This window comes from Chiloscyllium plagiosum, unplaced genomic scaffold (assembly GCF_037043375.1).
Source record: "Chiloscyllium plagiosum isolate Xiang-an unplaced genomic scaffold, Cpla_swu_hap1 HiC_scaffold_40, whole genome shotgun sequence".
In the NCBI taxonomy this organism is placed as follows: Eukaryota; Metazoa; Chordata; class Chondrichthyes; order Orectolobiformes; family Hemiscylliidae; genus Chiloscyllium; species Chiloscyllium plagiosum.
The window spans coordinates 20,585,111-20,657,199 of record NW_028270178.1 but is presented as its reverse complement, the minus strand read 5'-3'; the positions used below and the strand labels follow the sequence as shown (position 1 = coordinate 20,657,199).

Genomic DNA, 72,089 nt, shown 5'->3' with positions numbered 1-72,089 from the left:
AGATGGCAAATGACTTGGAGGGGAATATGCTGTGCGTGATGTTCACATGTATCTACAGTCCTTGTCTAGATGGAATTGATCATTTGTTTGAAGATGCTTTATGAGGATCTTCAGTGAATTTTATGCATGTATCTTGTCGCTGGTACACACAGTTGCTGATGCCTTTTCGTGGTGGAGGTGCTGGAAGTTCGTCAATGCAGTTACAATAAAGCAGTTGCTTTGTGCTGGATGGTGGGAGTCAAAAACTGTGTTGCTGGAAAAGCACAGCAGTTCAGGCAGCATCGGAGTTGGAGGAGAGTCGACTTTGCGGGCCCCATTATCAGGAACGTGGGGGTAGTGGTCCCATGGGGGCTGTAAGATAAATGGGAGCAAATGGGGATTGGCAGAGGGAGGGACGGTTACATTCTCCTTGCACTAGATGGTGTCAAACTCAGTCAGATTTGTTGGGACTGTACCCATGCAGATAAATGGATTCAGGGGCGTCAATATCAAACTGAAATGTAGAGTTTTTGTCTGATCACAGAGTTTGGAGACTTTGCAACTACTTGACACAGAGAGCTGTTGTGCAATAGTCCTATATTTAAGGCAGACAGAGACAGATTCCTGATCAGTCAGGGATTGCCAATTTCTGGGGAAAGGTTAGTAAAGTGGACATAAGTAGTGTAGGACCAACCATGATGATATTGAAGGGTGCAGCAGGCTCAAGAAGCCGAACAGCTGCCTCTTGTCCTTATTTCGTGGTCTGAAAGACCTTCTATTCAGTGCCCCAAGGAGCCACCAAACGTTACACATTCCTTGTTAGACAGGAAAACCTGAAGGCAATCACTTGAAACTTCGTTCCATTCCAAATATCAAATGGAGCAATTCGCTGGGGGCACCATGTGCATATCCACTGAGCAAAGCAGATCATGCCCTTTGTTTACTTTTAGTTCAGCACATTATGGCTGCTTCACGATTTCCTGCACGATGAACCGCAGTGATTAAATATTTTTTTCATAATTGGTATCAGTGCTTAGTATTCTTTCACAGTAAAGTTTGGTGCTGAGTCTGTGTTCAGAGCTCCTGAGATACGGCGAGGTAAATGACCTTTCACTGTACGTTATAGTTAATGTACCTGGAAATAAGCAGGAGACAGTAAAAATAAAGAACCACAATTGCAGACAGGAACGGAAACGTCAACTGGCATTTTATGGCAGATTAAACAAAACAGAATGTAAGCTGCACACAATGAAGAATTTTCAGGAACGTTTACAATCGGATACTATAAATGATGGAGAGTGGAGATGATGTAAAACAATGGGAACAACTGGACAAGTTGTTTTCACGAAACATTGCCAGGGACTGAGTGTGAATAGTGGAAGGCACTTTAAATATTGACCAATACTACTGGTCAAATCAGATCCCCAAAATGAGAGTAGTTTGGAAGATTTAAAAATTTATCTTTGCATTTGGCTGCCACGGGACATGCTCACTTAAGGCAATCACTGTCCTTTCATCACAAGATCATAAACTTATTAATGAGAAAATGCAAAGCTTTAAATACATGAGACATCGGCAAAGGTGTTAACTTGAAACAGAAAACGAACGGCTCAGCCTTTTGATCAGGAACATCATTTACACATTCTCAACTTCAGTGAAATATTATTCGAAATTCAATTAATCATTTTTTTTTTTGCACCCCTGATTATTTCCAATCTTTTTGGCTAAGATACGTCTTTCCAACTTTGAGGACATCGAATTAATGTCAGTTAATGCAGCCAGGTAAATTTCATAAGATCTTTCGCGCGGGAAATCCTATTGTCAGACTGGAAATACATCTTCAAAGAGAAGTCAGACTTTTTTGCTTATTTCAACAGTTTAACAATTCGAGTAAATGGATAGCTTATTCTGATGATTAACTTCTCACTGAATTGAGTTTGTGTTAGAGTGTATACGCAGCTGTTCGTGCACAAACTCAGAAGTGCATCATGATTCCAATTTCTTAGAAGACAAATATTGAAATATTCAAAGTCTTGTCCTTATAATTATAGTTTACTGCTCGCTGGACTAAAACTGTACGACAAGTGGAGTCAACAGCAGCATAAATTTAGCAGAAAATGCAAAGAGCAAGATGGTAGATTTTCTCCAGGTGACTAGCTGTGATTCAATATTATTTTCTTCATTTCCGTGCATCTGGAGGCAAGAGCGGATATGGTTGGCTCTTACAATATGCTTGACTGTCAGAGCATTGAATATCAAAATCGATACAATTGGAAGTAATGTTATCATTATAATGTTAATCAATACATACTCTTTCCAAAAAATGATGAGTAATAATCTGATATTATGACGCAAAACCAGAGCACATTATCAATAACAACTGAAGGAGTAAATACAAAGTACCAAATGATTGAAGGCTAATAGCTGACCACACTCACAGTTGCTATCACCGTAAATGCCGTTCCCGTATTACAATATCTTGCTCTCAGCTTCTGGCAACAAACTGCTACAAACTGATCAAAAGTGAAAGAAACTGTGAACCAAATCGATCGCTCCAACTCTGCAAAATAGAAAACAGCTCTCAAGGCAAACAGGAGTAATGGATAAGAAAGTAACTGGGAAATACAGACTGTTAATTAAGTCCAGTAAGACATTAAGTATGACGAGAAGTAGATCTGCTGTAGACATTGCCAACAAATAGTGAGTGATGCATTTGGAGAGCCCAATATTGCCTCGATTCACGCTCACAATTCCCACGAAATTAACTGCAAGTAAAATAAAGAAAGGGACGCTCCTTCATGGCTGGGGTCACAGCAAAGAATTCGACGTAACGTGTCTGCTAAGTCATTCAAATTGCCTCATTTTAATAGATTGTCTCAATTACATGATACATGGTGAAAAGCCATAATGGAAACATGGACTACGCAAAACATAATGAAATAAAGACATGTTGGGAACCAATGGAAAAATAGAAAAAAAATGAACAAAACTGAGGAAAAATTGTGTTATGATTCAAACGTTCAGCTTTCTTTGCTTCGAACAGACTGTCAGTGGTGAAACTGCTGGGCCAAAAGAAACTGATTAAGGCTGATCCGCCTCGCTCTCCGGCATCTCTCCTGTGACACCCTCGATTTGATTTTAGCTTTTGTGCCAAAGGGTGTTTATTGGGATTGTTGCAAGTATTTACAGCAGCAACGGCAATTCAGGACAACTGTTGGGTCTTCAGAATGGATTACATTATTCTCTATTCTGTTCCCTTTTGTTTGTATTTCATCAGATAATCTTGCAAATCAATTCTGTTTTGTTTAAAACTAAGTAGTTGGGCCAGCTGCATCACAACTAGAATATCCACTTGACAGTTTAAAGGACTAGCAAATTTAGGGTCTGGGTTACTTTCTTGAAATGCTTTGAGGAGTTCTGGCCTGGTGCATAATGGATTCGTTATTGTGTGTAGCCATTGGGCGTGCACAGAGATAATTCATCAAACATAATTTGAAAGCAGCGAGCTTCGTTCGTGATGCGTGGATTCCAGAAAATATTGGAAGCGGTATCACTGAGAGCATTTGAAGAAGAGATCGATAGATGTTTGAAATATCAAGGAGTTGCGAGTTATGTGGATCTGGAATGAAAGAAACGTTGAGATTTGGGGCAGATGATTATGTAGAATAGTTGGCAGATTTGAGGATCACCTGCTTCTGCTCCTGTTTCCCAGATTCTTATATGACATCATAATTTTTTAAACATCATTGAACTGTGAGAATTCAAGCTTTGAAGAAGATAGACCTATGGGAGGAAGAACTTTAAAAGGAATAAGCAAAATTACCTTTATGTACAATCCTGTTTGATCGTTGAACAATAAAAAAAACCTGGGTAAGAACAGCAGAGTGCAGAAACCGAAGTAAAAGGAATTGAGGACCACACTCAGAAATGGATCTATTGATGTAGGGAGGAGAAATAGACAGAAGTATAGAGTAATCAATCAACTGTTTAGGTGTGGCACGTTGAATCTGTGGACAGCACTGCTGCCTGACAGTGCCAGGGACCCGTGTTTGAATTCATCCTCGGTCGACTGTATGTGTGGAGTTTGCACATTGTTCCCGAGTCTGTGTGGGTTTCCTGAGAGTGCTCCTCTCACAGACCGAAGATGTGCAGGTTAGGTCCATCGGCCAATAGAGTTAAGGAGAATCCAAAGGGTTTTACAAATATATTTCAAAACTGTAAGTAGGGAGATAATATGGTCCATTAGTAAGTACTGTGGAAAAGGATATGAAAGATATAGAATTTGGGGAAACAGATGGTGACATCTTAAAAAAATGTCCATATTACAGAGGAAGACGTGTTCGATGTGTTGGAACTCACAAAAGTAGATAAATCCCTAGATCTCTGTGGGAAGCTAGGGAAGAGATTGCTGGGCCGCTTACTGAGATATTTTTATTATCAGGTGAGTTGCCAGAAGACTGGAGGTTGGCTAACGTGGTGTCATTGTTTAAGAAAGATGGTATGGACAAGCCAGGGAACTAGAGACCAGTGAGCCTGACGTCAGTGGTGCAGAAGTTGTTGGAGGGAATCCTGAGGGACAGGATGTACATGTATTTAGAAAGAAAAGGATTGATTAAGGTTGCTCAACAAGGCTTTGTGCGTGAGAAGACATCTCTCTCAAAATTGTAATAAAGAGAATTGATGAGGGCAGAGCAGCAGATGCGATCTATATGCACTTCAGTAAGGAGTTCTACAAGTTTCCCCTGGGAGGCTGGTTAGCAAGTATCGATCTCATGGAATTCAGGGAAAACTCGCCATTTGGATGCAGAACAGGGTCAAAGGTAGAAGGCAGAGGTAGTGGTGGAGGGTTGTTTCTTTCAGACTGGAGGCCTGTGACCAGAGGAGTCCTGCAAGGATCAGTACTGGGTCCATTACTTTTCTTCATTTATATAAATGATTTGAATATGAGCATAAGAGGTATGGTTAGTAAGTTTGCAGGTGACACCAAAACTGGAGGTGCAGTGTACAGCGAAGAAGATTGCATCAAGTTACAATGGGATCTTGATCAGCTGGGTCAATGGGCTGAGAGGTAGCAGATGGAATTTAACTCAGATAAATGTGAGGTGCTGCAATTTGGAAAAGCAAACCTTAGCAGGACTTAGACACTTAATGTTAAATTCCTAGGGAGTGTTGCTAAACAAAGAGACTTTGGAGTGCAGGTACCTTGCTCCTGGAAAGTGGAGTCGCTGGTAGATAGGACAGTGAAGAAAGCGTTTGGTATGCTTTGCTTTCTTGGTCAAAGTATTGAGTGCAGGAGTTGGGAGGTCATGTTGTGGCTGTACAGGACATTGGTTAGGCGACTGTTGGAATGTTGCGTCCAATTCTGGTCTCTTTCCTACCGGAAGGATGTTGTGAAACTTGAAAAGGTTCAGAAACGAGTTACAAGGGTTAGAGGATTTGAGCTATAGGGAGAGTTTGAATAGGCTACGTCTGTTTTCCCTGGCGCCTCGGAGGCTAAGGGGTGACCTTATAGAGGTTTATAAAATCATGAACGACATGGATAGGTATAGACAGACAAAGTCTTATCCCTGTGGTAGAGGTCTCCAGAACTAGAGGGCATAGGTTTAGGGTGAGAGTGAACAGATACAAAAGATACCTAAGGGGCAATCTTTCCACGCAGAGTGTGGTATGTGTATGGAATGAGCTGCCAGTGGCAGTTTTGGAGGCTAGTATCATTGCAACATTTAAAAGACATCTGTTTGAGTATATGAATAGGAAAGATTTAGAGGGGCATGTGCCGGGTGCTGACAGGTGGGACGAGGTTGGGTTGGGATAAATAGTCGGCAAGGACAAGTTAGACCGACGGGTCTGCATCTGTGCTGCATACATCTCTGACGCTATGACTCTATGATGATTGCAAAGCTGTGAGCATCATCCGTGATAAACAGGCTTCTGAAAGTATTGGTCACAGACAACGGGACAGTATTTTCAATCAAAGCTTTCCAGTATTTCCTGACATTGAATGGCATTTGGCATGTTCAGACAGCCCCCTGACATCCACTGTCCAATGGTCTGGTGGAAAAATCAGTCCAAACATTGAAGGCAGGTTTAAAGAAAGAGCTAACAGCTTCAGTCGATACCAAAAATCTCCCAGGTCTTGCTCGATTCTCGGACCATCCCTCACGCAACAACAGGGGTAACTCGAGCAGAGTTGCAGATGGGGAGAAGACTCCGCACAAGGTTCAACCTGATATTCATGGACCTGATGGGAGGGTGAACAACATAATAAACACCAATACCAGCACATGTCTCCTCTGAGAAAGAGAGATAGTTTTCCTCAGTGGCGAAGTTTGATGTCGAAACCATATAAATAGCTGTGGCTGAGTATGAGGTGAGGTCAATGTAATATCAGATTCCGTGGCTTAAAGACTTTGGGAAAGTGAGGTGGTCCTGAACAGATGTTTAGTTCATATGGAAGCTGCTACTTTGCATAGAGGACAGGACCAACACACACTTGTCCCTCAAAACGGCCAGAAAGGCTGTCAGAAACCATGCGTTCTCCCTCTATGTCTCGTGTCGAGGAAATCTCCGAGGCTGAGATGGATGCAGCCTCGACACATGCACACAGAGACAAGGGGGCTGAGTGACGTGGGGGAATATCAGCGGAACTGATGTCCAGGGATCATGTAGGAGATAAATTAAAGCAAAGAGAAAGTGAAAGAGAGGAAGAAAACAAACTATCTCCTCACCCACGGCACTGGCTTTGAGCTGCCTTGTTTGGAGCCCATGTGCAGTGTGCTTGGAAATAAACAGTGACTTGGCGAAGCGATACCGGCCTTTGCACGGTGCTTTCAGTGTTAAAAGTATGGACTCCATTATTACGAACGAGAATTTATTGGAAATCTAATTTGGAATGAAAAAAAACAGTCACTTGTTCCTTGGCAGATTGAGTCTGCCGTGTGCGACAAGGGAGGAAGCTGAACCCACAGTTGCTTTTAATCAGTTACATGAGCACAAATTACCACGTCAGATTAATTGCGTTCTGTTTTGGAGCGGATGGATGTTTCTGGATGTTGTAACAATCAAGCGGGTTGCTTTATCTGGATGGTGTCAAAAAATTTGCTTATACTTAGTGTCAGTGCTCAGTATTTTTTTTTCACAGTGAATCTTGGTGCTGAGTCGCAACATTCAGGGAACTGCTGAGATACTATGATGTGCATGACCATCCACGGTGTATTGTAATTAATGTGCTCAGGAACAAAAGGAGAAAGTAATAACAAGTCACAGCTACAGACACAAAACTTAAACCTAAACTGGCATTATATGACTGCTTGAAAAAAAAACAAATATAATGCATAACAAAAGACGGAGGTTCAGGAGTGTTGACAATGTATTTTATATGCATAGTTTCTCCGATGTACAGTGCAAGTTGGTACACAATAAGGTAACAACTGGGCAAGTTGTTTTTTCTTTGGAAGCAAGGCCATAGACTGAATGTGAATTGTGGAAAAGATCATTGTATCTTACATATACTCATCCAAGCCGCTAATAATGCCAGTAAAAGTAGATATCAGAATGACAGTAGTTTGGAAGATATTCAGTTTAATCTTTGCATTTCGTGGTAGTAAGTCACTGAACATGTTCACACGACGTTGTCACTCAGCTTTCAGCATAAGAATGTAAAACTGATTGATGACACAAAGCAAAGCATTAAATACATTAGAATTTCGAAACGGGCTTCACATGGAACAGAAAAGCAAAGACTCAGCCCTTTAAACAGCAATAGCTATTAGAGATACCCAATCTCAGTGAAATATTATTCGAAATGCAATTTGTTATTTTTTTACTGAAGTGATTATTGCCCATTTTCGTGGTCGAGAGACTTTATTTCCAATTCTGACGACATGGACTTCTTTTCATTTAATGCCGCCAAGGAAATTCCACAAGCTCTTTTAAATTGGAGATCTTGTTCTTATACTGGAAGTAGATCTCCAATTACTGGTCAGACCTGTATGCTTATTTGCACAGTTTAATAATTCGAATAAATGGATATTTTACACCATTGATTAACTCCTCTCTGAATTTAGTTTGTGTTAGAGCGGAAATGCAACTGTTGGTGCACGAATTCATAAGCTGTAGCATGAATCCAATTTCTTGAAGAACAAAAATTGGATCATTGAACGTCTTGTCTTGATAATTATAGTTTATTACTTGCCATTTGAAAGAGTGTATGACAAATGTCATCCACAACAGTATAAAATTAGCAGACAAGGCAAACAGTAGGATGATGGATTTTCTCCTGTTTACCACCTTTGGATCAGTCTTATTCTGTCCATTTCCGTGGATCTGAAGACGACAGCAGATGCGGTTAGCTGTTAAAATATTCCTGACAGTCAAAGCATTGTATACCAAAATCAGCACAATTGGAATCAATGGTGTAATTATACTCTCAATCCCTTCATACACATTCCAGAATAATGATGTTTCATAGTCTGATTTGATGATGCAAAACCATGGTACATTGTCAATAACAACTGAAGGTGAAAATATAAAATACCAAGCAACTGACCGCAAACAGCTGACCACACTCACAGTTACTATAACCACTAATGCAGTTCTCGTGTTGCAATATCTTACTCTTAGCTTTTGGCAACAAACTGCTGCAAACCGATCAAATGTGAAAGCAACTGTGAACCAAACTGAACAGTCCAGGGCTGCAACGAACATAACAACTCTCAAGGCACACACAGGAGTGATGAATAAGAAATTAACTGGGAAATAAAGATTGTTAATTCGGTGAAGTAAGACCTTAAGGATGACGAGAAGTAGATCTGCTGTCGACATTGCCAACAAATAGCGAGTGATGCATTTGGAGAGCCCACAATTGCCTCGATTCAGGATCACAATTCCTACTACATTAACTGTAAGAAAAATAAAGAAATGTACTCGTCTTCACGATTCGACACACAGCAAAAACATCATATATCTGCTGAAACATGTATCTGCTAAATTAGACCAATTGCATCAGACTAATATATTAACTCAATTACACGATGCATAGTGAAATGTTACAATGGAATTATGTACTCAAGCAAACCAGAATGAAATAAAGACATGTTGGGAAGCAATACAGAACAGAGTAAATCAACAAATAATTCAGATTAAAAATCATAAAGAATGAAATGTTTTAATGCAAGTATGTCGTACTAAGAGATTAATTGAAATGTTTCAAAGATTCTTCATACTTATTAACCTATTAATGGAAGAAAAATCAAAGCAAAATGGTATTAAGCACAAGGTATTTCACATAAGGAACGGAGTACATGAGCACACAACAATATTTCTTTATGAAGTGGAACTGGCATGGTTGAATATGAGAACTGGGTTGTTGGACTAACCTGTCATTGATCGTGGTCACATGTTTTCTCATGCATGCTAGTCACAAATCTGTAGGGGCTGGTAATGAGCGGAGCTAGTACTCGTACATGAGCAGGCATTAGACCATATGAGAATCATTTTGGAACTTGGTGAATATAGTACTCTATTAAAACAGTAACACAGTATTTGGAAGGTGAGATTACAACCCGATTGATTGACAACACATCCACATATATATCCTCCACTTCCACCAACACCGCTCTGAAGCAACAGTGTGTACTATCTAGAAAATCCACTGCAAAAGTTCACCAAAGATTCACAGACTTTACCAGCCACACCCACAAGCACTTCCAGACAGAAGAACAGGGCATCTGATACATGGGAGCATCGCCCTTTGCAAATTCGCTCGGAGACACTCACCGTCCTGACTTGTTAATACATCACCGTTCCTTCACTATCACTGTATCACCAACATGAAGTTCCATGCCCCAGGGCATTGCCGGTAAACCCACAGCAGGTAGACTGCATTAATTGAAAAAGTGTCACCATCTTCTCAAGGGGCAACCAGGGACAGGCAATATATATTTGTCTGCCACTCACATCCCACACATGATTGAAGGAAGAGCCAAGACTGTCCAGGACAGCATTACAAAACTGAACTCACCAACGTCCCGTACATCCAGAACATGATGTTCCAACACTATAATCAATGATCTGTCCGATGAAACATGCCAAATGCCATCTTTCCAAATGTATATTTGAGACGCAACATCCAAACTACTCTGTACCTGAAACCTGATTTCTCTCTGTTTGGCAGCACTACCGAGGTCCCTTCCATTAATTACTTCCCTTGCTCATCTTTACAAAATGGAACACAACGCATTTATCTAAATTTGGTTCCATCTGCTAACCCTCAGCCAATTGACCCAATATATCAATATCCCTTTGTAATCTGAGATAAACTTCACAATCTGCTATGTCACCAATGTTGGTGCCATCTGCAAACGTTCTCACCTGGCTTCAAGAGAATTTCTTCTCTCAGAGGGTAGTGAATATGAGGAATTCTCCGCCCAGAAATTTTCAGAATTCAAATCACTGAACGTGTTTGAGGCAGAGGTCGATATTTTGAAATATCAAGAAGTTGAGGGCTATGTGGTGGTGGAAGAGAAGTGTTGAGACTTGGGGTAGATGGAGTTGAAAAGTATGGTGCTGGAAAAACACAGCAGGCCAGGCAGCATCCGAGGAGCAGGAGAATCGAAGTTTCGGGCGTAAAACCTTCTTCAGGAATGAGGCTGGTGCGCCACGCAGGCTGAGATAAAAGGTAGGGGGGAGGGAACTTGGGGGAGGGGCGCTGGGAATACGATAGGTGGAAGGAGGTGAGGGTGAGGGTGATAGGCCGGACAGGGGGTGGGAACGGAGAGGTCGGAAAGAAGATTGCAGGTCAAGTGGGCGGAGCTGAATCCAGGAGTTGGGACTGAGATAAGGTGGGGAGAGGGGTAATGAGAAATCTGGAGTAATCTACATTCATCCCGTGTGGTTGGAGTGTTTTTGGGCGGAAGATGAGGCTGTCATCCTCCAAGCTTCTTGTGGCCGGGGTTTGGCAATGGAGGAGCCAATGATCTGCATGTCCTTGGCGGAGTGGGAGAGGGAGTTAAAATGTTCACTCACGAGGCGGTTGGGTTGGTTGGTGTGGGTATCCCAGACGTGTTCCCTGAAATGTTCCGCAAGTATGTGTCCTGTCTCCCCAATGTAGAGGAGACCACATCGGGTGCAGCGGATACAGTAAATGATGTGTGTGGAGGTGCAGGTGAATTTGTGACTGATATGGAAGGATCCCTTGGGACCATGATGGGAGGTGACGGGGGAGATGTTGGCGCACTTTTTTCACTTTTTGCAGTTGCGGGGAAGGTGCCGGGAGTGGGGTAGATAAGCCATGATCTTATCGAACTGATGGCAGGCAAAGTCTGCTCCTGTTTCCTATGTCCGTTTGACTTATGATACATCAGGAATTTTTAAAGATCATGAAAGTGTGAGAATTCAAGCTTTGGAGAAGATTAACATATCGGGAGAGATACTTCAAAAGGATTCAACAAAATGAACTTCATGTACCAGCATGTTCGATCGATGAACTGTTTAAAACAATCTGATTCAGAACAACAGAATGCAGAACTCCAAGAAGAAGGCATTGCAGACCATGTTCATAAATTGGACATTTGATGTAGGGAGGAGAAATAAAAAATGTTCCACAGAAACTAAACAACTGTTCGGTGCTGTACGGTGGCTCAGTAGTGAACAGTGCTGCCTCAGAGCGAAGTGGAACCGGGTTCAATCCGAACCTTAGGCGACTGTCTGTGTGGAAATTGAATGTTCTCGTGTGTCTGCATGGGTTTCCTCCGGGGTCTTTGATTTCCACCAACAGCCCAAAGATGTGCAGGTTATGTGCTATGGCAATGCACTGTTGTCCCATCGCATCTGGTGATGTGCACACCAGGTAGGTTAGCCATAGGAAATGTAAAATCATGGAAATCGAATCGGGGGGAGGCTGTGGGTCTAGTTTGGCCCGTACGAGGAGGGTGGAGTGGAATCATAGAACACAGAAGAAAACAGCGCAGTACAGGCCCTTCGGCCATCGATGTTGCGCCGATCCAAGCCCACCTAACCTACACTAGCCTGCTAGTCTCCATATGCCTATCCAATGCCCGCTTAAATGCCCATAATGAGTGAGAGCCCACCACTGCTAAAGGCAGGGCATTCCATGAACTCACGACTCGCTGAGTAAAGAACCTACCCCAAACATCTGTCCTATACCTACCCCCCCCCCCCTTAATTTCAAGCTATGCCCCCTTGTAATAGCTGACTCCATACGTGGAAAAAGATTCTGACTGTCAACCCTATCTAAACCCCTAATCATCTTGTACAGCTCTATCAAGTCACCCCAAAACCTTCTTTTCTCCAATGAAAACAAACCCAAGTGCCTCATCCTCTCCTCATACGATCTTCCTACCATACCAGGCAACATCCTGGTAAACCTCCTCTGCACCCGTTCCAGTGCCTCCACATCCTTCCTGTAGTATGGCGACCAAAACTGCACACAATACTCCAGATGCGGCCGCACCAGAGTCTTATACAACCGCAACATGACCTCAGGACTCCCGAACTCAATTCCTCGACCAATAAATGCCAGTACGCCATATGCCTTCTTCACCGCACTATTTACCTGGGTGGCAACTATCTGCTCATCCACACTACCAAGTATCCGACCATTAGCCCAGTGCCCCATATTTTTGTTACTCTTATCAAAGTGAATCACCTCACACTTACCTACATTGAACTCCATTTGCCACATTTCTGCCCAGCTCTGCAGCTTATCTATATCCCGCTGTAGCCTGCCACATCCTTCCTCACCGGCTACAACTCCTCCGACTTTCGTATCATCCGCAAACTTGCTCACCCAACCTTCTCACCCCTCCTCCAGGTCATTTATAAAAAATGACAAACAGCAATGGTCCCAAAACAGATCCTTGTGGAACACCGCTCGTGACGGCACTCCAAGATGAACCTTTGCCATCAACTACTACCCTCTAACTTCTTCCAGCTAGCCAATTCCTAATCCAAACCTCCAACTCACCCTCAATGCCATACCTCCGTATTTGTTTGCAGTAGCCTACCATGGGGAACCTTATCAAACGCCTTACTAAAATCCATACACACCACATCTACCTCTTTCCCGTCGTCCACCTCCTTAGTCACCTTCTTAAAAAATTCAATAAGGTCTGTGAGGCACGACCTGCCCTTCACAAAACCATGCTGACTATCCTTGATCACATTATTCCTATCCAGATGTTCATAAAATCCTATCCCTTACAATTCTCTCTAAGTCTTTGCCCACAACAGAAGTGAGACTCACCGGCCGACAGTTCTTTGGTTATCCCTACTCCCCTTCTTGAACAAGGGAACCACATTTGCTAGCCTCCAATCTTCTGGCACTCCTCCTGTTGACAACGAGGACATAAAAGTCAAGGCCAATGGCTCTGCAATCTCCTCCCTTGCTTCCCAGAGAATCCTAGGATAAATGCCATCAGGCCAAGGGGACTTAGCTATTTTCACCCTTTCCAGAATTTCCAACACCTCTTCTCTACATACCTCAAAGCCATCCATTCTACTTAATTGTAACTCAGTATTCACATCGACAACAATGTCCTGTTCTTGATTGAATACTGACGAAAAGTATTCATTCAGTGTCTCCCCAATCTCTTCAGCGTCCACACGCAACTTCCCACTACTATCCTTGACTGGACCTATTCCGACCCTAGTCATTCTTTTATTCCTGACATACCTATCGAAAGCCTTAGGGTTTTCCCTAATCCTACCAACTAAGGACATTTCATGCCCCCTCCTTGCTGCTCTTAGCTCTCTCTTCAGGTCCTTCTTGGCTACCTTCAGGTCCTTACCTCAATCGCCCCAATTGAACCTTCACGCCTCATCTTTACATAGGCCGCCCTCTTCCATTTAACAAGGGATTCCAATTCCATATTAAACCACGGCTCACTCACACGACCCTTTCCTCCCTGTCTGACAGGTACATACTTATCATGGACACTCAATAGTTGCTCCTTGAACAAGCTCCACATTTCAATTAACGGGCCAAATGGCCTGCTTCAACACCATTGGCGTTCTATGATTCTATGAACTGTTCTGCGGAAGGAATTTCAGGGAGTGTGAAATGCTGAATTGGCAGTAATGATAAAAACCAAACACATGCGAATTGAACCCGCTGTCCTGCTGGTTCACTTAGACAATAAAATGTCCATCTGATAAAATGATGATGTTAAATTGCACAAATGAACTTTATTACTCTTCCAGAAAGAAAAGAAGAAAACATTTGACTCAATGCCTTTGAACGCAATGCTGAAATAAAAATCGAAACAACCTTGAAGGTTGCTGCACAGGTGGATAGAATGGTCAAGAAGGCATATGGTATGCTTGCCTTCATCAGATGGGGCATTGAGTATAAGAGGTGGCAGGTCATGTTAAAATCGTGCAAGACGTTGGTTCGGCTGCATTTTGAATACTGTATACAGTTTTGGTCGCCACATTACCAAAATGATGTGGACGCTTTGGAGAAAGTGCAGAGAAGGTTTACGAGGATGTTGCTTGGTATGGAAGGTGCTAGCTGTGAAGAGAGGTTTATTTTCATTCGGAAAAAAAGGAGATTGAGGGGAGACATGTTTGAGGTTTACAAAATCATGAATGGTATCGGCAGGGTAGATAGAGATAAGCTTTTCTTCCCAGGATGAAGGATTCACTAACGAGAGGTCACGCTTTCAAGGTGAGGGTGCAAAGTTTAAGGGGGATACACGCGGCAAGTAATTTACACAGAAGATGGTGGGTGTCTGGAACGCCTTGCCAGCAGAGCTGATAGAGGCATGCACGGTAGATTCATTTAAGATGTGTCTGAACAGATGCATGAGTAGGTGGGGAGCAGAGCGATACAGATGATTAGGAATTGACCGACAGGTTTAGAGAGCACATTTGGATCGGCTCAGGCTTGGAGGGACGAAGGGCCTGTTCCTCGTCTGTAAATTTTCTTTATTCCTTGTTCTTGTTCTATGTTTTTTTAAGTGCCGGAACACCATATATAATCTGACTAACCTCCCTTTATACACAGAGCCAGATGTTTAAAATCATCGATATGATCTCCAAGCCACCCTGTTCAGAGATATCATTTCGCTTCTCTGGAGTTGGTGGCAAATGAACCTGGGATCACGTAGTGATTCATAACATCGATACAACAGAGTTAGATGTTGCTGGGAATTTACAGGGAAGTCACTGCAACTCAGCTAGTTGACTTTTTTTACAGTCAGATTGTAGGTGATCATACTAACTAACCCCAGGCATCATGCTGTGTCATTATTCATTCAAGCTCACAACAGACAGACTCAGTTGCAAAAGTTATCACATGGATAGAACACAACGCTGATGATTTGGAATTTAACTTATTTTGCACTGTTGCCTTTGTTAATGTACGATAATAATTTACATCTTATGCTAATCATTAGCCTTTGAAAAATAATCAAACAACAACAAAACACACAGGACCACTCGATCATCAGGCATCAGAAAATAAAGAAAATTTACAGACCAGGAACAGGCCCTTCGTACCTCCAAGCCTGAGCCAATCCAAATGTGCTCTCTAAACCTGTCGGTCAATTCCAGCAGTACAAACACTAGAAAATTACTGCAATCATCCCAAGAAGACAAGCTTATTCTGAACTAAATGGAACATGCAACCAACTCACATACATACGAAAAGCGAAATTTGCATGCACTCATTAAATATTATTTGTACACATGAGTACATGTGCATGTACTCATGTGTTTTAAGTACACAGTAGTAGACATTTAACATCTTGCACAAGAATTCGTGAGCGGTATTTGGTCCCGTGTCTATGGAAAGATGTGTTCGACTTGAAGGGGGATCAGAGGGCATTCACAGGAATAAAGGCTTTGCCATATGAGGAGCTGTTGAGGACTCTGGAACTGTACGTGATGGGTTTCAGATATGTGAAGGGGAATCTGATTCAAACTTTCAGTACACTGAGAGACCTGGATAGTGTGGACGTGGAGAAGATGTTTCCAAAATAGGACAGATCAGGACGTGGGGCTCAGCCTGAGAGTGAAGGGATGACACTTGCGAACTGGGATGAGGAGGAATTTCTTCAGCGAGAGGATTGTGAATCTGTGGAATTCAGTGCCACAGAAAGGCTGGGGAGACGAAAGCATTGAGTTCATTCAAGAAAAAGTTAGTTTCTTGTTGAATAAAGTAATCAAGGGACACAGGAGTAAATCAGGGCAGTGGGGATAGGAAACATATCAGTCACGATTGACTGACGGAGCAAATTTGTGTAGCGAAATGACTACATTCTGCAGATCGAACTGAGAATTTCTCTATCCATAAAAACTAACAGATACTCTGAGGTTATCTAACATTTTCGTTGTTTTTTGCAGCAGTTTGCCTTTTTTTCTAGCAAATATCAGCACATTTGATTGCCATCACATCCACAAACCATCAGTCTGATCCCCTCCCCCACAGTCACTCAGTCACAGCAGGGTGTACAATCTACAAGACACATTGCAGCAGGTCACCAAGGTCCCTCAGACAGCTCTCCTTCATCCTCACATCCGCTGCTGACTAGAAGCAGCAGATGAATGGGAATGACACCACTTGCAAGTTTCCTTCAAGACACTCGCCTTCATGGCTTTGAAACACATCACCATTCCTTCAGTGTTGTTGAATCAGTTAAACGACATTTGGACAGCTGCATGGGTCGTAAAGGTTTAGGGGTAATAGGCCAAATAGAGGGAAATAGAACTTGCTCAGTTCCGGAAATCTGATCAGCAATGGACCGAAAGGTCTGTTTCCGTGCTCTATGACTCGATGTGTATGCTCTAACATCCAATGGTCTGCAGTGATCTAAGAAGGCAGCTCATAACTCTGAAGGGTAACTCGGGGTGGGGTACATATGCAGATTCAGCCTGCTCTGTATTGTAGCTATGTTCTCTGTAAAACATTTATAAATAGACCTGCTTCAGCAGAAGGAATTAAACAATAAAAACCATGAACTACTGGTGAAACCACGAAAGACACTTAGGTTAGAAATAACCAAAGCCATGGAGAGTAGGTCAAATTTCAACAAAGAATGAGGGAGTCGGATTAAACAGATTTAATGCAAACATACAAACCAAAAGAAAGACAAATGTTGTAAATCAGAATCAATGACAAAACAGTTGTTGGAAAAGGTCACAGTACTCGAAATGTCAACTCTGATTTCTCTTCCCAGATGCTGCCAGACCGGCTGAGATTTTCCAGTAACTTCTGTTTTTGTTTACATAAACATAACTGGATTTAAGAACTTACTAATAATGCCAACAGCTGCAAGTATCGGGTAGCAAATGCGTGCTATCTGCAAGATTGTTGAGTATTCCATTCTGTCCCTGTCAGGTCTGTCTGTTCCGGTGGTGTCAATGATTCTGTACGTCGAAACACGGTGACATTGTCAACACAGGCTCAATTTATTTGGAAGCAAAATGTCCATTGAGACAATAAATCTGGCTGAATCACCATTAACGGTAGTTGCACTAATCTGAACAAGCAGCAAGCTAACCATTTTCCTCTGAGGTTTATTACGTAATATAACTTATTTTGAAGAATAAAATATCACTAATTTCTTGAAAATAAGAATTAGATTTTTTTTCCATATTACTCAAGTGCAGAATTATATGGCGACAGTGAAATATACAGCCTGCATCATGTCATCATTCCCAGCAAAACCTTAGGAACAAACCTACCTCAGTTCAAACTCTAATGCATAAAATAGAAAAAAAAGTTAAAAGATTAGTTTTGAAATGTTTTTGAAAAACAGAACAATATGCTACAGTTTGAAACAAAGCTGTTTTGTACTAGACTGAGATGTAGCTTTCCCTTCTTTATTGTCTTTTCAGTGAACAAAATACTGCGACAGGTTTGCCAATGAGTGGGAATCTCCCACAGATTGGTACTCATGTCCTTTTCTTTCTGATGAAATAATGGAGATCTGCATTTCTGAGTGGAGATTCCATTCAGGGTTATTCTCAGGAGTGCGGAACTGTACTTCCATCCTGAAAGATCATTCCTGGCTAGAACTGTCTGATAATGCAGAAAGGAAGTGCGATTTGACTGTGTTGTACGGGTAAGCGGCATGGTGGCTAGTGACATACAGCATCAAGTTTATTCGGTGCTGGTTAGTTAGTGTGCCAAGGTACCAGCTATGTAGGGTTCCGACTGGTGAGGAGTTTGAATGCCACCTAGGTTGAGGGAAGTGTAATGATTGTGTTCCTTGTTTGGTGGTTGCAATCCTGGTCCAATCAGGGAGCCCTGGCTGACAGATATAAACAGGAGGGTCAACGATTCTATTTACTCTGAGAGCTGGCTTGAAGAAATAAGACCAGTATCAAGAATTTTACATGTATAAATAAAGGGTGACTTGGTGATGGGATGAAGACCATTGTGGAATTACTTCATTGGCGACGACAGTAAGATGGACGAGGTATACGTGCAACAGTGCTTACTAGCAGAAATCCAACTGGACTTCAAACAAACGTTTCAAATGGCTTTGTCATTCGAAAATGCATCGAGTGGAGCATATCAGCTGCAAGGCATATCAGTGCAAGTAGACAATCTCACCAGATCACTGAGCTATGGGTCACCTTTTGAGTAAAGGCAATTGTATTGCCTCGAGACATATCTGAATAGATGGTCTCCAGATCAGCCCACATCAAAACCTCAAAACAAATCCACACCTCGGCCAAACTGTCAACACTTTCATCAGTATCACAGCTGATAAGCCATTGTACTTGCTGTGGTTTGCATTCTTGAGATAGTGAGAGAGTAGCACTACACCAGAAGTGAGCAAGATAACTGATAGGCCAATGTCCATTAGAGCGCACACCCTGGAAATCCTACCTAAAGCTGGCTCGAAATTGCTGAGCAACATCCAGATTAGAAAAAATCAAAATGAACGTCTAATTGAAAGATCACCTGGTACTAATGGAGGTAGATACCAGCAGAGTTGCACCAGTGATTGAAGAACCAATCTTTAACAAAGTTCGTTTGGTACTGAAATTCATAAGTGTGTGTAAGACTTCGGCGAGACTGAGAACCTAACCCGAGGAAAGCTTACAGATTAGGGGGACAACGTCAGTTCTGGTCTCGCATGAGAAGCAGCTGGTCCAGTTCTCACTAATTGTGGTAAAAGTCTCGGGCCAGGGCTGACGGGAAGAAATTGTTTGAGAAAGGTTCTCTTTGATTGATTCAGTATTTTTCGATTAGAACATGGCTGCTGGAGAGAGGTCTGAACGAATTTCCTACAGCTTTTGCAGGACGGTTTGGGATTCCCAAAGGGGCCAAGGGCACCTTTACATGATGAGCAGAAAGCAATTCCCCGATTCTGTGAGGCCCGCTCTGTGCCATTTACCCGACAGGGAAAAGCAGAGTCAGAAATCAGGAGGTGGGAAAGGGGAGGAATCATCAACCCAGATCACTTTGCAAAACGGGCAACACCAGGCCTAGCTATTGTGAAAACTAATTGCTCGGTGTGTCATTGTGGAAATTTTAAGCAAACTGTAAACTAATTTTCAGAGCTGGAAAAATACCCAAGTCCTCATTTAAAGAAACAGCATTTTATTATGCAAAGTAAAAGGGATTACAATGAGCAATGGTCTCTTCCAGCCATGAGCTGAACAGCAGCGTGATCATGCGCAGGTTTCAAAAATGAAGTGCCGCCGAGAGGTTAATTCTGGTAGACGGGAGTTCCCAGAGTACCAACAAGAATCAAAATTACCGCCAGCCGGGAACGGCTGTGTAAATGCTGGACGATCCCGTTCCTTTCATGGGTTCAATGTTTATTGTAGTTAGAGTCATTCAGCAAACTCTGCAATGATCATTGAAAAGCTGTGAGGATCATGCGCGACACTTGGACTCCTGGAAACATAGGTCATGGAATGTTATTTTCTGGCAGGGAATTCCGGTATTGTTTTTCTGAGTTGAATGACATCTGGAATGTTCAGACGACTCCATAAAGTCCACCATCTAATGGCCGGGCAGAAAGAGCAATCCAAACATTGATCGAACATAGAAACGCACAGCACAGAGCAGGCCCTTTGGCCAACGATGTTGTGCTGAGGTTTAATCTTAATGTAAAATACAGTAACTTAACCTACGCACCCCTCAACTCACTTCTTTCCATGTGCCTGTCCAGCAGTCGCTTAAATGTCCCCAATGACTCTGCTTCCACTACCACTGCTGGCAACACATTCTATGCATTCTTAACTCTGCGTAAAGAACATACTTCTGACATGTCCTCTATACCTTTCCCCTAATATCTTAAAACTATGACCTCTCGTACCAGTCAATCCTGCCCTGGGGCAGAGTCTCTTGCTCTTGACTCTATCTATCCCTCTCATTTTCTTGTATATCTCGATCAGGTCTCCTCTCTTCCTCCTCTACAGAGAGAAAAGTCCGAGCTTATTCAACCTTTCTGCAAAAGGCAAGCCCTCCAGAACAGGCAGCATCCTGGTAAACCTTTTTAGCATCCTCTCCAAAGCCTCTGTATCTTTCCTATAGTAAGACGACCAGAACGAGACACAATATTCCATGGGTGGTATCACCAGGACAACGTACAACTTCACTTGATAGCAAACTCCCTGGCCCTTATTTTGATTATACGACCATACCGCACGCAATAACAGTGATAGCTCCAGCAGAGTTGCTGTTTGGCAGAAGACTCCCCACCATTTAAAACCAGATATTCCAGAACCTGAGAGAAGGGTGAAACAGCATCAGGAACGCCCATATCAGCATATGCCTCCTCTTAGTGAGAGAGGCAGTTTAAAATTAAATTAATCGGAAGAAGCGAAATGGGGCTAGACGATATAGAATGTGTGTGGGGAGAATTGAGAAAACATGAAGGTAATGAAACCGTTATTGGAGCATTGTATAAGCCTCCAAATAATGTTCAGGAGCTGGGGCGCAACACACACCAGGAAATAACAAGATGTTCAGGAAAGGCAAAGTAACAGTCATCATACGAGATTTTAAAATGCAGATGAACTGAGTAGAAAAGGTTTATCGTAGATTGCAAGAAAATGAATTTGTTTAATGTTTACGAGATGGCTTTTTGGAGCAGCATGTTGTGGAACCCACGAGGGAACACTCAGTGCTGGATTTAATGTTGTGTCATGGGGCACACTTGATAAGGGAGCTCAAGGTGAAGGAATGCGTCGGAAAAGTGATCAAAGTAAGATTGAATTTACTCAGCAATTTGAGAGGGTGAAGGCAGAGTCAGAGGTAACGGAATTACTGCTGAAAAGGCAACGACAAAGACATGAAGGAAGATCTGGATAGAATTGATTGGGAGAGGAGCCGAGCAGGAAAAACAGTGGAACAGCAATGGCAGTCATTTCTGCGAGTAACTCAGGAGACAAAGCAGAGATTTATCCCAAGGAAAAAAGAGACATGAAACAGGAAGGATGCAGCAACAATGGCAGACAAGGGATGTTAGGGATAGCATTAAAGCAAAAGAGAAAGTATATGATGTGGCGAAGGGTTGTAGGCAATCAAAGGTTTGGGAAGCTTACAAACATCAACAGTGGCCAACACAAAGGGAGGGAGAAAATTACTTATGAGGGGCAAACGAGCAAGCAATAGAAAGGAAGAATGGACGCGTTTCTTTCGATATGTAAGGCGCAAAAGAGGGGCAAGAGTGGACATTGACCCCCTGTTAAATGATGCTGGAGAGATAGATTTGGAGAACAAGGAAAAGGCTGGGGTTTGAATAATTACTTCATTTCTGTTTTCACAGTGTAAGACAAAAGTAGTATCCTCAAAATTTAACAGAACGATAGGGAAGAGCTGGGTATGGTGGCCATGAACAAGGAGAAGGTACCAGAAAAACTGAATGGGCTGAAAGTGGATAAGTCACCTGGACCAAATAGACAATACCCCCAGAGTTCTCAGGAAGATAACTGAAGAAGTAGTGGGGGCATAACGTGACTTATCAGGAATGACAACATCCAATGAATGTCACACAGGACTGGAAAGTTGGTCATGGGACACACCTATTTTGAAAGTGAGAAAGGCAAAAAACGGAATATTGCAGACTAACTAGGCTAACCTTGGTCGTGGTTAAGATCCAGAAAACATTACGAAGGATGAACAATCTGAATACTTGAATGTATACGCTCAAAAAGAACACAATCAGCATGGTTTCATCAATGGGAAGTCGTGCCTGACAATCTGCTGAAATTCTTTGAGGAAATAACAACAAGGTTGGACAAAGGAGGAAGCCAATAGATATTCTCTACCTGGACGTCAAGAAGGCCTTAGACAAGGTCCGAAACATAAGGCTACTGAATAAGGCAAGGGCGAGTGGTGTCACAGGCAAAGTGCAAGCACAGATATCTTTGTTGTCAGGCCAAAAGCAAAGAGTGAGGATAAAAGGGTCCTTCCCAGGATGGCAGCTGGTAACAAGTAATGTTCCACAAGACTTCGTTTTGGGACCACAACTTTTCACTCCATACATTAACTGTATAGATGAAGGAAATGAGGGCATTCTGACTAGGTTTGCAGGAGAAACGAAGATAGGTCGAGGGACAGGGATCACTTAGGAGGTGGGGTGGCTTCAGAAGGCTTTGTACAGGTTAGATGAATGGCGAAAGACGTTGCAGATGGAGTAAAATGTGGGAAAGTGTAAGGTCATGCGCTTCTGGAGGTAAAATAGAAGCATTGCCTATTTTCCAAATTATGAGAAAATTCAGAAGTCTAAAGTGAGAAGAGACTTCAGAAACTAGAAAGGAGTTCGAGTTCAGAATTCTCTCAACGTAAACTTGCAGATTGTTTCAGTTATGAGTAAGGAAAATGCACTGATGGTGTTTATTTTGAAAGGACTTGAATATAAAAGCAGAGATGTACTTCTGAGGCTCTATAAGGCTTTCGTGAGACCACATTTGGAATATTGAGTGCAGATTTGGGCCTGATATCTCAGGATGTACTGGCCGACTTCAGAGGAGGTTCACAAGAATGGTTCCAGGAATGAAAAGCTGAACATATGAGAAACGTTTGAAGACTCTGAGTTTACACTGTATGGAGTTGAGAAGGATGAGGGGGCGTCTAACTGAATTATGCAGAATATTGAACGGCCTGGACATAATGGATGTTGGGAAGATGTTTCTATTGGTAGGACAATTAGGCACAGTCTTGGAGTAAAAGGAAGGCTTTTTTTAGAATAGAGATAAGGAGAAGCTTCTTCAGCCAGAGAGTGATGAATCTATGAAATTCGTAGCAAGAGCAGGCTGTGGAGGCCAGGTGATAAAGTACATTTAAGGCAGAGGTAGATAGTTCTTGAGTATCAAGGGAACCAAGTGTTCCGACGAGAAAGTGGCAGAATGAGATTGAGAAACTTATCGGCCATGATTGAATGGTGGAGCAGACCCCATGGACTGAATGGCTTAACTTCTGGACTGTACTTCAGGGAAAAAAAGTTTGGTGTCAAAACCACAGCAATGGCGGTGTATGGGTATGAGGTAGAGTCGAGATGAGGTTAGCTCCCGTGAGTTACGAAGTTTGGGTAGGTCAGGCGGTCCTGGACAAGCATGTAGATCATATGAAAGCGATTACATTGCAAACGGGGCAGTAGCCAAACATACCTGCCCTCTCGGAGCAGCCAGAAAGGCTGTCCCAAACTGTGGGTTATCCACCTCAGTCGAGCGTCGAAGAAACCTGAAGAAAAGGATGAATCTCTCCCGAGCTGCAGGTGGATGAGGTTGGTTATGGTTCAGCACATGTAACCCGTGACCGAGTCAGAATCAGAGGAAACAGACTTGGGGTGGAAATGCCCAGGGAGGAGTTACAAGATAAAGAGCGGGCTTACATCCCTAGACTTGATGGGGAAGTAATATCATCATTGGAACAAGGGACCATGAGATCCTTGGCTGGGGATGTCAACCTGGACCAATCATGGAGCTCTGACTGACAAAGATAAACTGGAGATTGTCTCTGCCGTGTGCCTATCTCTCTTCTGCAATGATGCTCGTAGCTGGGTCCTTGGAGAGGGAGCATGTTGTGTCCAGCAATGCTGGCGATCTCTGTAGGGAGAGTTTGTGACTGCGGGGGATAGAGTACTTTGCTTCACTCTGCAAAACCATTTTCATTTCACCTTTACCCTTCCCTCTCTTTCACTTACTTTTCTCACGCACGCCTTGCCCTTATTGGGCTTTGCTTGTTAATGATTAGCCGGCCACATGGCCACATGAATTTCCTGGTGATGAAATTAGAGCAGAAATATGTACAATTGTGTCTTTTTACTGAGTCTGTCCACACACACTCAGCCACGGGTGCACGGGTGATGTGGGAGAAAAATCAGCGCTACTACTGTGCAATTGTCATGTCGGAGATTTTTTTAAAGGAAGTGAAAATGAAAACAGAGAAAACAACAGGAAGGTCTCTGCCCTCCAGGCATTGGCTTTGAGGTGGCTGTTTGGAGCCCATGTCTTATACACTTGTAAATAAAGGGTGCTTTGGTGAAGGGATACTGGCCTCAGCGCAGTTATTTACGTGTTAAATGAAAGCATTCCGTTGTTATGCATGAGAATTGATTGGAAATCTGAACTGGAATAAAGGAGAACAGTCAAATGGCTGTTGGCGTATTTAGTTTGGCAGGTGGCACAAGGGAGGAAGCTAAATACACAACTGTTTTCAATCGGTTACATGTGCAGAAATTGTCAGTCCATTTTCCTTTTGCTTTATGCAATAATGTAGACGTTGGGGCTGGGCCAGCATTGATAGCCCATATCTAGTTGGCTTTTGAAGCTGGCAGAATTCTCCGTGTTGTGCACTTGCTGGATGGCTGACCCACACCCCTTTTGGAAGGGAGTTTTGATCCAACAATAGTGAAGGAAACAGGGATATATTTCCCAGTCTAGATGGCAAATGACTTGGAGGGGAATATGCTGTGCGTGATGTTCACATGTATCTACAGTCCTTGTCTAGATGGAATTGATCATTTGTTTGAAGATGCTTTATGAGGATCTTCAGTGAATTTTATGCATGTATCTTGTCGCTGGTACACACAGCTGCTGATGCCTTTTCGTGGTGGAGGTGCTGGAAGTTCGTGAATGTGGTTACAATAAAGCAGTTGCTTTGTCCTGGATGGTGGGAGTCAAAAACTGTGTTGCTGGAAAAGCACAGCAGTTCAGGCGGCATCGGAGTTGGAGGAGAGTCGACTTTGCGGGCCCCATTATCAGGAACATGGGGGTAGGGGTCCCAAGGGGGCTGAAAGATAAATGAGAGCAAATGGGGATTGGCAGAGGGAGGGACGTTGACATTCTCCTTGCACTAGATGGTGTCAAGCTTAGTCAGATTTGTTGGGACTGTACTCATGCAGATGAATGGATTAAGGGTCGTCAATATCAAACTGAAATGGAGAGTTTTTTTCTGATCACAGAGTTTGGAGACTTTGCAACTACTTGACACAGAGAGCTGTTGTGCAATAGTCCTATATTTAAGGCAGACAGAGACAGATTCCTGATCAGTCAGGGATTGACAATTTCTGGGGAAAGGTTAGTAAAGTGGACATAAGTAGTGTAGGACCAACCATGATGCTATTGAAGGGTGCAGCAGGCTCAAGAAACCGAACAGCTGCCTCTTGTCCCTTATTTCGTGGTCTGAAAGACCTTCTATTCAGTGCCCCAAGGAGCCACCAAACGTTACACATTCCTTGTTAGACAGGAAAACCTGAAGACAATCACTTGACACTTAGTTCCATTCCAAATATCAAATGGAGCAATTCGCTGGGGGCACCATGTGCATATCCACTGAGCAAAGCAGATCATGCCCTTTGTTTACTTTTAGTTCAGCACATTATGGCTGCTTCACGATTTCCTGCACGATGAATCGCAGTGATTAAATATTTTTTTCATAAATGGTATCAGTGCTTAGTATTCTTTCACAGTAAAGTTTGGTGCTGAGTCTGTGTTCAGAGCTCCTGAGATACGGCGAGGGAAATGACCTTTCACTGTACGTTATAGTTAATGGACCTGGAAATAAGCAGGAGACAGTAAAAATAAAGAACCACAATTGCAGACAGGAACGGAAACGTCAACTGGCATTTTATGGCAGATTAAACAAAACAGAATGTAAGCTGCACACAATGAAGAATTTTCAGGAACGTTTACAGTCGGATACTATAAATGATGGAGAGTGGAGATGATGTAAAACAATGGGAACAACTGGACAAGTTGTTTTCACGAAACATTGCCAGTGACTGAGTGTGAATAGTGGAAGGCACTTTAAATATTGACCAATACTACTGGTCAATTCAGATCCCCAAAATGAGAGTAGTTTGGAAGATTTAAAAATTTATCTTTGCATTTGGCTGCCACGGGACATGCTCACTTAAGGCAATCACTGTCCTTTCATCGCAAGATCATAAACTTATTAATGAGAAAATGCAAAGCTTTAAATACATGAGCCATCGGTAAAGGTGTTAACATGAAACAGAAAACGAACGGCTCAGCCTTTTGATCAGGAACATCATTTACACATTCTCAACTTCAGTGAAATATTATTCGAAATTCAATTAATCATTTTTTTTTGCACCCCTGATTATTTCCAATCTTTTTGGCTAAGATACGTCTTTCCAACTTTGAGGACATCGAATTAATGTCAGTTAATGTAGCCAGGTAAATTTCATAAGATCTTTCGCGCGGGAAATCCTATTGTCAGACTGGAAATACATCTTCAAAGAGAAGTCAGACTTTTTTGCTTATTTCAACAGTTTAACAATTCGAGTAAATGGATACCTTATTCTGATGATTAACTTCTCACTGAATTGAGTTTGTGTTAGAGTGTATACGCAGCTGTTCGTGCACAAACTCAGAAGTGTAGCATGATTCCAATTTCTTAAAAGACAAATATTGAAATATTCAAAGTCTTGTCCTTATAATTATAGTTTACTGCTCGCTGGACTAAAACTGTACGACAAGTGGTGTCAACAGCAGCATACATTTAGCAGAAAATGCAAAGAGCAAGATGGTAGATTTTCTCCAGGTGACTACCTGAGATTCAATATTATTTTCTTCATTTCCGTGCATCTGGAGGCAAGAACGGATATGGTTGGCTCTTACAATATGCTTGACTGTCAGAGCATTGAATATCAAAATCGATACAATTGGAAGTAATGTTATCATTATAATGTTAATCAATACATACTCTTTCCAAAAAATGATGAGTAATAATCTGATATTATGACGCAAAACCAGAGCACATTATCAATAACAACTGAAGGAGTAAATACAAAGTACCAAATGATTGAAGGCTAATAGCTGACCACACTCACAGTTGCTATCACTGCAAATGCAGTTCCCGTATTACAATATCTTGCTCTCAGCTTCTGGCAACAAACTGCTACAAACTGATCAAAAGTGAAAGAAACTGTGAACCAAATCGATCGCTCCAAGTCTGCAACATAGAAAACAGCTCTCAAGGCAAACAGGAGTAATGGATAAGAAAGTAACTGGGAAATACAGACTGTTAATTAAGTCCAGTAAGACATTAAGTATGACGAGAAGTAGATCTGCTGTAGACATTGCCAACAAATAGTGAGTGATGCTATTTGGAGAGCCCAATATTGCCTCGATTCACGCTCACAATTCCCACGAAATTAACTGCAAGTAAAATAAAGAAAGGGACGCTCCTTCATGGCTGGGGTCACAGCAAAGAATTCGACGTAACGTGTCTGCTAAGTCATTCAAATTGCCTCATTTTAATAGATTGTCTCAATTACATGATACATGGTGAAAAGTCATAATGGAAACATGGACTACGCAAAACATAATGAAATAAAGACATGTTGGGAACCAATGGAAAAATAGAAAAAAAATGAACAAAACTGAGGAAAAATTGTGTTATGATTCAAAAGTTCAGCTTTTCTCTGGTTTTCTTTGCTTCGAACAGACTGTCAGTGGTGAAACTGCTGGGCCAAAAGAAACAGATTAAGGCTGATCCGCCTCGCTCTCCGGCATCTCTCCTGTGACACCCTGGATTTGATTTTAGCTTTTGTGCCAAAGGGTGTTTATTGGGATTGTTGCAAGTATTTACAGCAGCAACGGTAATTCAGGACAACTGTTGGGTCTTCAGAATGGATTACATTATTCTCTATTCTTTTCCCTTTTGTTTGTATTTCATCAGATAATCTTGCAAATCAATTCTGTTTTGTTTAAAACTAAGTAGTTGGGCCAGCTGCATCACAACTAGAATATCCACTTGACAGTTTTAAGGACAAGCAAATTTAGGGTCTGGGCTACTTTCTTGAAATGCTTTGAGGAGTTCTGGCCTGGTGCATAATGGATTCGTTATTGTGTGTAGCCATTGGGCGTGCACAGAGATAATTCATCAAACATAATTTAAAAGCAGCGAGCTTCGTTCGTGATGCGTGGATTCCAGAAAATATTGGAAGCGGTATCACTGAGAGTATTTGAAGAAGAGATCGATAGATGTTTGAAATATCAAGGAGTTGCGAGTTATGTGGATCTGGAATGAAAGACACGTTGAGATTTGGGGCAGATGATTATGTAGAATAGATGGCAGATTTGAGGATCATCTGCTTCTGCTCCTGTTTCCCACATTCTTATATGACATCATGATTTTTTAAACATCATTGAACTGTGAGAATTCAAGCTTTGAAGAAGATGGACCTATGGGAGGAAGAACTTTAAAAGGAATAAGCAAAATTACCTTTATGTACAATCCTGTTTGATCGTTGAACAATAAAAAAAACCTGGGTAAGAACAGCAGAGTGCAGAAATCGAAGTAAAAGGAATTGAGGACCACACTCAGAAATGGATCTATTGATGTAGGGAGGAGAAATAGACAGAAGTATAGAGTAACCAATCAACTGTTTAGGTGTGGCACGTTGAATCTGTGGACAGCACTGCTGCCTGACAGTGCCAGGGACCCGTGTTTGAATTCATCCTCGGTCGACTGTATGTGTGGAGTTTGCACATTGTTCCCGAGTCTGTGTGGGTTTCCTGAGAGTGCTCCTCTCACAGACCGAAGATGTGCAGGTTAGGTCCATCGGCCAATAGAGTTAAGGAGAATCCAAAGGGGTTTACAAATATATTACAAAACTGTAAGTAGGGAGATAATATGGCCCCTCAAAGATCAGCAAGGCGGCCTTTGTGTGGAGCTGCACGAGAAGGGGGAGGTACTTTACAAATACTTTGCATTAGTAAGTACTGTGGAAAAGGATATGAAAGATATAGAATTTGGGGAAACAGATGGTGACATCTTAAAAAAATGTCCATATTACAGAGGAAGACTTGTTCGATGTGTTGGAACTCACAAAAGTAGATAAATCCCTAGATCTCTGTGGGAAGCTAGGGAAGAGATTGCTGGGCTTACTGAGATATTTTTATTATCAGGTGAGTTGCCAGAAGACTGGAGGTTGGCTAACGTGGTGTCATTGTTTAAGAAAGATGGTATGGACAAGCCAGGGAACTATAGACCAGTGAGCCTGACGTCAGTGGTGCAGAGGTTGTTGGAGGGAATCCTGAGGGACAGGATGTACATGTATTTAGAAAGAAAAGGATTGATTAAGGTTGCTCAACACGGCTTTGTGCGTGAGAAGACATCTCTCTCAAAATTGACTGATTCTTTTTGAAGTAGTAATAAAGAGAATTGATGAGGGCAGAGCAGTCGATGCGATCTATATGCACTTCAGTAAGGAGTTCGACAGGTTTCCCCTGGGAGGCTGGTTAGCAAGTATCGATCTCATGGAATTCAAGGAAAACTCGCCATTTGGATGCAGAACAGGGTCAAAGGTAGAAGGCAGATGTAGTGGTTGAGGGTTGTTTCTTTCAAACTGGAGGCCTGTGACCAGAGGAGACCTGCAAGGATCAGTACTGGGTCCATTACTTTTCTTCATTTATATAAATGATTTGAATATGAGCATAAGAGGTATGGTTAGTAAGTTTGCAGGTGACACCAAAACTGGAGGTGCAGTGTACAGCGAAGAAGATTGCATCAAGTTACAATGGGATCTTGATCAGCTGGGTCAATGGGCTGAGAGGTAGCAGATGGAATTTAACTCAGATAAATGTGAGGTGCTGCAATTTGGAAAAGCAAACCTTAGCAGGACTTAGACACTTAATGTTAAATTCCTAGGGAGTGTTGCGAAACAAAGAGACTTTGGAGTGCAGGTACCTTGCTCCTGGAAAGTGGAGTCGCTGGTAGATAGGACAGTGAAGAAGGCGTTTGGTATGCTTTGCTTTATTGGTCAAAGTATTGAGTACAGGAGTTGGGAGGTCATGTTGTGGCTGTACAGGACATTGGTTAGGCGACTGTTGGAATGTTGCGTCCAATTCTGGTCTCTTTCCTACCGGAAGGATGTTGTGAAACTTGAAAAGGTTCAGAAACGAGTTACAAGGGTTAGAGGATTTGAGCTATAGGGAGAGTTTGAATAGGCTACGTCTGTTTTCCCTGGCGCCTCGGAGGCTAAGGGGTGACCTTATAGAGGTTTATAAAATCATGAACGACATGGATAGGTATAGACAGACAAAGTCTTTTCCCTGTGGTAGAGGTCTCCAGAACTAGAGGGCATAGGTTTAGGGTGAGAGTGAACAGATATAAAAGATACTTAAGGGGCAATCTTTCCACGCAGAGTGTGGTATGTGTATGGAATGAGCTGCCAGTGGCAGTTTTGGAGGCTAGTATCATTGCAACATTTAAAAGACATCTGTTTGAGTATATGAATAGGAAAGATTTAGAGGGGCATGTGCGGGGTGCTGACAGGTGGGACGAGGTTGGGTTGGGATAACTAGTCGGCAAGGACAAGTTAGACCGACGGGTCTGCTTCCGTGCTGCATACATCTCTGACGCTATGACTCTATGATGATTGCAAAGCTGTGAGCATCATCCGTGATAAACAGGCTTCTGAAAGTATTGGTCACAGACAACGGGACAGTATTTTCAAGCAAAGCTTTCCAGTATTTCCTGACATTGAATGGCATTTGGCATGTTCAGACAGCCCCCTGACATCCACTGCCCAATGGTCTGGTGGAAAAATCAGTCCAAACATTGAAGGCAGGTTTAAAGAAAGAGCCACCAGCTTCAGTGGATACCAAAAATCTCCCAGGTCTTGCTCGATTCTCGGACCATCCCTCACGCAACAACAGGGGTAACTCGAGCAGAGTTGCAGATGGGGAGAAGACTCCGCACAAGGTTCAACCTGATATTCATGGACCTGATGGGAGGGTGAACAACATCATAAACACCAATACCAGCACATGTCTCCTCTGAGAAAGAGAGATAGTTTACCTCAGTGGCGAAGTTTGATGTCGAAACCATATAAATAGCTGTGGCTGAGTATGAGGTGAAGTCAATGTAATATCAGATTCCGTGGCTTAAAGACTTTGGGAAAGTGAGGTGGTCCTGAACAGAAGTTTAGCAAATATGGAAGCTGCTACTTTGCATAGAGGACAGGACCAACACACACTTGTCCCTCAAAACGGCCAGAAAGGCTGTCAGAAACCATGCGTTCTCCCTCTATGTCTCGTGTCGAGGAAATCTCCGAGGCTGAGATGGATGCAGCCTCGACACATGCACACACAGACAAGGGGGCTGAGTGACGTGGGGGAATATCAGCGGAACTGATGTCCAGGGATCATGTAGGAGATAAATTAAAGAAAAGAGAAAGTGAAAGAGAGGAAGAAAACAAACGATCTCCTCACCCTCGGCACTGTCTTTGAGCTGCCTTGTTTGGAGCCCATGTGCAGTGTGCTTGGAAATAAACAGTGACTTGGCGAAGCGATACCGGCCTTTGCACGGTGCTTTCAGTGTTAAAAGTAAGGACTCCATTATTACGAACGAGAATTTATTGGAAATCTAATTTGGAATGAAAGAAAACAGTCACTTGTTCCTTGGCAGATTGAGTCTGCCGTGTGCGACAAGGGAGGAAGCTGAACCCACAGTTGCTTTTAATCAGTTACATGAGCACAAATTACCACGTCAGATTAATTGCGTTCTGTTTTGGAGCGGATGGATGTTTCTGGATGTTGTAACAATCAAGCGGGTTGCTTTATCTGGATGGTGTCAAAAAATTTGCTTATACTTAGTGTCAGTGCTCAGTATTTTTTTTTCACAGTGAATCTTGGTGCTGAGTCGCAACATTCAGGGAACTACTGAGATACTTTGATGTGCATGACCATCCACGGTGTATTGTAATTAATGTGCTCACGAACAAAAGGAGAAAGTAATAACAAGTCACAGCTACAGACAGAAAACTTAAACCTAAACTGGCATTATATGACAGCTTGAAAAAAAAACAAATATAATGCATAACAAAAGACAGAGGTTCAGGAGTGTTGACAATGTATTTTATATGCATAGTTTCTCCGATGTACAGTGCAAGTTGGTACACAATAATGTAACAACTGGGCAAGTTGTTTTTTCTTTGGAAGCAAGGCCATAGACTGAATGTGAATTGTGGAAAAGATCTTTGTATCTTACATATACTCATCCAAGCCGCTAATAATACCAGTAAAAGTAGATTTCAGAATGACAGTAGTTTGGAAGATATTCAGTTTAATCTTTGCATTTCGTGGTAGTAAGTCACTGAACATGTTCACACGACGTTGTCACTCAGCTTTCAGCATAAGAATGTAAAACTGATTGATGACACAAAGCAAAGCATTAAATACATTAGAATTTCGAAACGGGCTTCACATGGAACAGAAAAGCAAAGACTCAGCCCTTTAAACAGCAATAGCTATTAGAGATACCCAATCTCAGTGAAATATTATTCGAAATGCAATTTGTTATTTTTTTACTGAAGTGGTTATTGCCCATTTTCGTGGTTGAGAGACTTTTTTTCCAATTCTGAGGACATGGACTTCTTTTCATTTAATGCAGCCAAGGAAATTCCACAAGCTCTTTTAAATTGGAGATCGTGTTCTTATTCTGGAAGGAGATCTCCAAATACTGGTCAGACCTGTATGCTTATTTGCACAGTTTAATAATTCGAATAAATGGATATTTTACACCATTGATTAACTCCTGTCTGAATTTAGTTTGTGTTAGAGCGTATATGCAAGTGTTGGTGCACGAATTCATAAGCTGTAGCATGAATCCAATTTCTTGAAGAACAAAAATTGGATCATTGAACGTCTTGTCTTGATAATTATAGTTTATTACTTGCCAGTTGAAAGAGTGTATGACAAATGTCATCCACAACAGTATAAAATTAGCAGACAAGGCAAACAGTAGGATGATGGATTTTCTCCTGTTTACCACCTCTGGATCAGTCTTATTCTGTCCATTTCCGTGGATCTGAAGACGACAGCGGATGCGGTTAGCTGTTAAAATATTCCTGACAGTCAAAGCATTGAATACCAAAATCAGCACAATTGGAATCAATGGTGTAATTATACTCTCAATCCCTTCATACACATTCCAGAATAATGATGTTTCATAGTCTGATTTGATGATGCAAAACCATGGTACATTGTCAATAACATCTGAAGGAATAAATATAAAATACCAAGCAACTGACCGCAAACAGCTGACCACACTCACAGTTACTATAACCACGAATGCAGTTCTCGTGTTGCAATATCTTGCTCTTAGCTTTTGGCAACAAATTGCTACAAACCGATCAAATGTGAAAGCAACTGTGAACCAAACTGAACAGTCCAGGGCTGCAACGAACATAACAACTCTCAAGGCACACACAGGAGTGATGAATAAGAAATTAACTGGGAAATAAAGATTGTTAATTCGGTGAAGTAAGACATTAAGGATGACGAGAAGTAGATCTGCTGTCGACATTGCCAACAAATAGCGAGTGATGCATTTGGAGAGCCCACAATTGCCTCGATTCAGGATCACAATTCCTACTACGTTAACTGTAAGAAAAATAAAGAAATGTACTCGTCTTCACGATTCGACACACAGCAAAAACATCATATATCTGCTGAAACATGTATCTGCTAAATTAGACCAATTGCATCAGACTAATATATTAACTCAATTACACGATGCATAGTGAAATGTTACAATGGAATTATGTACTCAAGCAAACCAGAATGAAATACAGACATGTTGGAAAGCAATACAGAACAGAGTAAATCAACAAATACTTCAGATTAAAAATCATAAAGAATGAAATGTTTTAATGCAAGTATGTCATACTAAGAGATTAATTGAAATGTTTCAAAGATTCTTCATACTTATTAAACTATTAATGGAAGAAAAATCAAAGCAAAATGGTATTAAGCACAAGGTATTTCATATAAGGAACGGAGTACATGACCACACAACAATTTTTTTTATGAAGTGGAACTGGCATGGTTGAATATGAGAACTGGGTTGTTGGACTAACCTGTCATTGATCGTGGTCACATGTTTTCTCATGTATGCTAGTCACAAATCTGTAGGGGCTGGTAATGAGGAGAGCTAGTACTCGTACATGAGCAGGCATAAGACCATAAGGGAATCATTTTGGAACTTGGTGAATATAGTACTCTATTAAAACAGTAACACAGTATTTGGAAGGTGAGATTACAACCCGATTGATTGACAACACATCCACATATATATCCTCCACCTCCACCAACACCGCTCTGAAGCAACAGTGTGTACTATCTAGAAAATCCACTGCAAAAGTTCACCAAAGATTTACAGACTTTACCAGCCACACCCACAAGCACTTCCAGCCAGAAGAACAGGGCATCTGATACATGGGAGCATCGCCCTTTGCAAATTCACCGTCCTGACTTGTTAATACATCACCGTTCCTTCACTATCACTGTATCACCAACATGAAGTTCCATGCCCCAGGGCATTGTCGGTAAACCCACAGCAGGTAGACTGCATTAATTGAAAAAAGTGTCACCATCTTCTCAAGGGGCAACCAGGGACAGGCAATATATATTTGTCTGCCACTCACATCCCACACATGATTGAAGGAAGAGCCAAGACTGTCCAGGAGAGTATTACAAAACTGAACTCACCAACGTACATCCATAACATGATGTTCCAACACTATAATCAATGATCTGTGCTATGAAACATGCCAAATGCCATCTTTCCACATGTATATTTGACACGCAACATCCAATCAACTCTGCACCTGAAACCTGATTTCTCTCTGTTTGGCAGCACTACCGAGGTCCCTTCCATTAATTACTTCCCTTGCTCATCTTTACAAAATGGAACACAACGCATTTATCTAAATTTGGTTCCATCTGCTAACCCTCAGCCAATTGACCCAATATATCAATATCCCTTTGTAATCTGAGATAAACTTCACAATCTGCAATGTCACCAATGTTGGTGCCATCTGCAAACGTTCTCACCTGGCTTCAAGAGAATTTCTTCTCTCAGAGGGTAGTGAATATGAGGAATTCTCCGCCCAGAAATTTTCAGAATTCAAATCACTGAACGTGTTTGAGGCAGAGGTCGATATTTTGAAATATCAAGAAGTCGAGGGCTATGTGGTGGTGGAAGAGAAGTGTTGAGACTTGGGGTAGATGGAGTTGAAAAGTGTGGTGCTGGAAAAACACAGCAGGCCAGCAGCATCCGAGGAGCAGGAGAATCGAAGTTTCGGGCGTAAAACCTTCTTCAGGAATGAGGCTGGTGCGCCAAGCGGGCTGAGACAAAAGGTAGGGGAGAGGGAACTTGGGGGAGGGGCGCTGGGAATACGATAGGTGGAAGGAAGTGAGGGTGAGGGTGATAGGCCGGACAGGGGGTGGGAACGGAGTGGTCGGAAAGAAGATTGCAGGTCAAGTGGGTGGAGCTGAATCCAGGGGTTGGGACTGAGATAAGGTGGGGAGAGGGGAAATGAGAAATCTGGAGAAATCTACATTCATCCCGTGTGGTTGGAGTGTTTTTGGGCGGAAGATGAGGCTGTCATCCTCCAAGCTTCTTGTGGCCGGGGTTTGGCGATGGAGGAGCCAATGATCTGCATGTCCTTGGCGGAGTGGGAGTGGGAGTTAAAATGTTCACTCACGAGGCGGTTGGGTTGGTTGGTGTGGGTATCCCAGACGTGTTCCTTGAAATGTTCCGCAAGTGGGTGCCCTGTCTCCCCAATGTAGAGGAGACCACATCGGGTGCAGCGGATACAGTAAATGATGTGTGTGGAGATGCAGGTGAATTTGTGACTGATATGGAAGGATCCATTGGGACCATGATGGGAGGTGACGGGGGAGATGTTGGCGCACTTTTTTCACTTTTTGCAGTTGCGGGGAAGGTGCCGGGAGTGGGGTAGATAAGCCATGATCTTCTCGAACTGATGGCAGGCAAAGTCTGCTCCTGTTTCCTATGTCCGTATGACTTATGATACATCAGGAATTTTTAAAGATCATGAAAGTGTGAGAATTCAAGCTTTGGAGAAGATTAACATATCGGGAGAGATACTTCAAAAGGAATCAACAAAATGAACTTCATGTACCAGCATGTTCGATCGATGAACTGTTTAAATCAATCTGATTCAGAACAACAGAATGCAGAACTCCAAGAAGTTCTGCATTGCAGACCATGTTCATAAATTGGACATTTGATGTAGGGAGGAGAAATAAAAAATGTTACACAGAAACTAAACAACTGTTCGGTGCTGTACGGTGGCTCAGTAGTGAACAGTGCTGCCTCAGAGCGAAGTGGAACCGGGTTCAATCCGACGTTTGGGCGACTGTCTGTGTGGAAATTGAATGTTCTCGTGTGTCTGCATGGGTTTCCTCCGGGGTCTTTGATTTCCACCAACAGCCCAAAGATGTGCAGGTTATGTGCTATGGCAATGCACTGTTGTCCCATCGCATCTGGTGATGTGCACGCCAGGTAGGTTAGCCATAGGAAATGTAAAATCATGGAAATCGAGTCGGGGGGAGGCTGTGGGTCTAGTTTGGCCCGTACTAGGAGGATTGGAGTGGAGTCATAGAACATAGAAGAATACAGCGCAGTACAGGCCCTTCGGCCCTCCATGTTGCGCCGATCCAAGCCCACCTAACCTCCACTCGCCCACTATTCTCCATATGCCTATCCAATGCCCGCTTAAATGCCCATAATGAGGGAGAGTCCACCACTGCTACTGGCAGGGCATTCCATGAACTCACGACTCGCTGAGTAAAGAACCTACCCCAAACATCTGTCCTATACCTACCCCCCCTCCCCTTAATTTAAAGCTATGCCCCCTTGTCATAGCTGACTCCATACGTGGAAAAAGATTCTGACTGTTAACCCTATCTAAACCCCTAATCATATTGTACACCTCTATCAAGTCACCCCTAACCCTTCTTTTCTCCAATGAAAACAACCCCAAGTGCCTCATCCTTTCCTCATACGATCTTCCTACCATACCAGGCAACATCCTGGTAAACCTCCTCTGCACCCGTTCCAGTGCCTCCACATCCTTCCTATAGTATGGCGACCAAAACTGCACACAATACTCCAGATGCGGCCGCACCAGAGTCTTATACAACCGCAACATGACCTCAGGACTCCAGAACTCAATTCCTCTAACAATATAAGCCAGTACGCCATTTGCCTTCTTCACCGCACTATTTACCTGGGTGGCAACTATCTGCTCATCCACACTACCAAGTATCCGACCATTAGCCCAGTACCCCATATTTTTGTTACTCTTATCAAAGTGAATCACCTCACACTGACCTACATTGAACTCCATTTGCCACCTTTCTGCCCAGCTCTGCAGCTTATCTATATCCCGCTGTAACCTGCCACATCCTTCCTCACCGTCTACAACTCCTCCGACTTTCGTATCATCCGCAAACTTGCTCACCCAACCTTCTCACCCCTCCTCCAGGTCATTTATAAAAAATGACAAACAGCAATGGTCCCAAAACAGATCCTTGTGGAACACCGCTAGTGACGGCACTCCAAGATGAACCTTTGCCATCAACTACTACCCTCTGTCTTCTTCCAGCCAGCCAATTCCTAATCCAAACCTCCAACTCACCCTCAATGCCATACCTCCGTATTTTTTTGCAGTAGCCTACCATGGGAAAAGCTTATCAAACGCCTTACTAAAATCCATATACACCACATCTACCTCTTTCCCGTGGTCCACCTCCTTAGTCACCTTCTCAAAAGATTCAATAAGGTTTGTGAGGCACGACCTGCCCTTCACAAAACCATGATGACTATCCTTGACCACATTATTCCTATCCAGATGTTCATAAATCCTATCCCTTACAATTCTCTCTAAGACTTTGCCCACAACAGAAGTGAGACTCACCGGCCTATAGTTATTAGGGTTATCCCTACACCCCTTCTTCAACAAGGGAACCACATTTGCTAGCCTCAAATCTTCTGGCACTACTCCAGTAGACAACGAGGACATAAAAGTCAAGGCCAATGGCTCTGCAATCTCCTCCCTTGCTTCCCAGAGAATCCTAGGATAAATGCCATCAGGCCCAGGGGACTTATCTATTTTCACCCTTTCCAGAATTTCCAACACCTCTTCTCTACATACCTCAAAGCCATCCATTCTACTTAATTGTAACTCAGTATTCACATCGACAACAATGTCCTGTTCTTGAGTGAATACTGACGAAAAGTATTCATTCAGTGTCTCCCCAATCTCTTCAGCCTCCACACGCAACTTCCCACTACTATCCTTGACTGGACCTATTCCGACCCTAGTCATTCTTTTATTCCTGACATACCTATCGAAAGCCTTAGGGTTTTCCCTAATCCTACCAACTAAGGACATTTCATGTCCCCTCCATGTTGCTCTTAGCTCTCTCTTCAGGTCCTTCCTGGCTACCTTCAGGTCCTTACCTCAATCGCCCCAATTGAACCTTCACGCCTCATCTTTACATAGGCCGCCCTCTTCCATTTAACAAGGGATTCCAATTCCTTATTAAACCACGGCTCAGTCACATGACCCTTTCTTCCCAAACTAACAGGTACATACTTATCAAGGACACTCAATAGTTGCTCCTTGAACAAGCTCCACATATCAATTAACGGGCCAAATGGCCTGCTTCAACACCATTGGCGTTCTATGATTCTATGAACTGTTCTGCGGAAGGAATTTCAGGCAGTGTGAAATGCTGAATTGGCAGTAATGATAAAAACTAAACACATGCGAATTGAACCCGCTGTCCTGCTGGTTCACTTAGACAATAAAATGTCTATATGATAAAATGATGATGTTAAATTGCACAAATGAACTTTATTACTCTTCCAGAAAGAAAAGAAGAAAACATTTGACTCAATGCCTTTGAACGCAATGCTGAAATAAAAATCTAAACCACCTTGAAGGTTGCTGCACAGGTGGATAGAATGGTCAAGAAGGCATATGGCATGCTTGCCTTCATCAGATGGGGCATTGAGTATAAGAGGTGGCAGGTCATGTTAAATCGTGCAAGACGTTGGTTCGGCTGCATTTTGAATACTGTATACAGTTTTGGTCGCCACATTACCAAAATGATGTGGACGCTTTGGAGAAAGTGCAGAGAAGGTTTACGAGGATGTTGCTTGGTATGGAAGGTGGTAGCTATGAAGAGAGGTTGAGTAGTTTCAGTTTGTTTTCATTCGGAAAAAAATGGGATTGAGGGGAGACATGTTTGAGGTTTACAAAATCATGAATGGTATAGGCAGGGTAGATAGAGATAAGCTTTTCTTCCCAGGGTGAAGGATTCAATAACGAGAGGTCACGCTTTCAAGGTGAGGGTGCAAAGTTTAAGGGGGATACACGTGGCAAGTAATTTACACAGAAGATGGTGGGTGTCTGGAACGCGTTGCCAGCAGAGCTGATAGAGGCATGCACGGTAGATTCATTTAAGATGTGTCTGAACAGATGCATGAGTAGGTGGGGAGCAGAGCGATACAGATGATTAGGAATTGACCGACAGGTTTAGAGAGCACATTTGGATCGGATCAGGCTTGGAGGGACGAAGGGCCTGTTCCTGGTCTGTAAATGTTCTTTATTCCTTGTTCTTGTTCTATGTTTTTATCAGTGCCGGAACACCATATATAATCTGACTAACCTCCCTTTATACACAGAGCCAGATGTTTAAAATCATCGATATGATCTCCTAGCCACCCTGTTCAGAGATATCATTTCGCTTCTCTGGAGTTGGTGGCAAATGAACCTGGGATCACATAGTAATTCATAACATCGATACAACAGAGTTAGATGTTGCTGGGAATTTACAGGGAAGCCACTGCAACTCACCTAGTTGATTTCTTTTACAGTCAGATTGTAGGTGACCACACTAACTAACCCCAGGCATCATGCTGTGTCATTATTCATTCAAGCTCACAACAGACAGACTCAGTTGCAAACGTTATCACATGGATAGAACACAACGCTGATGATTTGGAATTTAACTTATTTTGCACTGTTGCCTTTGTTAATGTACGATAATAATTTACATCTTATGCTAATCATTAGCCTTTGAAAAATAATCTAACAACAACAAAACACACAGGACCACTCGATCATCAGGCATCAGAAAATAAAGAAAATTTACAGACCAGGAACAGGCCCTTCGTCCCTCCAAGCCTGAGCCGATACAAATGTGCTCTCTAAACCTGTCGGTCAATTCCAGCAGTACAAACACTAGAAAATTACTGCAATCATCCCAAGAAGACAAGCTTATTCTGAACTAAATGGAACATGCAACCAACTCACATACATACGAAAAGCGAAAGTTGCATGCACTCATTAAATATTATTTGTACACATGCGTACATGTGCATGTACTCATGTGTTTTAAATACACAGTATTAGACATTTAACATCTTGCACAAGAATTCGTGAGCGGTATTTTGTCCCGTGTCAATGGAAAGATGTGTTCGACTTGAAGGGGGATCAGAGGGCATTCACAGGAATGAAGGCTTTGCCATATGAGGAGCTGTTGAGGACTCTGGAACTGTACGTGATGGGTTTCAGATATGTGAAGGGGAATCTGATTCAAACTTTCAGTACACTGAGAGACTTGGATAGTGTGGACGTGGAGAAGATGTTTCCAAAATAGGACAGATCAGGACGTGGGGTTCAGCCTGAGAGTGAAGGGATGACACTTGCGAACTGGGATGAGGAGGAATTTCTTCAGCGAGAGGATTGTGAATCTGTGGAATTCAGTGCCACAGAAAGGCTGGGGAGACGAAGTCATTGAGTTCATTCAAGAAAAAGTTAGTTTCTTGTTGAATAAAGTAATCAAGGGACACAGGAGAAAATCAGGGCAGTGGGGATAGGAAACATATCAGTCACGATTGACTGACGGAGCAAATTTGTGTAGCGAAATGACTACATTCTGCAGATCTAACTGAGAATTTCTCTATCCATAAAAACTAACAGATACTCTGAGGTTATCTAACATTTTCGTTGTTTATTGCTGCAGTTTGCCTTTTTTTCCAGCAAATATCAGCCCATTTGATTGCCATCACATCCACAAACCATCAGTCTGTTCCCCTCCCCCACAGTCACTTAGTCACAGCAGGGTGTACAATCTACAAGACATATTGCAGCAGGTCACCAAGGTCCCTCAGACAGCTCTCCTTCAACCTCACATCCGCTACTGACTAGAAGCAGCAGATGGATGGGAATGACACCACTTGCAAGTTTCCTTCAAGACACTCGCCTTCATGGCTTTGAAACACATCACCATTCCTTCAGTGTTGTTGAATCAGTTAAACGACATTTGGACAGCTGCATGGGTAGTAAAGGTTTAGGGGTAATAGGCCAAATAGAGGGAAATAGGACTTGCTCAGTTCCGGAAATCTGATCAGCAATGGACCGAAAGGTCTGTTTCCGTGCTCTATGACTCGATGTGTATGCTCTAACATCCAATGGCCTGCAGTGGTCTAAGAAGGCAGCTCATAACTCTGAAGGGTAACTCGGGGTGGGGTACAAATGCAGATTCAGCCTGCTCTGTATTGTGGCTAAGTTCTCTGTAAAACATTTATAAATAGACCTGCTTCAGCAGACGGAATTAAACAATAAAAACCATGAACTACTGGTGAAACCACGAAAGACACTTAGGTTAGAAATAACCAAAGCCATGGAGAGTAGGTCAAATTTCAACAAAGAATGAGGGAGTCGGATTAAAAAGATTTGACACAAACATACAAACCAAAAGAAAGACAAATGTTGTAAATCAGAATCAATGACAAAACAGTTGTTGGAAAGTTCACAGGACCCGAAATGTCAACTCTGATTTCTCTTCCCAGATGCTGCCAGACCGGCTGAGATTTTCCAGTAACTTCTGTTTTTGTTTACATAGACATAACTGGATTTAAGAACTTACTAATAATGCCAACAGCTGCAAGTATCGGGTAGCAAATGCGTGCTATCTGCAAGATTGTTGAGTATTCCATTCTGTCCCTGTCAGGTCTGTCTGTTCCGGTGGTGTCAATGATTCTGTACGTCGAAACACGGTGACATTGTCAACACAGGCTCATTTTATTTGGAAGCAAAATGTCCATTGAGACAATAAATCTGGCTGAATCAACATTAACGGTAGTTGCACTAATCTGAACAAGCAGCAAGCTAACCATTTTCCTCTGAGGTTTATTACGTAATATAACTTATTTTGAAGAATAAAATATCACTAATTTCTTGAGAATAAGAATTAGATTTTTTTTCCATGTTACTCAAGTGCAGAATTATATGGCGACAGTGAAAAATACAGGCTGCATCATGTCATCTTTCCCAGCAAAACCTGAGGAACAAACCTACCTCAGTTCAAACTCTAAAGCATAAAATAGAAAAAAAAGTTAAAAGATTAGTTTTGAAATGTTTTTGAAAAACAGAACAATATGCTACAGTTTGAAACAAAGCTATTTTGTACGAGACTGAGATGTAGCTTTCCCTTCTTTATTGTCTTTTCAGTGAACAAAATACTGCGACAGGTTTGCCAATGAGTGGGAATCTCCCACAGATTGGTCCTCATGTCCTTTTCTTTCTGATGAAATAATGGAGATCTGCATTTCTGAGCGGAGATTCCATTCAGGGTTATTCTCAGGAGTGTGGAACTGTACTTCCATCCTGAAAGATCATTCCTGGCTAGAACTGTCTGATAATGCAGAAAGGAAGTGCGATTTGACTGTGTTGTACGGGTAAGCGGCATGGTGGCTAGTGACATACAGCATCAAGTTTATTCGGTGCTGGTTGGTTAGTGTGCCAAGGTACCAGCTATGTAGGGTTCTGACTGGTGAGGAGTTTGAATGCCACCTAGGTTGTGGGAAGTGTAATGATTGTGTTCCTTGTTTGGTGGTTGCAATCCTGGTCCAATCAGGGAGCCCTGGCTGACAGATATAAACAGGAGGGTCAACGATTCTGATTACTCTGAGAGCTGGCTTGAAGAAATAAGACCAGTATCAAGTATTTTACATGTATAAATAAAGGGTGACTTGGTGACGGGATAAAGACCACTGTGGAATTACTTCATTGGCGACGACAGTAAGATGGACGAGGTATACGTGCAACAGTGCTTACTAGCAGAAATCCAACTGGACTTCAAACAAACGTTTCAAATGGCTTTGTCATTCGAAAATGCATCGTGTGGAGCATATCGGCTGCAAGGCATATCAGTGCAAGTAGACAATCTCACCAGATCACTGAGCTATGGGTCACCTTTTGAGTAAAGGCAATTGTATTGCCTCGAGACATATCTGAATAGATGGTCTCCAGATCAGTTCACATCAAAACCTCAAAACAAAGCCACACCTCGGCCAAACTGTTAACACTTTCATCAGTATCACAGCTGATAAGCCATTGTACTTGCTGTGGTTTGCATTCTTGAGATAGTGAGAGAGTAGCACTACACCAGAAGTGAGCAAGATAACTGATCGGTCAATGTCCATTAGAGCGCACACCCTGGAAATCCTACCTAAAGCTGGCTCGAAATTGCTAAGCAACATCCAGATTAGAAAAAATCAAAATGATTGAAAGATCACCTGGTGGTAATGGAGGTAGATACCAGCAGAGTTGTACCAGTGATTGCAGAACCAATCTTTAACAAAGTTCGTTTGGTACTGAAATTCATAAGTGTGTGTAAGACTTCGGCGAGACTGAGAACCTAACCCGAGGAAAGCTTACAGATTAGGGGGACAACGTCAGTTCTGGTCTCGAAGGTGAAGCAGCGGGTCCAGTTCCCACTAATTGTGGTAAAAGTCTCGGGCCAGGGCTGACGGGATGAAATTGTTTGAGAAAGGTTCACTTTGATTGATTCAGCATTTTTCGATTAGAACATGGCTGCTGGAGAGAAGTCTGAACGAATTTCCTACAGCTTTTGCAGGACGGTTTGGGATTCCCAAAGGGGCCAAGGGCACCTTTACATGTTGAGCAGAAAGCAATTCCCCGATTCTGTGAGGCCCGCTCTGTGCCATTTACCCGACAGGGAAAAGCAGAGTCAGAAATCAGGAGGTGGGAAAGGGGAGGAATCATCAACCCAGATCACTTTGCAAAACGGGCAACACCAGGCCTAGCTATTGTGAAAACTAATTGCTCGGTTTGCCATTGTGGAAATTTTAAGCAAACTGTAAACTAATTTTCAGAGCTGGAAAAATACCCAAGTCCTCATTTTAAGAAACAGCATTTTATTATGCAAAGCAAAAGGGATTCCTATGAGCAATGGTCTCTTCCAGCCATGAGCTGAACAGCAGCGTGATCATGCGCAGGTTTCAAAAATGAAGTGCCGCCGAGAGGTTAATTCTGGTAGACGGGAGTTCCCAGAGTACCAACAAGAATCAAAATTACCACCAGCCGGGAACGGCTGTGTAAATGCTGGACGATCCCGTTCCTTTCATGGGTTCAATGTTTATTGTAGTTAGAGTCATTCAGAAAACTCTGCAATGATGTTTGAAAAGCTGTGAGGATCATGCGAGACACTTGGACTCCTGGAAACATAGGTCATGGACAATGGAATGTTATTTTCCGGCAGGGAATTCCGGTATTGTTTTTCTGTGTTGAATGACATCCGGAATGTTCAGACGACCCCATAAAGTCCACCATCTAATGGCCGGGCAGAAAGAGCAATCCAAACATAGATCGAACACAGAAACGCACAGCACAGAACAGGCCCTTTGGCCAACTATGTTGTGCTGAGGTTTAATCTTAATGTAAAATACAGTAACTTAACCTACGCACCCCTCAACTCACTTCTTTGCATGTGCCTGTCCAGCAGTCGCTTAAATGTCCCCAATGACTCTGCTTCCATTACCACTGCTGGCAACGCATTCTATGCATTCACAACTCTCTGCGTAAAGAACATACTTCTGACATGACCTCTATACCTTTCCCTTAATATCTTAAAACTATGACCTCTCGTACCAGTCAATCCTGCCCTGGGGCAGATTCTCTTGCTCTTGACTCTATCTATCCCTCTCATTTTCTTGTATATCTCGATCAGGTCTCCTCTCTTCCTCCTCTACAGAGAGAAAAGTCCGAGCTTATTCAACCTTTCTGCAAAAGGCAAGCCCTCCAGAACAGGCAGCATCCTGGTATACCTTTTTAGCATCCTCTCCAAAGCCTCTGTATCTTTCCTATAGTAAGATGACCAGAACGAGACACAATATTCCATGGGTGGTATCACCAGGACAACGTACAACTTCACTTGATAGCAAACTCCCTGGCCCTTATTTTGATTATACGACCATACCGCATACAATAACAGTGATAGCTCCAGCAGAGTTGCTGTTTGGCAGAAGACACCCCACCATTTAAAACCAGATATTTAGAACCTGAGAGAAGGGTGAAACAGCATCAGGAACGCCAATATCAGCATATGCCTCCTCTAAGTGAGAGAGGTAGTTTAAAATTAAACTAATCGGAAGAAACGAAGTGGGGCCAGACGATATAGAATGTGTGTGGGTAAAAATGAGAAACCATAAAGGTAATGAAACCATTATTGGAGCAATGTATAAGCCTCCAAATAATGTTCAGGAGCTGGGGCGCAACACACACCAGGAAATAACAAGATGTGCAGGAAAGGCAAAGTAACAGTCATCATACGAGGTTTTAAAATGCAGATGAACTGAACAGGTAAGGTTAATCGTAGATTGCAAGAAAATGAATTTGTTTAATGTTTACGAGATGGATTTTTGGAGCAGCATGTTGTGGAAACCACTAGGGAACACTCAGTGCTGGATTTAATGTTGTGTAATGGGGCAGACTTGATAAGGGAGCTCAAGGTGAAGGAACGCTTCGGAAAAAGTGATCAAAGTAAGATTGAATTTACTCAGCAATTTGAGAGGGAGAAGGCAGGGTCAGAGGGAACGGAATTACTGCTGAAAAGGCAACGACAAAGACATGAAGGAAGATCTGGATAGAATTGAATGGGAGAGGAGCCGAGCAGGAAAAACAGTGGAACAGCAATGACAGTCATTTCTGGGAATAACTCAGGAGACAAAGCGGAGATTTATCCCAAGGAAAAAAGAGGCCTGACACAGGAAGGATGCAGCAACAATGGCAGACAAGGGATGTTAGGGATAGCATAAAAGCAAAAGAGAAAGCACATGATGTGGCGATGGATTGTAGGCAATCAAAGGATTGGGAAGCTTACAAACATCAACAGTGGCCAACAAAAAGGGAGGGAGAAAATTACTTATGAGGGTAAAATGAGCAAGCAAGAGAAAGGAAGAATGGACTCGTTTCTTTAGATATGTAAGGCGCAAAAGAGGGGCAAGAGTGGACATTGAGCCCCTGTTAAATGATGCTGGAGAGATAGATTTGGAGAACAAGGAAAAGGCTGGGGTTTGAATAATTACTTCATATCTGTTTTCACAGTGGAAGACAAAAGTAGTATCCTCAAAATTTAACAGAACGATAGGGAAGAGCTGGGTATGGTGGCCATGAACAAGGAGAAGTTACCAGAAACACTGAATGGGCTGAAAGTGGATAAGTCACCTGGACCAAATAGACATTACCCCAGAGTTCTCAGGAAGATAACTGAAGAAGTAGTGGGGGCATTACGTGACTTATCAGGAATGTCAACATCCAATGAATGTCACAGAGGACGGGAAAGTTGGTCATGGGACACACCTATTTTGAAAGTGAGAAAGGCAAAAAACAGAAAATTGCAGACTAACGAGGCTAACCTTGGTCGTGGTTAAGATCCAGAAAACATTACGAAGGATGAACTATCTGAATACTTGGATGTATACGCTCAAAAAGAACAGAACCAGCATGGTTTCATCAATGGGAAGTCGTGCCTGACAATCTGCTGAAATTCTTTGAGGAAATAACAAAAAGGTTGGACAAAGGAGGAAGCCAATAGATGTTCTCTACCTGGACGTCAAGAAGGCCTTTGACAAGGACCGACACATAAGGCTACTGAATGAGGCACGGGCTAGTGGTGTCACAGGCAAAGTGCAAGCACAGATACCTTTGTTGTCAGGCCAAAAGCACAGAGTGAGGATAAAAGGATCCTTCCCAGGATGGCAGCTGGTGACAAGTAATGTTCCACAAGACTTCGTTTTGGGACCACAACGTTTCACTCCATACATTAACGGTATAGATGAAGGAAATGAGGGCATTCTGACTAAGTTTGCAGGAGAAACGAAGATAGGTCGAGGGACAGGGATCACCTAGGAGGTGGGGTGGCTTCAGAAGGCTTTGTACAGGTTAGATGAATGGCGAAAGACGTTGCAGATGGAGTAACATGTGGGAAAGTGTAAGGTAATGCGCTTCTGTAGGTAAAATAGAAGCATTGCCTATTTTCCAAATTATGAGAAAATTCAGAAGTCTAAAGTGAGAAGAGACTTCAGAAACTAGAAAGGAGTTCTAGTTCAGAATTCTCTCAACGTAAACTTGCAGGTTGTTTCAGTTATGAGGAAGGAAAATGCACTGATGGTATTTATTTTGAAAGGACTTGAATATAAAAGCAGAGATGTACTTCTGAGGCTCTAAAAGGCTTTAGTGAGACCACATTTGGAATATTGAGTGCAGATTTGGGCCTGATATCTCAGGATGTACTGGCCGACTTCAGAGGAGATTCACAAGAATGGTTCCAGGAATGAAAAGCTGAACATATGAGAAACGTTTGAAGACTCTGAGTTTATACTGTATGGAGTTGAGAAGGATGAGGGGGCGTCTAACTGAATTATGCAGAATATTGAAAGGCCTGGACATAATGGATGTTGGGAAGATGTTTCTATTGGTAGGACAATTAGGCACAGTGTTGGAGTAAAAGGAAGGCCTTTTTTTAGAATAGAGATAAGGAAAAGCTTCTTCAGCCAGAGAGTGATGAATCTATGAAATTCGGAGCAAGAGCAGGTTGTGGAGGCCAGGTGATTAAGTACATTTAAGGCAGAGGTAGATAGTTCTTGAGTATCAAGGGAACCAAGTGTTCCGACGAGAAAGTGGCAGAATGAGGTTGAGAAACTTATCGGCCATGATTGAATGGTGGAGCAGACCCCATGGACTGAATGGCTGAACTTCTGGACTGTACTTCAGGGAACAAAGTTTGGTGTCAAAACCACAGCATTGGCGGTGTATGGGTATGAGGTAGAGTCAAGATGAGGTTAGGTCCCATGAGTTACGAAGTTTGGGTAGGTCAGGCGGTCCTGGACAAGCATGTAGATCATATGAAAGCGATTACATTGCAAACAGGGCAGCAGCCAAATATACCTGCCCTCTCGGAACAGCCAGAAAGGCTGTCCCAAACTGTGGGTTATCCACCTCAGTCGAGCGTCGAAGAAACCTGAAGAAAAGGATGAATCTCTCCCGAGCTGCAGGTGGAAGAGGTTGGTTATGGTCCAGCACATGTCACCCGTGACCGAGTCAGAGTCAGAGGAAACAGACTTGGGGTGGAAATACCCAGGGAGGAGTTCCAAGATAAAGAACGGGCTTACAACCCGAGACTTGATGGGGAAGTAATATCATCATTGGAACAAGGGACCATGAGATCCTTGGCTGGGGTTGTCAACCTGGACCAATCATGGAGTTCTGACTGACAAAGATAAACTGAAGATTGTCTCTGCCGTGTGCCTATCTCTCTTCTGTAATGATGCTCGTAGCTGGGTCCTTGGAGAGGGAGCATGTTGTCTCCAGCAATGCTGACCATCTCTGTAGGGAGAGTCTGTGATTATTTCCAATCTTCGTGGCTAAGATACGTCTTTCCAACTTTGAGGACATAGAATTAATGTCAATTAATGCAGCCAGGTAAATTTCAACATAGAAAACAGCTCTCAAGGCAAACAGGAGTAATGGATAAGAAAGTAACTGGAAAATACAGACTGTTAATTAAGTCCAGTAAGACATTAAGTATGACGAAAAGTAGATCTGCTGTAGACATTGCCAACAAATAGTGAGAGATGCATTTGGAGAGCCCAATATTGCCTCGATTCACGCTCACAATTCCCACTAAATTAACTGCAAGTAAAATAAAGAAAGGGACGCTCCTTCATGGCTGGGGTCACAGCAAAGAATTCGACGTAACGTGTCTGCGAAGTCAAACAAATTGCCTCATTTTAATATATTGTCTCAATTACATGATACATGGTGAAAAGTCAAAATGGAAACAAGGACTTTGCAAAACATAAAGAAATAAAGACATGTTGGGAAACAATGGAAAAATAGAAAAAATGAACAAAACTGAGGAAAAATTGTGTTATGATTCAAAAGTTCAGCTTTTCTCTGGTTTTCTTTGCTTCGAACAGACTGTCAGTGGTGAACCTGCTGAGCCAAAAGAAACAGATTAAGGCTGATCCTACTCGCTCTCCGGCATCTCTCCTGTGACACCCTGGATTTGATTTTAGCTTTTGTGCCAAAGGGTGTTTATTAGGATTGTTGCAAGTATTTACAGCAGCAACGGTAATTCAGGACAACTGCTGGGACTTCAGAATGGATTAAATTATTCTCTATTCTTTTCCCTTTTGTTTGTATTTCATCAGATAATCTTGCAAATCAATTCTGTTTTGTTTAAAACTAAGTAGTTGGGCCAGCTGCATCACAACTGGAATATTCACTTGACAGTTTAAAGGACTAGCAAATTTAGGGTCTGGGCTACTTTCTTGAAATGTTTTGAGGAGTTCTGGCCTGGTGCATAATGGATTCGTTATTGTGTGTAGCCATTGGGCGTGCACAGAGATAATTCATCAAACATAATTTAAAAGCAGCGAGCTTCGTTCGTGATGCGTGGATTCCAGAAAATATTGGAAGCGGTATCACTGAGAGTATTTGAAGAAGAGATCGATAGATGTTTGAAATATCAAGGAGTTGCGAGTTATGTGGATCTGGAATGAAAGAAACGTTGAGATTTGGGGCAGATGATTTTGTAGAATAGTTGGCAAATTTGAGGATCACCTGCTTCTGCTCCTGTTTCCAAGATTCTTACATGACATCATGATTTTTTAAACATCATTGAACTGTGAGAATTCAAGCTTTGAAGAAGATGGAACTATGGGAGGAAGAACTTTAAAAGGAATAAGCAAAATTACCTTTATGTATAATCCTGTTTGATCGTTGAACAATAAAAAAAACCTGGGTAAGAACAGCAGAGTGCAGAAACCGAAGTAAAAGGAATTGAGGACCACACTCAGAAATGGATCTATTGATGTAGGGAGGAGAAATCGACAGAAGTATAGAGTAATCAATCAACTGTTTAGGTGTGGCACGTTGAATCTGTGGACAGCACTGCTGCCTGACAGTGCCAGGGACCCGTGTTTGAATTCATCCTCGGTCGACTGTATGTGTGGAGTTTGCACATTGTTCCCGAGTCTGTGTGGGTTTCCTGAGATGTGCAGGTTAGGTCCATCGGCCAATAGAGTTAAGGAGAATCCAAAGGGGTTTACAAATATATTACAAAACTGTAAGTAGGGAGATAATATGGCCCCTCAAAGATCAGCAAGGCGGCCTTTGTGTGGAGCTGCACGAGAAGGGGGAGGTACTTTACAAATACTTTGCATTAGTAAGTACTGTGGAAAAGGATATGAAAGATATAGAATTTGGGGAAACAGATGGTGACATCTTAAAAAAATGTCCATATTACAGAGGAAGACGTGTTCGATGTGTTGGAACTCACAAAAGTAGATAAATCCTTAGATCTCTGTGGGAAGCTAGGGAAGAGATTGCTGGGCCGCTTACTGAGATATTTTTATTATCATGTGAGTTGCCAGAAGACTGGAGGTTGGCTAACGTGGTGTCATTGTTTAAGAAAGATGGTATGGACAAGCCAGGGAACTATAGACCAGTGAGCCTGACGTCAGTGGTGCAGAAGTTGTTGGAGGGAAGCCTGAGGGACAGGATGTACATGTATTTAGAAAGGAAAGGATTGATTGATGTTGCTCAACACGGCTTTGTGCGTGAGAAGACATCTCTCTCAAAATTGACTGATTCTTTTTGAAGTATTAATAAAGAGAATTGATGAGGGCAGAGCAGTATATGCGATCTATATGCACTTTAGTAAGGAGTTCGACAAGTTTCCCCTGGGAGGCTGGTTAGCAAGTATCGATCTCATGGAATTCAGGGAAAACTCACCATTTGGATGCAGAACAGGGTCAAAGGTAGAAGGCAGCGGCAGTGGTTGAGGGTTGTTTCTTTCAGACTTGAGGCCTGTGACCAGAGGAGTCCTGCAAGGATCAGTACTGGGTCCATTACTTTTCTTCATTTATATAAATGATTTGAATGTGAGCATAAGAGGTATGGTTAGTAAGTTTGCAGGTGACACCAAAACTGGAGGTGCAGTGTACAGCGAAGAAGATTGCATCAAGTTACAATGGGATCTTGATCAGCTGGGTCAATGGGCTGAGAGGTAGCAGATGGAATTTAACTCAGATAAATGTGAGGTGCTGCAATTTGGAAAAGCAATCCTTAGCAGGACTTAGACACTTTATGTTAAATTCCTAGGGAGTGTTGCTAAACAAAGAGACTTTGGAGTGCAGGTTCCTTGCTCCTTGAAAGTGGAGTCGCTGGTAGATCGGACAGTGAAGAAGGCGTTTGGTATGCTTTGCTTTATTGGTCAAAGTTTTGAGTACAGGAGTTGGTAGGTCATGTTGTGGCTGTACAGGACATTGGTTAGGCCACTGTTGGAATGTTGCGTCCAATTCTGGTCTCTTTCCTACCGGAAGGATGTTGTGAAACTTGAAAAGGTTCAGAAACGAGTTACAAGGATTAGAGGATTTGTGCTATAGGGAGAGTTTGAATAGGCTACGTCTGTTTTCCCTGGCGCCTCCGAGGCTAATGGGTGACCTTATAGAGGTTTATAAAATCATGAACGACATGGATAGGTAGAGACAGACAAAGTCTTTTCCCTGTGGTAGAGGTCTCCAGAACTAGAGGGCAGAGGTTTAGGGTGAGAGGGAACAGATATAAAAGATACCTAAGGGGCAATCTTTCCATGCAGAGTGTGGTATGTGTATGGAATGAGCTGCCAGTGGCAGTTTTGGAGGCTAGTATCATTGCAACATTTAAAAGACATCTGTATGAGTATATGAATAGGAAAGATTTAGAGGGGCATGTGCCGGGTGCTGACAGGTGGGACGAGGTTGGGTTGGTATAACTAGCCGGCAGGACAAGTTAGACCGACGGGTCTGCTTCCGTGCTGCATACATCTCTGACGCTATGACTCTATGATGATTGCAAAGCTGTGAGCATCATCCGTGATAAACAGGCTTCTGAAAGTATTGGTCACAGACAACGGGACAGTATTTTCAAGCAAAGCTTTCCAGTATTTCCTGACATTGAATGGCATTTGGCATGTTCAGACAGCCCCCTGACATCCACTGTCCAATGGTCTGGTGGAAAAATCAGTCCAAACATTGAAGGCAGGTTTAAAGAAACAGCTAACAGCTTCAGTCAATACCAAAAATCACCCAGGTCTTGTTCGATTCTCGGACCATCCCTCACGCAACAACAGGGATATCTCGAAAAGAGTTGCAGATGGGGAGAAGACTCCGCACAAGGTTCAACCTGATATTCATGGACCTGATGGGAGGGTGAACAACATCATAAACACCAATACCAGCACATGTCTCCTCTGAGAAAGAGAGATAGTTTACCTCAGTGGCGAAGTTTGATGTCGAAACCATATAAATAGCTGTGGATGAGTATGAGGTGAGGTCAATGTAATATCAGATACCGTGGCTTAAAGACTTTGGGAAAGTGAGGTGGTCCTGAACAAATGTTTCGTTCATATGGAAGCTGTTACTTTGCATAGAGGACAGGAGCAATACACACTTGTCCCTCAAAACGGCCAGAAAGGCTGTCAGAAACCATGCGTTCTCCCTCTATGTCTCGTGTCGAGGAAATCTCCGAGGCTGAGATGGATGCAGCCTCGACACATGCACACACAGACAAGGGGGCTGAGTGTCGTGGCGGAATATCAGCGGAACTGATGTCCAGGGATCATGTAGGAGATAAATTAAAGAAAAGAGAAAGTGAAAGAGAGGAAGAAAGCAAACTATCTCCTCACGCTCGGCACTAGCTTTGAGCTGCCTTGTTTGGAGCCCATGTGCAGTGTGCTGGGAAATAAACAGTGACTTGGCGAAGCGATACCGGCCTTTGCACGGTACTTTCAGTGTTAAAAGAATGCACTCCATTATTACGAACGAGAATTTATTGGAAATCTAATTTGGAATGAAAGAAAACAGTCACTTGTTCCTTGGCAGATTGAGTCTGCCGTGTGCGACAAGGGAGGAAGCTGAACCCACAGTTGCTTTCAATCAGTGACATGAGCACAAATTACCACGTCAGATTAATTGCGTTCTGCAATAATGCAGCCATTGTGGCTTTCCTGCTTTCATAGTCTGTCCCTAGATGCTCCTTGTAGGTGACACAGTGCTGCTTCTTTTCGACGTGCTGGTAGACTGATCCACAAAGCCGTTCGCGAGTCAATTCCAGCATTTGGAGCAAGTGTCAGTGAAGGAACAGCAATACATTTCCCAGTCGAAATGGTGAGTGATTTGGAGGGGAACATGCAGGGTGTGGTGTTCCCGTATATCTGCTGCCCTTGTCCAGATGAAAGTGGTCACGTATTGGAATGTGCTGTCTCAGGAGCTTTCGTGAATTTCTGCAGTGTATCTGGTCCACACTGCTGTCACAGAGTGTCAGTTTTGGAGCGGATGGATGTTTCTGGATGTTGTGACAATCAAGCGGGTTGCTTTATCTGGATGGTGCCAAAAAATTGCTTATACTTAGTGTTTGTGCTCAGTATTTTTTTCACAGTGAATCTTGGTGCTGAGTCGCAACATTCAGGGAACTGCTGAGATACTTTGACGTGCATGACCATCCACGGCGTATTGGAATTAATGTGCTCAGGAACAAAAGGAGAAAGTAATAACAAGTCACAGCTAAAGACAGGAACTTAAACCTAAACTGGCATTATATGACAGCTTGAACAAAACAAAATATAATGCATAACAAAAGACGGAGGTTCAGGAGTGTTGACAATGTATTTTATATGCATAGTTTCTCCGATGTACAGAGCAGGTTGGTACACAATAAGGTAACAACTGGGCAAGTTGTTTTTTTCTTTGGAAGCAAGGCCATAGACTGAATGTGAATTGTGGAAAAGATCTTTGTATCTTACACATACTCATCCAAGCAGCTAATAATGCCAGTAAAAGTAGATTTCAGAATGACAGTAGTTTGGAAGATATTCAGTTTAATCTTTGCATTTCGTGGTAGTAAGTCACTGAACATGTTCACACGACGTTGTCACTCAGCTTTCAGCATAAGAATGTAAAACACAAAGCAAAGCATTAAATACATTAGAATTTCGAAAAGGGCTTCACATGGAACAGAAAAGCAAAGACTCAGCCCTTTAAAAAGCAATAGCTATTAGAGATACCCAATCTCAGTGAAATATTATTCGAAATGCAATTTGTTATTTTTTTACTGAAGTGGTTATTGCCCATTTTCGTGGTCGAGAGACTTTTTTTTCCAATTCTGAGGACATGGACTTCTTTTCATTTAATGCAGCCAAGGAAATTCCACAAGCTCTTTTAAATTGGAGATCTTGTTCTTATACTGGAAGTAGATCTCCAAATACTGGTCAGACCTGTATGCTTATTTGCACAGTTTAATAATTCGAATAAATGGATATTTTACACCATTGATTAACTCCTCTCTGAATTTAGTTTGTGTTAGAGCGTATATGCAAGTGTTGGTGCACGAATTCATAAGCTGTAGCATGAATCCAATTTCTTGAAGAACAAAAATTGGATCATTGAACGTCTTGTCTTGATAATTATAGTTTATTACTTGCCAGCCGAAAGAGTGTATGACAAATGTCATCCACAACAGTATAAAATTAGCAGACAAGGCAAACAGTAGGATGATGGATTTTCTCCTGTTTAGCACCTCTGGATCAGTTTTATTCTGTCCATTTCCGTGGATCTGAAGACGACAGCGGATGCGGTTAGCTGTTAAAATATTCCTGACAGTCAAAGCATTGAATACCAAAATCAGCACAATTGGAATCAATGGTGTAATTATACTCTCAATCCCTTCATACACATTCCAGAATAATGATGTTTCATAGTCTGATTTTATGATGCAAAACCATGGTACATTGTCAATAACAACTGAAGGAATAAATATAAAATACCAAGCAACTGACCGCAAACAGCTGACCACACTCACAGTTACTATAACAACTAATGCAGTTCTCGTGTTGCAATATCTTGCTCTTAGCTTTTGGCAACAAATTGCTACAAACCGATCAAATGTGAAAGCAACTGTGAACCAAACTGAACAGTCCAGGGCTGCAACGAACATAACAACTCTCAAGGCACACACAGGAGTGATGAATAAGAAATTAACCGGGAAATAAAGATTGTTAATTCGGTGAAGTAAGACATTAAGGATGACGAGAAGTAGATCTGCTGTCGACATTGCCAACAAATAGCGAGTGATGCATTTGGAGAGCCCACAATTGCCTCGATTCAGGATCACAATTCCTACTACGTTAACTGTAAGAAAAATAAAGAAATGTACTCGTCTTCACGATTCGACACACAGCAAAAACATCATATATCTGCTGAAACATGTATCTGCTAAATTAGACCAATTGCATCAGACTAATATATTAACTCAATTACACGATGCATAGTGAAATGTTACAATGGAATTATGTACTCAAGCAAACCAGAATGAAATAAAGACATGTTGGGAAGCAATAGAGAACAGAGTAAATCAACAAATAATTCAGATTAAAAATCATAAAGAATGAAATGTTTTAATGCAAGTATGTCATACTAAGAGATTAATTGAAATGTTTCAAAGATTCTTCATACTTATTAACCTATTAATGGAAGAAAAATCAAAGCAAAATGGTATTAAGCACAAGGTATTTCACATAAGGAACGGAGTACATGACCACACAACAATATTTCTTTATGAAGTGGAACTGGCATGGTTGAATATGAGAACTGGGTTGTTGGACTAACCTGTCATGGATCGTGGTCACATGTTTTCTCATGTATGCTAGTCACAAATCTGTAGGGGCTGGTAATGAGGGGAGCTAGTACTCGTACATGAGCAGGCATAAGACCAAATGAGAATCATCTTGGAACTTGGTGAATATAGTACTCTATTAAAACAGTAACACAATATTTGGAAGGTGAGATTACAACCCGATTGATTGACAACACATCCACACATATATCCTCCACCTCCACCAACACCGCTCTGAAGCAACAGTGTGTACTATCTAGAAAATCCACTGCAAACATGCCAAATGCCATCCTTCCACATGTATATTTGAGACGCAACATCCAAACAACTCTGTACCTGAAACCTGATTTCTCTCTGTTTGGCAGCACTACCGAGGTCCCTTCCATTAATTACTTCCCTTGCTCATCTTTACAAAATGGAACACAACGCATTTATCTAAATTTGGTTCCATCTGCTAACCCTCAGCCAATTGACCCAATATATCAATATCCCCTTGTAATCTGAGATAAACCTCACAATCTGCTATGTCACCAATGTTGGTGCCATCTGCAAACGTTCTCACCTGGCTTCAAGAGAATTTCTTCTCTCAGAGGGTAGTGAATATTAGGAATCCTCCGCCCAGAAATTTTCAGAATTCAAATCACTGAACGTGTTTGAGGCAGTGGTCGATATTTTGAAATATCAAGAAGTTGAGGGCTATGTGGTGGTGGAAGAGAAGTGTTGAGACTTGGGGTAGATGGAGTTGAAAAGTGTGGTGCTGGAAAAACACAGCAGGCCAGGCAGCATCCGAGGAGCAGGAGAATCGAAGTTTCGGGCGTAAAACCTTCTTCAGGAATGAGGCTGGTGCGCCAAGCGGGCTGAGATAAAAGGTAGGGGGGAGGGAACTTGGGGGAGGGGCGCTGGGAATACGATAGGTGGAAGGAGGTGAGGGTGAGGGTGATAGGCCGGACAGGGGGTGGGAACGGAGAAGTCGGGAAGAAGATTGCAGGTCAAGTGGGCGGAGCTGAATCCGGGGGTTGGGACTGAGATAAGGTGGGGGGAGGGGAAATGAGAAATCTGGAGAAATCTACATTCATCCCGTGTGGTTGGAGTGTTTTTGGGCGGAAGATGAGGCTGTCATCCTCCAAGCTTCTTGAGGCCGGGGTTTGGCGATGGAGGAGCCAATGATCTGCATGTCCTTGGCGGAGTGGGAGGGGGAGTTAAAATGTTCACTCACGAGGCGGTTGGGTTGGTTGGTGTGGGTATCCCAGACGTGTTCCCTGAAACGTTCCGCAAGTAGGTGCCCTGTCTGCCCAATGTAGAGGAGACCACATCGGGTGCAGCGGATACAGTAAATGATGTGTGTGGAGGTGCAGGTGAATTTGTGACTGATATTGAAGGATCCATTGGGACCATGATGGGAGGTGACGAGGGAGATGTTGGCGCACTTTTTTCACTTTTTGTAGTTGCGGGGAAGGTGCTGGGAGTGGGGTAGATAAGCCATGATCTTATCGAACTGATGGCAGGCAAAGTCTGCTCCTGTTTCCTATGTCCTTATGATACATCAGGAATTTTTAAAGATGATGGAAGTGTGAGAATTCAAGCTTTGGAGAAGATTAACATATCGGGAGAAATACTTCAAAAGGAATCAACAAAATGAACTTCATGTACCAGCATGTTCGATCGATGAACTGTTTAAAACAATCTGATTCAGAACAACAGAATGCAGAACTCCAAGAAGAAGGCATTGCAGACCATGTTCATAAATTGGACATTTGATGTAGGGAGGAGAAATAAAAAATGTTACACAGAAACTAAACAACTGTTCGGTGCTGTACGGTGGCTCAGTAGTTAACAGTGGAACCGGGTTCAATCCGACGCTTGGGCGACTGTCTGTGTGGAAATTGAATGTTCTCGTGTGTCTGCATGGGTTTCCTCCGGGGTCTTTGATTTCCACCAACAGCCCAAAGATGTGCAGGTTATGTACTATGGCAATGCACTGTTGTCCCATCGCATCTGGTGATGTGCACGCCAGGTAGGTTAGCCATAGGAAATGTAAAATCATGGAAATCGAGTCGGGGGGAGACTGTGGATCTAGTTTGGCCCGTACTAGGAGGATTGGAGTGGAGTCATAGAACATAGAAGAATACAGCGCAGTACAGGCCCTTCGGCCCTCGATGTTGCGCCGATCCAAGCCCACCTAACCTACACTAGCCGACTATTCTCCATATGCCTATCCAATTCCCGCTTAAATGCCCATAATCAGGGAGAGTCCACCACTGCTACTGGAAGGGCATTCCATGAACTTACGACTCGCTGAGTAAAGAACCTACCCCAAACATCTGTCCTATACCTAACTCCCCTCCCCTTAATTTAAAGCTATGCCCCCTTGGAAAAGCTGACTCCATACGTGGAAAAAGCTTTTCACTGTCAACCCTATCTAAACCCCTAATCATCTTGTACACCTCTATCAAGTCACCCCTAAACCTTCTTTTCTCCAATGAAAACATCCCCAAGTGCCTCAGCCTTACCTCATACGATCTTCCTACCATACCAGGCAACATCCTGGTAAACCTCCTCTGCACCCGTTCCAGTGCCTCCACATCCTTCCTATAGTATGGCGACCAAAACTTCACACAATACTCCAGATGCGGCCGCACCAGAGTCTTTCGAACCGCAACATGACCTCAGGACTCCGGAACTCAATTCCTCTACCAATAAAAGCCAGTACGCCATATGCCTTCTTCACCGCACTATTTACCTGGGTGGCAACTTTCAAAGATCTGTGTACATGGACACCATGTTCCCTCTGCTCATCCACACCACCAAGTATCCGACCATTAGCCCAGTACCCCATATTTTTGTTACTCTTAGCAAAGTGAATCACCTCACACTTACCTACATTGAACTCCATTTGCCACCTTTCTGCCCAGCTCTGCAGCTTATCTATATCCCGCTGTAACCTGCCACATCCTTCCTCACCGTCTACAACTCCTCCGACTTTCGTATCATCCGCAAACTTGCTCACCCAACCTTCTCACCCCTCCTCCAGGTCATTTATAAAAAGTGACAAACAGCAATGGTCCCAAAACAGACCCTTGTGGAACACCGCTACTGACGGCACTCCAAGATGAACCTTTGCCATCAACTACTACCCTCTGTCTTCTTCCAGCCAGCCAATTCCTAATCCAAACCTCCAACTCAGCCTCAATGCCATACCTCCGTATTTGTTTGCAGGAGCCTACCATGGGGAACCTTATCAAACGCCTTACTAAAATCCATATACACCACATTTACCTATATCCCGTCGTCCACCTCCTTAGTCACCTTCTCAAAAAATTCAATACGGTTTGTGAGGCACGACCTGCCCTTCACAAAACCATGCTGACTATCCTTGATCACATTATTCCTATCCAGATGTTCATAAGTCCTATCTCTTACAATTCTCTCTAAGACTTTGCCCACAACAGAAGTGAGACTCACCGGCCTGTAGTTATTAGGGTTATCCCTACTCCCCTTCTTGAACAAGGGAACCACATTTGCTAGCCTCCAATCTTCTGGCACTACTCCTGTAGACAACGAGGACATAAAAATCAAGGCCAATGGCTCTGCAATCTCCTCCCTTGCTTCCCAGAGAATCCTAGGATAAATGCCATCAGGCCAAGGGGACTTATCTATTTTCACCCTTTCCAGAATTTCCAACACCTCTTCTCTACATACCTCAAAGCCATCCATTCGACTTAATTGTAACTCAGTATTCACATCGAAAACAATGTCCTGTTCTTGAGTGAATACTGACGAAAATTATTAATTCAGTGTCTCCCCAATCTCTTCAGCCTCCACACGCAACTTCCCACTACTATCCTTGACTGGACCTATTCCGACCCTAGTCATTCTTTTATTCCTGACATACCTATCGAAAGCCTTAGGGTTTTCCCTAATCCTACCAACTAAGGACATTTCATGTCCCCTCCTTGCTGCTCTTAGCTCTCTCTTCAGGTACTTCCTGGCTACCTTATAACTCTCAATCGCCCCAATTGAACCTTCACGCCTCATCTTTATATAGGCCGCCCTCTTCCATTTAACAAGGGATTCCAATTCCTTATTAAACCACGGCTCACTCACACGACCCTTTCCTCCCTGTCTGACGGGTACATACTTATCAAGGACACTCAATAGTTGCTCCTTGAACAAGCTCCACATATCAATTAACGGGCCAAATGGCCTGCTTCAACTCTATTGGCGTTCTATGATTCTATGAACTGTTCTGCGGAAGGAATTTTAGGGAGTGTGAAATGCTGAATTGGCAGTAATGACAAAAACCAAACACATGCGAATTGAACCCGCTGTCCTGCTGGTTCAGTTAGACAATAAAATGTCTATATGATAAAATTATGATGTTAAATTGCACAAATGAACTTTATTACTCTTCCAGAAAGAAAAGAAGAAAACATTTGACTCAATGCCTTTGAACGCAATGCTGAAATAAAAATCTAAACCACCTTGAAGGTTGCTGCACAGGTGGATAGAATGGTCAAGAAGGCATATGGTATGCTTGCCTTCATCAGATGGGGCATTGAGTATAAGAGGTGGCAGGTCATGTTAAAATCGTGCAAGACGTTGGTTCGGCTGCATTTTGAATACTGTATACAGTTTTGGTCGCCACATTACCAAAATGATGTGGACGCTATGGAGAAAGTGCAGAGAAGGTTTACGAGGATGTTGCTTGGTATGGAAGGTGCTAGCTATGAAGAGAGGTTGAGTAGTTTCAGTTTGTTTTCATTCAAAAAAAAAGGAGATTGAGGGGAGACATGTTTGAGGTTTACAAAATCATGAATCGTATAGGCAGGGTAGATAGAGATAAGCTTTTCTTCCCAGGGTGAAGGATTCAATAACGAGAGGTCACGCTTTCGAGGTGATGGTGAAAAGTTTAAGGGGGATACACGTGGCAAGTAATTTACACAGAAGATGGTGGGTGTCTGGAACGCGTTGCCAGCAGAGCTGATAGAGGCATGCACGGTAGATTCATTTAAGATGTGTCTGAACAGATGCATGAGTAGGTGGGGAGCAGAGCGATACAGATGATTAGGAATTGACCGACAGGTTTAGAGAGCACATTTGGATCGGCTCAGGCTTGGAGGGACGAAGGGTCTGTTCCTGGTCTGTAAATTTTCTTTATTCCTTGTTCTTGTTCTATGTTTTTTTTTAAGTGCCGGAACACCATATATAATCTGACTAACCTCCCTTTATACACAGAGCCAGATGTTTCAAATCATCGATATGATCTCCTAGCCACCCTGTTCAGAGATATCATTTCGCTTCTCTGGAGTTGGTGCCAAATGAACCTGGGATCACGTAGTGATTCATAACATCGATACAACAGAGTTAGATGTTGCTGGGAATTTACAGGGAAGCCACTGCAACTCACCGAGTTGATTTTTTTTACAGTCAGATTGTAGGTGACCATACTAACTAACCCCAGGCATCATGCTGTGTCATTATTCATTCAAGCTCACAACAGACAGATTCAGTTGCAAAAGTTATCACATGGATAGAACACAACGCTGATGATTTGGAATTTAACTTATTTTGCACTGTTGCCTTTGTTAATGTACGATAATAATTTACATCTTGTGCTAATCATTAGCCTTTGAAAAATAATCAAACAACAACAAAGCACACAGGACCACTCGATCATCAGGCATCAGAAAATAAAGAAAATTTACAGACCAGGAACAGGCCCTTCGTCCCTCCAAGCCTGAGCCGATCCAAATGTGCTCTCTAAACCTGTCGGTCAATTCCAGCAGTGCAAACACGAGAAAATTACTGCAATCATCCCAAGAAGACAAGCTTATTCTGAACTAAATGGAACACGCAACCAACTCACATACATACGAAAAGCGAAAGTTGCATGCACTCATTAAATATGATTTGTACACATGAGTACATGTGCATGTGCTCATGTGTTTTAAGTACACAGTAGTAGACATTTAACATCTTGCACAAGAATTCGTGAGCGGTATTTGGTCCCGTGTCTATGGAAAGATGTGTTCGACTTGAAGGGGGATCAGAGGGAATTCACAGGCTTTGCCATATCAGGAGCTGTTGAGGACTCTGGAACTGTACGTGATGGATTTCAGATATGTGAAGGGGAATCTGATTCAAACTTTCAGTACACTGAGAGACCTGGATAGTGTGGACGTGGAGAAAATGTTTCCAAAATAGGACAGATCAGGACGCGGGGCTCAGCCTGAGAGTGAAGGGATGACACTTGCGAACTGGGATGAGGAGGAATTTCTTCAGCGAGAGGATTGTAAATCTGTGGAATTCAGTGCCACAGAAAGGCTGGGGAGACCAAGACATTGAGCTCATTCAAGAAAAAGTTAGTTTCTTGTTGAATAAAGTAATCAAGGGGCACAGGAGTAAATCAGGGCAGTGGGGATAGGTAACATATCAGTCACGATTGACTGACAGAGCAAATTTGTGTAGCGAAAAGACTACATTCTGCAGATCTAACTGAGAATTTCTCTATCCATAAAAACTAACAGATACTCTGAGGTTATCTAACATTTTCGTTGTTTATTGCAGCAGTTTGCCTTTTTTTCCAGCAAATATCAGCCCATTTGATTGCCAACACATCCACAAACCATCAGTCTGTTCCCCTCCCCCACAGTCACTCAGTCACAGCAGGGTGGACAATCTACAAGACACATTGCAGCAGGTCACCAAGGTCCCTCAGATAGTTCTCCTTCAACCTCACATCCGCTACTGACTAGAAGCAGCAGATGGATGGGAATGACACCACTTGCACGTTTCCTTCAAGACACTCGCCTTCATGGCTTTGAAACACATCACCATTCCTTCAGTGTTGTTGAATCAGTTAAACGACATTTGGACAGCTGCATGGGTAGTAAAGCTTTAGGGGTAATAGGCTAAATAGAGGGAAATAGGACTTGCTCAGTTCCGGAAATCTGATCAGCAATGGACCGAAAGGTCTGTTTCCGTGCTCTATGACTCGATGTGTATGCTCTAACATCCAATGGTCTGCAGTGGTCTAAGAAGGCAGCTCATAACTCTGAAGGGTAACTCAGGGTGAGGTACAAATGCAGATTCAGCCTGCTCTGTATTGTAGCTAAGTTCTCTGTAAAACATTTATAAATAGACCTGCTTCAGCAGACGGAATTAAACAATAAAAACCATGAACTACTGGTGAAACCACGAAAGACACTTAGGTTAGAAATAACCAAAGCCATGGAGAGTAGGTCAAATTTCCACAAAGAATGAGGGAGTCGGCTTAAACAGATTTAACACAAACATACAAACCAAAAGAAAGACAAATGTTGTAAATCAGAATCAATGACAAAACAGTTGTTGGAAAAGGTCACAGGACCCGAAATGTCAACTCTGATTTCTCTTCCCAGATGCTGCCAGACCGGCTGAGATTTTCCAGTAACGTCTGTTTTTGTTTACATAAACATAACTGGATTTAAGAACTTACTAATAATGCCAACAGCTGCAAATATCGGGTAGCAAATGCGTGCTATCTGCAAGATTGTTGAGTATTCCATTCTGTCCCTGTCAGGTCTGTCTGTTCCGGTGGTGTCAATGATTCTGTACGTCGAAACACGGTGACATTGTCAACACAGGCTCATTTTATTTGGAAGCAAAATGTCCATTGAGACAATAAATCTGGCTGAATCACCATTAACGGTAGTTGCACTAATCTGAACAAGCAGCAAGCTAACCATTTTCCTCTGAGGTTTATTACGTAATATAACTTATTTTGAAGAATAAAATATCACTAATTTCTTGAGAATAAGAATTAGATTTTTTTTCTATGTTACTCAAGTGCAGAATTATATGGCGACAGTGAAAAATACAGCCTGCATCATGTCATCATTCCCAGCAAAATCTTAGGAACAAACCTACCTCAGTTCAAACTCTAAAGCATAAAATAGAAAAAAAAGTTAAAAGATTAGTTTTGAAATGTTTTTGAAAAACAGAACAATATGCTGCAGTTTGAAACAAAGCTATTTTGTACTAGACTGAGATGTAGCTTTCCCTTCTTTATTGTCTTTTCAGTGAACAAAACACTGCGACAGGTTTGCCAATGAGTGGGAATCTCCCACAGATTGGTACTCATGTCCTTTTCTTTCTGATGAAATAATGGAGATCTGCGTTTCTGAGCGGAGATTCCATTCAGGGTTATTCTCAGGAGTGTGGAACTGTACTTCCATCCTGAAAGATCATTCCTGGCTCGAACTGTCTGATAATGCAGAAAGTAAGTGCGATTTGACTGTGTTGTACGGGTAAGGGGCATGGTGGCTAGTGACATACAGCATCAAGTTTATTCGGTGCTGGTTAGTTAGTGTGCCAAGGTACCAGCTATGTAGGTTTCTGACTGGTAAGGAGTTTGAATGCCACCTAGGTTGTGGGAAATGTAATGATTGTGTTCCTTGTTTGGTGGTTGCAATCCTGGTCCAATCAGGGAGCCCTGGCTGACAGATATAAACAGGAGGGTCAACGATTCTGTTTACTCTGAGAGCTGGCTTGAAGAAATAAGACCAGTATCAAGTATTTTACATGTATAAATAAAGGGTGACGGGATAAAGACTGTGGAATTACTTCATTGGCGACGACAGTAAGATGGACGAGATATACGTGCAACAGTGCTTACTAGCAGAAATCCAACTGGACTTCAAACAAACGTTTCAAATGGCTTTGTCATTCGAAAATGCATCGAGTGGAGCATATCAACTGCAAGGCATATCAGTGCAAGTAGACAATCTCACCAGATCACTGAGCTATGGGTCACCTTTTGAGTAAAGGCAATTGTATTGCCTCGAGACATATCTGAATAGATGGTCTCCAGATCAGCCCACATCAAAACCTCAAAACAAAGCCAGACCTCGGCCAAACCGTCAACACTTTCATCAGTATCACAGCTGATAAGCCATTGTACTTGCTGTGGTTTGCATTCTTGAGATAGTGAGAGAGTAGCACGACACCAGAGGTGAGCAAGATAACTGATAAGGCCAATGTCCATAAGAGCGCACACCCTGGAAATCCTATCTAAAGCTGGCTCGAAATTGCTGAGCAACATCCAGATTAGAAAAAATCAAAATGAACGTCTAATTGAAAGATCACCTGGTACTAATGGAGGTAGATACCAGCAGAGTTGTACCAGTGATTGCAGAACCAATCTTTAACAAAGTTCGTTTGGTACTGAAATTCATAAGTGTGTGTCAGACTTCGGCGAGACTGAGAACCTAACCCGAGGAAAGCTTACAGATTAGGGGGACAACGTCAGTTCTGGTCTCGCATGAGAAGCAGCGGGTCCAGTTCCCACTAATTGTGTTAAAAGTCTCGGGCCAGAGCTGACGGGAAGAAATTGTTTGAGAAAGGTTCACTTTGTTTGATTCAGCATTTTTCGATTAGAACATGGCTGCTGGAGAGAAGTCTGAACGAATTTCCTACAGCTTTTGCAGGACGGTTTGGGATTCCCAAAGGGGCCAAGGGCGCCTTTCCATGTTGAGCAGAAAGCAATTCCCCGATTCTGAGAGGCCCGCTCTGTGCCATTTACCCGACAGTGAAAAGCAGAGTCAGAAATCAGGAGGTGGGAAAGGGGAGGAATCATCAACCCAGATCACTTTGCAAAACGGGCAACACCAGGCCTAGCTATTGTGAAAACTAATTGCTCGGTGTGCCATTGTTGAAATTTTAAGCAAACTGTAAACTAATTTTCAGAGCTGGAAAAATACCCAAGTCGTCATTTACAGAAACAGCATTTTATTATGCAAAGCAAAAGGGATTACTATGAGCAATGGTCTCTTCCAGCCATGAGCTGAACAGCAGCGTGATCATGCGAAGGTTTCAAAAATGAAGTGCTGGTGAGAGGTTATTTCTGGTAGACGGGAGTTCCCAGAGTACCAACAAGAATCAAAATTACCGCCAGCCGGGAACGGCTGTGTAAATGCTGGACGATCCCGTTCCTTTCATGGGTTCAATGTTTATTGTAGTTAGAGTCATTCAGCAAACTCTGCAATGATGTTTGAAAAGCTGTGAGGATCATGCGCGACACTTGGACTCCTGGAAACATAGGTCATGGACAATGGAATGTTATTTTCCGGCAGGGAATTCCGGTATTGTTTTTCTGAGTTGAATGACATCCGGAATGTTCAGACGACTCCATAAAGTCCACCATCTAATGGCTGGGCAGAAAGAGCAATCCAAACATTGATCGAACATAGAAACGCACAGCACAGAACAGGCCCTTTGGCCAACTATGTTGTGCTGAGGTTTAATCTTAATGTAAAATACAGTAACTTAACCTACGCACCCCTCAACTCACTTCTTTGCATGTGCCTGTCCAGCAGTCGCTTAAATGTCCCCAATGACTCTGCTTCCACTACTACTGATGGCAACGCATTCTATTCATTCACAACTCTCTGCGTAAAGAACATATCTATCCCTCTCATTTTCTTGTATATCTCGATCAGGTCTCCTCTCTTCCTCCTCTACAGAGAGAAAAGTCCGAGGTTATTCAACCTTTCTGCAAAAGGCAAGCCCTCCAGAACAGGCAGCATCCTGGTATACCTTTTTAGCATCCTCTCCAAAGCCTCTGGATCTTTCTTATAGTAAGACGACCAGAACGAGACTCAATATTCCATGGGAGGTATCACCAGGACAACGTACAACTTCACTTGATAGCAAACTCCCTGGCCCTTATTTTGATTATACGACCATATCGCACGCAATAACAGTGATAGCTCCAGCAGAGTTGCTGTTTGGCAGAAGACTCCCCACCATTTAAAACCAGATATTTAGAACCTGAGAGGAGGGTGAAACAGCCTCAGGAACGCCAATATCAGCATATGCCTCCTCTAAGAGAGAGAGGCAGTTTAAAATTAAACTAATCGGAAGATAGGAAGTGGGGCCAGACGATATAGAATGTGTGTGGGTAAAAATGAGAAACCATAAAGGTAATGAAACCATTATTGGAGCAATGTATAAGCCTCCAAATAATGTTCAGGAGCTGGGGCGCAACACACACCAGGAAATAACAAGATGTGCAGGAAAGGCAAAGTAACAGTCATCATACGAGGTTTTAAAATGCAGATGAACTGAAAAGGTAAGGTTAATCGTAGATTGCAAGAAAATGAATTTGTTTAATGTTTACGAGATGGCTTTTTGGAGCAGCATGTTGTGGAAACCACTAGGGAACACTCAGTGCTGGATTAAATGTTGTGTAATTGGGCAGACTTGATAAGGGAACTCAAGGTGAAGGAATGCTTCGGAAAAAGTGATCAAAGTAAGATTGAATTTACTCAGCAATTTGAGAGGAAGAAGGCAGAGTCAGAGGGAACGGAATTACTGCTAAAAAGGCAACGACAAAGACATGAAGGAAGATCTGGATAGAATTGATTGGGAGAGGAGCCGAGCAGGAAAAACAGTGGAACAGCAATGGCAGTCATTTCTGGGAATAACTCAGGAGACAAAGCAGAGATTTATCCCAAGGAAAAAAGAGACATGAAACAGGAAGGATGCAGCAACAATGGCAGACAAGGGATGTTAGGGATAGCATAAAAGCAAAAGAGAAAGCACATGATGTGGCGATGGGTTGTAGGCAATCAAAGGATTGCGAAGCTTACAAACATGAACAGTGGCCAACAAAAAGGGAGGGAGAAAATTACTTATGAGGGGCAAATGAGCAAGCAACAGAAAGGAAGAATGGACGCGTTTCTTTACATATGTAAGGCGCAAAAGAGGGGCAAGAGTGGACATTGAGCCCCTGTTAAATGATGCTGGAGAGATAGATTTGGAGAACAAGGAAAAGGCTGGGGTTTGAATAATTACTTCATTTCTGTTTTCACAGTGTAAGACAAAAGTAGTATCCTCAAAATTTAACAGAACGATAGGAAAGAGCTGCGTATGGTGGCCATGAACAAGGAGAAGGTACCAGAAAAACTGAATGGGCTGAAAGTGGATAAGTCACCTGGACCAAATAGACAATACCCCAGAGTTCTCAGGAAGATAACTGAAGAAGTAGTGGGCGCATTACGTGACTTATCAGGAATGTCAACATCCAATGAATGTCACAGAGGACTGGAAAGTTGGTCATGGGACACACCTACTTTGAAAGTGAGAAAGGCAAAAAACGGAATATTGCAGACTAACTAGGCTAACCTTGGTCGTGGTTAAGATCCAGAAAACATTACGAAGGATGAACTATCTGAATACTTAGATGTATACGCTCAAAAAGAACAGAATCAGCATGGTTTCATCAATGGGAAGTCGTGCCTGACAATCTGCTGAAATTCTTTGAGGAAATAACAAAAAGGTTGGACAAAGGAGGAAGCCAATAGATGTTCTCTACCTGGACGTCAAGAAGGCCTTTGACAATGTCCGACACATAAGGCTACTGAATAAGGCAAGGGCTGGTGGTGTCACAGGCAAAGTGCAAGCACAGATATCTTTGTTGTCAGGCCAAAAGCACAGAGTGAGGATAAAAGGGTCCTTCCCAGGATGGCAGCTGGTGACAAGTCATGTTCCACAAGACTTCGTTTTGGGACCACAACTTTTCACTCCATACATTAACGGTATAGATGAAGGAAATGAGGGCATTCTGACTAAGTTTGCAGGAGAAACGAAGATAGGTCGAGGGACAGGGATCACTTAGGAGGTGGGGTGGCTTCAGAAGGCTTTGTACAGGTTAGATGAATGGCGAAAGACGTTGCAGATGGAGTAAAATGTGGGAAAGTGTAAGGTCATGCGCTTCTGTAGGTAAAATAGAAGCATTGCCTATTTTCCAAATTATGAGAAAATTCAGAAGTCTAAAGTGAGAAGAGACTTCAGAAACTAGAAAGTAGTTCTAGTTCAGAATTCTCTCAACGTAAACTTGCAGGTTGTTTCAGTTATGAGTAAGGAAAATGCACTGATGGTATTTATTTTGAAAGGACTTGAATATAAAAGCAGAGATGTACTTCTGAGGCTCTATAAGGCTTTAGTGAGACCACATTTGGAATATTGAGTGCAGATTTGGGCCTGATATCTCAGGATGTACTGGCCCACTTCAGAGAAGGTTCACAAGAATGGTTCCAGGAATGAAAAGCTGAACATATGAGAAACGTTTGAAGAATCTGAGTTTATACTGTATGGAGTTGAGAAGGATGAGGGGGCGTCTAACTGAATTATGCAGAATATTGAACGGCCTGGACATAATGGATGTTGGGAAGATGTTTCTATTGGTACAAGAATTAGGCACAGTCTTGGAGAAAAAGGAAGGTTTTTTTAAGAATAGAGATAAGGAGAAGCTTCTTCAGCCAGAGAGTGATGAATCTATGAAATTCGTAGCAAGAGCAGGCTGTGGAGGCCAGGTGATTAAGTATATTTAAGGCAGAGGTAGATAGTTCTTGAGTATCAAGGGAACCAAGTGTTCCGACGAGAAAGTGGCAGAATGAGGTTGAGAAACTTATCGGCCATGATTGAATGGTGGAGCAGACCCCATGGACTGAATGGCTTAACTTCTGGACTGTACTTCAGGGAACAACGTTTGGTGTCAAAACCACAGCAATGGCGGTGTATGGGTATGAGGTAGAGTCGAGATGAGGTTAGGTCCCATGAGTTACGAAGTTTGGGTAGGTCAGGCGGTCCTGGACAAGCATGTAGATCATATGAAAGCGATTACATTGCAAACGGGGCAGTAGCCAAACATACCTGCCCTCTCGGAACAGCCAGAAAGGCTGTCCCAAACTGTGGGTTATCCACCTCAGTCGAGCGTCAAAGAAACCTGAAGAAAAGGATGAATCTCTCCCGAGCTGCAGGTGGAAGAGGTTGGTTATGGTTCAGCACATGTCACCCGTGACCGAGTCAGAGTCAGAGGAAACAGACTTGGGGTGGAAATGCCCAGGGAGGAGTTACAAGATAAAGAGCGGGCTTACATCCCTAGACTTGATGGGGAAGTAATATCATCATTGGAACAAGGGACCATGAGATCCTTGGCTGGGGTTGTCAACCTGGACCAATCATGGAGCTCTGACTGACAAAGATAAACTGGAGATTGTCTCTGCCGTGTGCCTATCTCTCTTCTGCAATGATGCTCGTAGCTAGGTCCTTGGAGAGGGAGCATGTTGTGTCCAGCAATGCTGGCGATCTCTGTAGGGAGAGTTTGTGACTGCGGGGGATAGAGTACTTTGCTTCACTCTGCAAAACCATTTTCATTTCACCTTTACCCTTCCCTCTCTTTCACTTACTTTTCTCACGCACGCCTTGCCCTTATTGGGCTTTGCTTGTTAATGATTAGCTGGCCACATGGCCACATGAATTTCCTGGTGATGAAATTCGAGCAGAAATATGTACAATTGTGTCTTTTTACTGAGTCTGTCCACACACACTCAGCCACGGATGCACGGGTGATGTGGGAGAAAAATCAGCGCTACTACTGTGCAATTGTCATGTCGGAGATTTTTTTAAAGGAAGTGAAAATGAAAACAGAGAAAACAACAGGAAGGTCTCTGCCCTCCAGGCATTGGCTTTGAGGTGGCTGTTTGGAGCCCATGTCTTATACACTTGTAAATAAAGGGTGCTTTGGTGAAGGGATACTGGCCTCAGCGCAGTTATTTACGTGTTAAATGAAAGCATTCCGTTGTTATGCATGAGAATTGATTGGAAATCTGAACTGGAATAAAGGAGAACAGTCAAATGGCTGTTGGCGTATTTAGTTTGGCAGGTGGCACAAGGGAGGAAGCTAAATACACAACTGTTTTCAATCGGTTACATGTGCAGAAATTGTCAGTCCATTTTCTTTTTGCTTTATGCAATAATGTAGACGTTGGGGCTGGGCCAGCATTGATAGCCCATATCTAGTTGGCTTTTGAAGCTGGCAGAATTCTCCGTGTTGTGGACTTGCTGGATGGCTGACCCACACCCCTTTTGGAAGGGAGTTTTGATCCAACAATAGTGAAGGAAACAGGGATATATTTCCCAGTCGAGATGGCAAATGACTTGGAGGGGAATATGCTGTGCGTGATGTTCACATGTATCTACAGTCCTTGTCTAGATGGAATTGATCATTTGTTTGAAGTTGCTTTATGAGGATCTTCAGTGAATTTTATGCAGTGTATCTTGTCGCTGGTACACACAGCTGCTGATGCCTTTTCGTGGTGGAGGTGCTGGAAGTTCGTCAATGCAGTTACAATAAAGCAGTTGCTTTGTCCTGGATGGTGGGAGTCAAAAACTGTGTTGCTGGAAAAGCACAGCAGTTCAGGCGGCATTGGAGTTGGAGGAGAGTCGACTTTGCGGGCCCCATTATCAGGAACATGGGGGTAGGGGTCCCAAGGGGGCTGAAAGATAAATGAGAGCAAATGGGGATTGGCAGAGGGAGGGACGTTTACATTCTCCTTGCACTAGATGGTGTCAAGCTTAGTCAGATTTGTTGGGACTGTACCCATGCAGATAAATGGATTAAGGGGCGTCAATATCAAACTGAAATGGAGAGTTTTTTTCTGATCACAGAGTTTGGAGACTTTGCAACTACTTGACACAGAGAGCTGTTGTGCAATAGTCCTATATTTAAGGCAGACAGAGACAGATTCCTGATCAGTCAGGGATTGACAATTTCTGGGGAAAGGTTAGTAAAGTGGACATAAGTCGTGTAGGACCAACCATGATGCTATTGAAGGGTGCAGCAGGCTCAAGAAACCGAACAGCTGCCTCTTGTCCCTTATTTCGTGGTCTGAAAGACCTTCTATTCAGTGCCCCAAGGAGCCACCAAACGTTACACATTCCTTGTTAGACAGGAAAACCTGAAGGCAATCACTTGAC

At 42.7% G+C, this 72,089-nt stretch overlaps 1 protein-coding gene and 1 pseudogene across 1 annotated transcript; both read right to left on the bottom strand.

Moving 5' to 3' along the window:
* Positions 1–32,923: 32,923 nt before the first annotated feature.
* On the bottom strand, positions 32,924–42,268 carry LOC148138388 (putative G protein-coupled receptor 139). The gene is made up of 2 exons (XM_087981543.1): positions 42,199–42,268; positions 32,924–33,828 (listed from the first exon to the last, which is right to left on the bottom strand). The coding sequence occupies exons 1-2, from the start codon at positions 42,266–42,268 to the stop codon at positions 32,924–32,926; spliced, it is 975 nt and encodes a 324-aa protein (XP_087837669.1).
* A 12,535-nt stretch (positions 42,269–54,803) lies between these two features.
* LOC148138387 (putative G protein-coupled receptor 139) lies at positions 54,804–63,835 on the bottom strand (annotated as a pseudogene).
* Between the last annotated feature and the right edge of the window lie 8,254 nt (positions 63,836–72,089).

Bases quoted from the DNA above. Each gene is read 5' to 3' on its own strand.
- LOC148138388 (XM_087981543.1), bottom strand. From the start codon at position 42,268: ATGGAATACTCAACAATCTTGCAGATAGCACGCATTTGCTACCCGATA. The intron at 33,829-42,198 runs GTAAGTTCTTAA...TTTTTCTTACAG, and splicing joins TGCAGCTGTTGGCATTATTA to TTAACGTAGTAGGAATTGTG.